The 72,089-nt window shown below is 36.2% G+C and overlaps 4 protein-coding genes and 1 long non-coding RNA gene across 6 annotated transcripts; 1 reads left to right on the top strand and 4 right to left on the bottom strand.

Annotated features, from left to right (window-relative positions):
• Positions 1-13,303: 13,303 nt before the first annotated feature.
• LOC141844606 (uncharacterized) lies at positions 13,304-16,585 on the bottom strand. The gene is made up of 6 exons (XR_012603149.1): positions 16,498-16,585; positions 16,302-16,394; positions 16,108-16,176; positions 15,978-16,015; positions 13,641-13,745; positions 13,304-13,561 (listed from the first exon to the last, which is right to left on the bottom strand). It is a non-coding gene; the product is annotated as an uncharacterized LOC141844606 (long non-coding RNA).
• Positions 16,586-16,617: 32 nt separating this feature from the next.
• On the bottom strand, positions 16,618-17,040 carry LOC141844497 (serine hydroxymethyltransferase 4-like; the record flags this gene model as incomplete). Its single annotated transcript, XM_074732530.1, has 1 exon — positions 16,618-17,040. A coding segment is annotated over one exon (423 nt), but the record flags the coding sequence as incomplete, so codon positions are not given.
• Positions 17,041-19,952: 2,912 nt separating this feature from the next.
• LOC141844203 (protein HOTHEAD-like) lies at positions 19,953-23,672 on the top strand. Its single transcript, XM_074732233.1, has 5 exons — positions 19,953-20,037; positions 20,167-20,808; positions 20,929-21,329; positions 22,924-23,444; positions 23,530-23,672. Exons 1-5 carry the CDS (start codon positions 19,965-19,967, stop codon positions 23,582-23,584), a joined length of 1,692 nt encoding a protein of 563 aa, XP_074588334.1. The 5' UTR covers positions 19,953-19,964; the 3' UTR covers positions 23,585-23,672.
• Positions 23,673-45,596: 21,924 nt separating this feature from the next.
• LOC141844280 (uncharacterized) lies at positions 45,597-49,122 on the bottom strand. The gene is made up of 4 exons (XM_074732320.1): positions 48,902-49,122; positions 48,334-48,463; positions 46,675-46,875; positions 45,597-45,864 (listed from the first exon to the last, which is right to left on the bottom strand). The coding sequence occupies exons 1-4, from the start codon at positions 49,033-49,035 to the stop codon at positions 45,610-45,612; spliced, it is 720 nt and encodes a 239-aa protein (XP_074588421.1). The 5' UTR covers positions 49,036-49,122; the 3' UTR covers positions 45,597-45,609.
• Positions 49,123-61,316: 12,194 nt separating this feature from the next.
• On the bottom strand, positions 61,317-62,747 carry LOC141844143 (AT-hook motif nuclear-localized protein 23-like). 2 transcript variants are annotated; one of them, XM_074732160.1, is made up of 2 exons: positions 62,514-62,747; positions 61,317-62,412 (listed from the first exon to the last, which is right to left on the bottom strand). In XM_074732160.1, the coding sequence occupies exon 2, from the start codon at positions 62,389-62,391 to the stop codon at positions 61,525-61,527; it is 867 nt and encodes a 288-aa protein (XP_074588261.1). In that variant the 5' UTR covers positions 62,392-62,412; positions 62,514-62,747; the 3' UTR covers positions 61,317-61,524. The 2 variants fall into 2 exon arrangements, with proteins under 2 accessions (XP_074588261.1, XP_074588260.1); XM_074732159.1 differs by having other exon boundaries at positions 61,317-62,394.
• Positions 62,748-72,089: the final 9,342 nt, after the last annotated feature.

Below are 72,089 nucleotides of genomic sequence, written 5' to 3'. Positions count from 1 at the left end.
CGAATATATGTTTTCGTATAAGACCCAAGAGGAAGTAGGCTCCTTAAAATGAGCATATGCAACACAAGATGATGAACCAGTTGAGGTTGTGCTCAAATGAAGTAAAAGAGCTCAAGTGAAAAAATCTTTCAGAACAGTTTTATCACTTTCATGTTGGAAAGTGAGCCCCAAAATTACTTAAAAGCAATAAGCTCTTCTGATGGACCTAATTAGAAAAAAATATCATCTGAAATTGACTTTATCTTGCAAAACCACACTTGGAAACTTATTGATCTTCCTCCAAGAAGTAAACTACTAGTTTATAAGTGGATTTTTAAGAAGAAAATGAAATGAGATGGCAAGATTGATAAATACAAAGCTAAATTGATAATTAAAGGTTACCGACAACGTGAAGACCTTGATTACTTTGATATGTATTCTTTGATATCGAAAATAACTTTCGTCAGAGTATTGTTGGCTATCACCGCTCTATGAAATTTGAAAATACATCAAATGAATATAAAGACCACTTTTCTAAATGAGAATTTAGAAGAAGAAATCTACATGGAGCAACCTGAAAGATTTTTTGCATTAGGATAAGAAAATACGATTTATAGATTGATAAAATCATTATACGGCTTGAAACAAACTCTAAAGCAATGACATAAAAAATTTAACATTATATAGAAAAGTGAATTTAAGATTAATGAATGTGACAAATGTATCTATATGAAAGTCACAAAGAATAATTATGTCATCTTGTGCCTATATGTAGATGACACACTTATCATTGGGAGTAATCATAAGATAATCAAATCCACTAAAGATATATTGAACTCAAGATTTGACATAAAAGACATGAGCCTAGCTGATGTGCTTCTAAGAATTAAAATTCTTAGGGCATCAAAAGGACTTATTCTAAATCAGTCTCATTATATAGATAAAATTCTTGAGAAATTCACTAACGGTGAAACTATGATGGCACAAACTCCATTAAATATGAGTCAACATCTATCAAAAAATCAAGGAGAGAGAATTGCTCAGATAGAGTACTCCAAGGTGATTAAAAGTTTAATGTACTTAATGAGTTGTACATGACTAAACTTAGCTTTCACAATGAGTAAACTAAGTAGATACACAAGTAATCCCGGTGTTAAATATTAGAAAGAGATAATAAGAGTACTGAGGTACTTAAGGTATATTCTTATTTATAGACTGCACTAAACAAGATATCCAGAGTACTGAGGTACTTTTTCAAAGGTAGAGAAACTCGTCTTATAGTCCAATAATATAATGAAACATAAGTGCAAATAGTAAGACTATAAAGAAACCTCCCATGTAGCCGATCCGAAAGTCCTTAAGTGCAGCGCACCCTTTCTGGAACTTCCCTGGTCACATGAGTTGGAAGACGTTCACATTCAGTAGCACCGCAGGATGAAAGATTTGGAAAATCAGAGAGGTACTCCTTGTGGTGCACGTTCAGTCTCTTATATAGACTCTTCTGGGCACCTGTATTCTTATCAAGCGAATGGATTTGATCCGATCCAATCTAATCTATTCAGTCTTTATCAGGACTGATTCTTCTTGATCCTGAGTGCCTGGACCATCCAGGGGAGCCTGGAGTAACATCTGAGCACCTGGATCTAGTCAACTCGAGTTTGACCTAAGCTGAGCCCGAGCTTACTTCAGTTACTTCTGTTTACTCCTCTTATGCTTTTTCAATTTTGCTTCTAGCTCTTGGTTCCTGCGAGATAACCATACACACAAATAAAGCAACCTAAGCCTACTTGTAATCCATCCGACCTATTAGGCTTACCTAAGCCTTACCCTGTATGTCTAACCTATTGGGCTCACCTATGCTTAACTTTCAAGTAGGACTAGTCACTTCCATAGGTAGACTTTCCACTTGCCAAACATCATGTTTGGACTTTCCCTTGTCTAACCTTCAGTTAGGGCTAGTCACTTCCATAGGTAGATTTCTCACCTGCTAAATATCTGATCACCCTTGACCTGCTTGAACTTTTCCTTGCCTAACCTCTAGTTAGAACTTCCTTGCCCAGCCTCCAACCAAGACTTCCTGCCCAGCTTTACTCACTAGGTCTTCCTTGCCCAACCTTCAACCAGGACTTCCTTGCCCAATCCTCCAGATCAGGACTTTCTTTGGCTAGTCGCAACTAGGACTTTCCCTACCTAGCTTCAACTAGGACTTCTCCTTATCCGATCTAATTGACTAGGACTTCTTGTCTGGTCCAACTGACTAAGACTTCTCGCTAGTCTTCTGATCAAACTGACCTGACTAGACTTCACTCACATCTAAATATTAGGTTTTGTTTGAATCAACCCTTGGTTAAACTGATCAGACGTAGGTGTATTATCAAACATCAAAATTCTGAGGACAGACTAGTGCTCCTTGCACGAACATCTACTGATTTTATCATGTTGGATATGGATGAGGACCCTCAAATCCTTATTATTTTAAAGATCGTCTTTCTTAGCCACTGTCGAGGCTATAATCGACATTAAAATCATAAACTCTCCTTCGCAGTTGGTGAAGACAAGATTAAATTTAATTTACTTAAGGCCACTAATCGACTATTTGAAGAGAATATGTGTTACAAGATTGATTGCCTGCAAAAGGTGTAGAAAAGAGAACCCCTTGTGCATCCCCCAAATGGTCCATTGGAATCGAAACCATCGAGGGGGACTGACAATGGGTGGCAAGTACATCATTTTGGCATGAGCAAGAACAAAGACCGATCCCAATGTTGTCAATAGTCAAAAACTCCAAGCTAAGGATGGCAGGGGGCAAGCTTACAACCTAAAATAAGTACTTTTTGGGAGGCAACCCAAGTCTCTTTTTTACTTAGTTTGTTTAAGTTTTTATTCAAAAAAAAGTGTGCACAACATTCACCACAGGCGAGTCATGGAAGCCACCACACCCATCATTGCCTCACTGGTTGTCTATGGTATGTCCCACAGTGGTGTCATGGTCGTGGGGAGGGTTTTTAAACCCCGGAATCCTCATTCCTTTCCCCACCGTCCTAAACTCCATTTTTCTTCCTCCAAACACCTTCCCTTTTCTCAAAGCCAAAACCTCTCAAACCCTAAGAGAAGAATTAAACTTTCTTCTTTTCTCTTCCTTCTGAAAGCATTCCCCTCTCTTACCCCTTCTAAGCCTCTCTAAGCAACCCTAACTTTCCCCTCTTCTATCTTCAAGCTTGATCGACAATGAGGTAAAATAGAGATTCACAACTACCTTATCAATGATCATTATAGTGAAATCAAAGTCCTAGAATTGTCTCAACGAGTTGATTTTCTTCCTGTCTTTCAATTCCATTTAATTTTCTTAGTAGTCTCCCATTGCTCATAAACTAGTACTCAACACTATGATCCCTAAGGATGATAATTTTACTACTTGACGATGACCGTACACTTATAGTTAGCACGCATCAACTATTAGTCGATTGCTTAAACTTATCAATCGACTGATAGACAACTAATCAAGTTTTAACCTTCTGATTTTTTAACCTTCTTATTACAATGTCAACAATCGATTGATAAAACTCATTAATCGGCTAGTAATGTAGAAAAAATACTATAGCAGAAACCTTAAACATAGACACTATAATAAACCTCGTTACTATAACAACCCTAAATACTATAGCAAACTCTAAAAAACTTGAACCCCTAAAGGAGTTTAGAGTCCATTGGTATATCGATACACCCTATCAATTGACTAATAGTCATATTTCAACCTTACCAAAGTTAAATTGCATCTTATTTAGTATCTGGTTAACCTAAACTATCAGGACTTTCTTTGCCCAACATTTAATCAACTTTAACCTATCTAAATTTCTCGTTACCTAACATCTAATCAATTTTGGCCTGTCAAGACTTCCTACTGCTTAGTATCTAATCAACCTTGATCTGCCAAGACTTCTCCGCTTGTGCCAAATATCTAGCCTTTCCTACCCCACTTGGACTTCGCATCTCATGTCAACTCCTCGTTAGATTTTTTATTGCAAAGTGTACGGTCAATATTGATCCACTTGGACTTTCTCTTTGTCAATCTCTGTTAGACTTCCGACTGCTAAGTGTTCGGTCAACCGTAACTCACTTAGACTTTTCACTTGCCAACTCCTCATTGAACTTCCGACCTTAAGTGTTCGATCAATCACATGACACACTTGGACTTTCCACTTGCCAACTCCCTATTAGACTTCCTGACCATAACGTAAGTCCACCATGACTCATTTGGACTTTCATCATCATTAAGTATCTGATCACTCTTAACCTACTTGACGTCTCGCTTAACTAATTAACAATTTGATCAAATATCAAATTAAAACTTAATTTGAGTCAACTTGAACTTGGTCAAGATTGATCAGAGGTCGATTGCACTAATAATGGGGGATGAAGGATGATTGGATTTTATATCACTCTACTGCCTAAGGAGAGAGCCCTCTTTTATAGGCTCAGAAGCTTAGTAGCATTAACTCTATCATTTAATGGCCATCACTTGGCCATTCACTACCTTTGCTAATGGGCTCGAAAGGCCCAGAGTTGGCGATTAATGATTGGGTCATTATAGATCGACCATCAATGTGTTCGTTTCATATTTGAGGTGGGCATACAAAATAGTCCGAGTGACAAAATATTAGTTGCGTTGTTAGGATAATTTTTATCCCAACTAGTCCGACATTCAACATGTGATAGTCGTTCGCGTTCGCATATGAATCAATTAGATTTAGTGCAATCTGAGTTTGGATTTACACCCTTTTGTGGGCGCACAAGTGAGAGAAAGTCTCTTGCCCATATAAATTCATAATATTTACAATTGTGATTCAATATAAATCAATTATATTATCTCAAAACTCTTAATATGAGATTAAACTCTCATTTATATTAGAGTCAATTTTATTCATTAATTTTTTTCTAATATAAAACTAATTTTTGAATCACATTAGAGATAATTTCAACTAATTTTTCATTCACTTTTTCAACATTATGTATTAATTTAAAATTATATGAAATGATATAACACTCAAGCACTACTAAATTTTAAAAGTCTTTACTTTTTGTTATCCCTGGCCCCTCTCATATCTGATTTTTTTTTTTAAATATTCAAGAAGAAAATAAAAGGGGATTCTTTTGATGATCTTATATGGAGTTCATGCAAGCCTATGGAAATGTCATAGTACCCCTAGTTCCAAGATGGTGGAGTTAGTCTTCGAGCTAGGGGCATGACATTTTCATTGTGAATTTGAGACAACACATTAACTCTTCTGCAACTCTGTCTATAATATTACCAATACATATTCAGATTATTTTTGTCATCTGATAAAGGAATTAATATACTTTGATCATTGTGGATTGTACTCTTAAAAGAATTGTAGTTTATGGCTCTTAATGAGTAATAGACATAGAGTTTATCGCTCTAAGTAAATGAGAGCATATATTACAGACTATCGATGACCACTGTAAAAAGTTTATGATTTCTAAAAATCAATCGAAAGTTTTAAATTGGTGTTCTTCTGAGTAGATCATGATTGTGTCGAACAAAGCTTGAATCTTCATGCAAGATTAAATAGATTGATAATTTAGGGACATTTTTATTATATCAAGATGGTTTGAATTCTTGTGATGATTAATTATTTTAATTAAATGATAAAAAAATTAATTAGAAAAAATTAAAGGTTAATTTAGTCAATTAGATTAGAGAATTTAATTGTAAAAGTAATTGCTAATTAAACATCGAAATGAATTAAGAGGTAGTTAAATTTTAATTTAGATTTTTGACATGCAAATTAATTTTAGTAAATATTAATTCAGAAAAATAACAATTTTTAAAACTGCCGTGTGAAAAAAAAATGACTTGTGAAGTTTAATTAGCTTGACTTTTACCTTTGTTTACTTCAAAAGAGGAAATGGGGAAGGAAAGAAATTTATGATGGAAAAAAATCCCTATGGAAAAATGACGGAAATGAAAATGAAAAGAAAAAATATCGAGGGAAAAGAGAAGGAAACCCTCTGTTTCTGTTAGGTGGAAGGGTTGAGGAAGATGAACAAGAACTTGAGTATTGTAGTTTCAAGGCACGAAATCAATCGCTATCCTTAGAGAGATATTCGCCCCCACACGTAGTTGCTATGGGTTGATGACGATACTCCCCCAGGATACAATGAAACCTCTATGAATTTCTTGTCTAGCAATAACAAGAAATTCTCACACTCTTGAACCCTTAAAGAACTCTTTAGAACTCACACAATACACTAAGTAGTAGATGAGTAGAAGATGAGTTCATTGTCTTGTAGTGGAGGATATTTATAGATGGTATGCACCCTTTCATGCAACACATGAAGAGTTGTATCTCTTCATTGTGCACCATTTCATTATGCACTCTTTCCATGAAATAAAGAGTTGCATCTTTTCATTATGCACCCTTTCCCTATTCAAATGAAATAAATAAATAATAATATTTATTTATTCACTTTAATATATATTGTAAAATATACTTCAATCCCCCACTATTTTACAAATTATACATATTTATGCATAAAGAATATATCACAAGGATTAAATATTCCTTTAGTGTAAACTTTAAAGGTTCTAACAGAGTAATAAGTGTCTAATTGATTAAACTTATACTCTTTGTGTTAGTACCGAAAAATCACACACATAAACTGTACCTCTTCAAGTTCAAGAATTTATTAAATTTAGCACTTTTATGGCCCTGTGCTCATCCTGGTTTCATGAATATTTATGAGAATAAAACCTCTAAAATTCTCAATCGAAGCGGCACCACTTCTATATTCACATAGGTGGAATCTTTTGATAAATAATATTATCAATCCATTAAGAGTATTAACTCACCCTCATAATTATATATGACACTAAATCCTATATCTTAGTGCTCCAATTGTTAAATAATTTGTTATTACCCATTAAACCTTGAAACTAATGTTCTACTAGAATAAGGTTGGGTTCCCATTATTTAACAATTACAGGTTTTAATCCCATTTTAGCAGTAGTCTCCTTGATTTTATCCCTTGATAAACCTTTAGTCAATGGGTCTGCTAAATTCCCTTGGGATTTTACATATGTGATGGTGATTATACCATCTCCTATTAATTGCCTCACATACTCATGTCTCAAGCTTATATGTCTAGACTTTCCATTATAAACCTTGTTATGTGCTCGAGACATGGTTGATTCACTATCACAGAAGATCGAAATGGCAGTCATTGGTTGTGGCCACAACTCTATATCATATAACAAATTCCTAAGCCATTCCGCTTCTTTGCCAGCGGCTGATAAAGCTATAAATTCAGCCTCCATAGTAGAATGTGAAATACATGTTTGTTTCTTTGAGGCCCAACTTATTGCTCCACCACCTATGGTGAAAATCCATCCTGAAGTGGACTTGTTATCACTTAGATTTGTAATCCAACTAGCATCGGAATAACCTTCTAATACAGCAGGATAACTACTGTAATGTAATCCCAAGTTTATAGTTTTCTTGAGATATCCAAGAATTCTAGTTATAGCTTTCCAATGTTTATTACTTGGTTTTCCAGTAAATCTTGATAGTTTGCACACAGCAAATGCTATATCTGGTCTGGTGCAATGCATGGCATACATTAAACTTCCTATAGCACTTGCATATTCTAATTGTGCTACAGGTCTCCCCATGTTTTCTTCTAATTTAAAATTAGGATCATAGGGTGTATTGGACTCCTTAATTTTAAGATGCTCAAACTTTTCCAATACCTTTTTGATGTAATGAGATTGACTTAAAACAAAGCCAATTTCATGTCTAAGCACCTTTATGCCTAGTATCGTATCAACTTCATTCAAATCCTTCATTTTAAATTTAGAAGTTAGATACTCCTTTGTTTGACGAATTCCTTCTAAATTCGTCCCAAAAATTAGCATATCATCTACATACAAACAGATTATTACTCCATAGTCTTTAGTAAATTTGGAGTATATACATCTATCTGCACTTTTGTGTGAGAAGCCATTCGATAACACTATAGAATCAAACTTCTCATGCCATTGTTTAGGCGCCTGTTTTAAGCCGTATAAAGACTTAACAAGTTTACAAACTTTCTTTTCATTTCCGGGTAGCACATAGCCTTCCGGTTGTTCCATATAAATTTCTTCATTAAGATCTCCATTAAGAAACGCCGTTTTAACATCCATTTGATGCACATGAAGCTTGTAAATGGATGCTAATGCTATAAGAGTCCTAATAGAAGTCATTCTTGCCACAGGTGCATAGGTATCAAAATAGTCTAGACCTTCCTTTTGTCTAAACCCTTTTGCTACCAACCTTGCTTTAAAGGTTTGTAGTGAACCATCCGTATCACATTTCCTTTTAAATACCCATTTGCATCCTATAGGCTTTGATCCTTGAGGTAAATCGACCAAGACCCAAGTATTATTAGATAATATTGAGTTCATTTCGTCATCTGCTGCTTCTTTCCAAAAAGCAGAATCTCTAGAGGCCATTGCTTCTTTAAACGTTTGAGGATCACCCTCTACGTTTAGAACAATTGGGATCTTGTTTATCACAGAATCCCTAGTTCCTTCAACCAAAAAAGTTATAGCTTGAGAAGAGATAAAGTTTGGACCCAAGTCTTTTTCTTTTCTCACTCTTTTACTCCTTCTTGGTTCAAGTGATTCATTGTCACTTAGACTTTTATTGCCTTGATTTACAACTACTTCTTGGGAAATTTCTGTATCCTTTTGGGGATATTCCAAATTGGGGTTTGAATCAACAATGAATTTATTTTCAATAAATTCCACCTCCCTTGATTCAATAACTATATTGGACACTAAGTCCAAAATTCTATATGCCTTAGAATTTTGAGCATATCCTATGAAAATGCCTTTTATGGCTCTTGGCCCTAATTTAGTTCTCTTTTGTTCAGGAACACGATAAAAGGCTAAACACCCCCACACTTTTAAATAATCTAAGTTTGGTTTTCTTCCTTTCCATATTTCATATGGAGAAACCTTTCTATTTCTTGACGGTATCCTGTTATGAATATGACAGGCTGTCAATAATGCCTCACCCCATAGATTGTGAGGTACCTTAGCATTTAGTAACATTGAATTAACCATATCCACCAAGGTACGGTTCTTCCTCTCCGCTAAACCATTTTGTTGCGGAGTATATGGAGCAGAACATTCATGCACAATACCATGTAACTCACAAAATAATCAAATTCACTAGAAAAATATTCTCCGCCTCTATCGCTACGAAGAATCTTTATTTTCCTATCATGCATGTTTTCTACCTCCATTTTATATTTCTTAAACATTTTGAATGCTTCATCTTTATTTCTTAACAAATACACATAAGTGAATCTAGAACTATCATCAATAAAGGTTATAAAGTACCTTTTTCCTCCTCTAGTAATATTTCCATTTAATTCACAGATGTCAGTATGTATTAGTTCTAGTAAATGTGTATTCCTTTCAACCTTAGGAAAAGGTTTCTTAGTCATTTTGGATTGTATACAAATTTCACATTTCTTATTAAAATCCTTATTACTAAGATCAATATAATCATGTTTTTGCATATATTCAATTGACTTGTAATTTAAATGCGCTAGTCTACTATGCCATAAATCACAAGAATCAACAATATAAAGTGAATCATCCACTTTATTATTAATGCTAAACTTGAACATGCCTTGAGTACAATATCCTTTTCCTACATACACATCATTCTTGAGCAAGATAATTTTATCGGATTCCATCACAATTTTGAATCCTCTCTTACATAAGAGACTAGCAGAGACTAAGTTCTTTCTTATATCTGGAACATGAAGTACATTCACCAAGTTTAACTTCTTTCCTGATGTAAAGTTCAATTCTACTGTTCCTTGACCACACACTTTTGCCGAGTTGTCATTTCCCATTAGTACCTCTCGGTTGTTCACTTCTTCATATATCTTGAATTGATTGCGGTCATTGCAAACATGAACAGTAGCACCAGAATCTAGCCACCACTCATGGGATCTTTCATGTGTTGACATGTTTAGTTCTGTGATCATACCAATATGTATGCATTGAACTCCCTCTGTTATCATAGCAACTAAGTCCTCTTCTTCCACTAAGTTGGCCTTGGAATTTGACGCTTCTTTTTGAGTTGTTACCTTTTTTCAGAAGTCGACAATCCTTGATATAATGCCCTTTCTTATGGCAATGGTAGCATACTCTTTGTCTCTTTTTATCTTGCTTGCTATCCACGAAGGATTTCTTTCTTTTGCCTTGATTGACTTTTGCTTCTCCAACATTGTTCACCTTAGAATTTTGAGAAAGATATATAACATCACGTTTTCGAGTTCCTCTTCTATACGTAAATGTCTTAGTAATCTTTCAACAGAGAAGTCTTCTCCAAGATGTAGGAGTTTCTTCCTATAATCATTCCAAGATGAAGGCAATTTTGCAAATACATATATTTGGCCACAATAGTTGGAAAATTTATCCTGCAACACCGAGTTAATCTATTGCAATTTTCTAACTATTAAATATAAAACTAAACCGAAATAATTTATTTCCGGAATCGGAGAACCTCGCTCTGATACCATTTGTTGGCGTTCTGGATCTCCGTCCTGCGATCCGGATTCTATCCGCTCCGAAGAGCATAGAACCCCACAGAACAAAAATTTATCCCGCCTTGGATCAATTGACAAAGTCTACAAAAAGACTAGATCAATTGATCCTTCAGGATCGCCGATTCCTAAATTATTATCTACGGTTTCTAATTAGTTCTAGTAAAAATAAAACTGCGAAAAAATAAAATATTTTACCAGAACCTCGAAGATGACCTCGCTGCCTTCCGCTGTATTCCTTTCTTCTTCCTGGACGTTGGGTGGACAACGAACCTCCAGAAATAAGAACTGCAACCTCCGGATGACTTTCTCTTGGATCGACTTTCTTCTTCTCGCTGCAACTTCGCCTCGTCTTGTTCCCTTGCTTAGATCCGGCCACCCCCTTGGAAAGAAGGTTCGGCCACCTCAAGAGAAGAAAGGGGAAGGTGGCGGTGGAAGAAGAAGAAAAGGAAAAGGAAGAAGATGAGGAAGATGGGCGGCGGCACAAAGGGAAGAAGAGGGTTTTGATTTCGGAAACCTAGCTCTCTTCTCCTCTTCTTGAATTGATCCCCTAGTGCCGCCCACCCCCCTTCTTTTATAGCCTCACGCCCAAGACCAAGCATCCTTTGCCAATTCTTAAGAATTATTCCAATTTGAATTAATTCCATGAATTATTTCCAAATTATAGAAACATCTTAAATCTAGGCCCTTAGATTTAACTTGCTTGGTTTCTAGCCGTTAGATCTTTTCAGAAATAATTAAAAGAATTATTTCCAACCTTATCTATAAGTGGCCGGCCATAATGAATTATTTCCATGAATTAATTCTATTACACGAGGATAAACAACAACCACAACTGTAAAGACATGACAAGATCATCCTGCAGTGGAACAGGAACTATCGGAGAAGGGTTCTCCGGTATCTCATCAGGATCTTCCTCATCTGGATCCTCTATCTCAATGTCCTCATCTGGATCCTCTATCTCAACGTCCTCATCTGGGACTTCTTCTTCTTCCTCAGGAGCATCATCAAAGACCTCCTCAGGCTCAGGGTCCTCCTCAGACACGTAATACTCCAGAATTTCTGGATCCTCTTCGTCGTCTTCAGACTCTGATCCTGACTCACCTAGGTCTTCTGGAAACTCATGCTGTAGCAATAGCCTGCACAACTCTGGGTAAGCTAAGCGACAATCATGCTGACCCCAAATCTCCTGGGCTACCGTCCTCGCGCGCCTGGGTAAAGCACGCATCAGTGCCCCGATCCGGTGGTCGTTCAACATAGGGAACCTCTCTTGTTCCAGCTTCCAGAAGATTCGATCCACTCTTCCCATAACTCCTTGAATTCCTAAGAATGGACTGTACTCAACTGAATCAAGCTCATCAAACAACTCCTCCAGTCGTTGATTATAATGAGCCATGCTGTGAGACAGTATATCAAGTCAAGTGAGTTATTATCAAACATACTCATATCATTACATTCCTTATCATATCCAATCATATCAATCATAAAACAGGTAAGTAAGGTATGCATAAATATCTTACTTGGAAGCGGCAGGACTCAGGCTTGATGTGTGTGTAGTAAGATGACAACTGGCTCTGATACCATTCTGTAACGCCCGCCCTTACGTGGGCCCTTGACGGACGCTACAGTTCTACTATTCATTCATTCATTCATTCTTCTATCATATATGAAAATTTAAAACTAAACTTTGCAGCGGAAACATAACTACTTTTTACAAACAGAGTTCATATATGATAACAGAATAATAAAACTAACCTAGGTTGCATGGCAAATTCTAGATTATAAAGTTTTAAACATAGTCATTAAATAAAACATGATATTAAAACATTTTTTTTTACATGCAATATAAAATATTTGCATGGCCAAGGCTTGGTCAAGTCACCACCACACACATCTTCTCAGCCCTGTCCTGCTGCCTCCCATTGCTTAGTACCTGTTAACTGGATCTGCAATATAAGGAAAGTATCTATAAGCATAAAGCTTAGTAAGTTCCTTTCCTACTCACAAAATCCAAACGTTACATAACATCATAACATTAAAGCATACAAGCATGTCAACATCTCCTAAACAGGCATAATCAATCATTTGACATTCACATCACATACATGCAACATAGTAATCATTCGCCTTTTTGAAAAATATTTAACTTAATAGATAAACATAATCATCATCATCTTTGGGGATCCCTGGCTTGTACCCATTCATTTCTTTTGCGCGCATTCATTCAAGTAGGCACGAGGTAGCTAGTCTCGACCTACCTGCATACTAGGTCTTCTCAAATGTCCTTCAACCTAGGGGCGTTTTTAGCATCTTTCTTTCATTCATGGTGCATCTTTCTTTCATTCATAAGGTGTCACAGTCACGTTATATAAAATCCTATTATCATCATACATTTAACACTACAACAAAAATGACATAAGGCGCACATCGCACGCTGCATGAAGCTGTTAAAAGTCTCATCCGCAGCGCAATGCAATGCGCGCTGCGCGCTGCGATGTGAGCTTCCGCAGCGCGCAATGTACGCTGCGGATGTGATCAATCACAGCGCGCAATGTGCGCTGTGGATAAAATAAAATAATTAAACCATTCAAATCACAATTGTAAACTCAAAACTCAAATAATTAATAACATAAATACCACACACAAATACCATATAAAATTACACATTTATAATCCAACAATTATATATAACATTCACATCTGTTTTGATAAGCTTACAAGACTTTGTTATCTTGAACATAAAGAAAAACAGAAAATACATGAGGTTATGTGTATATATGTGCTGATACTTAGCACATATACACTTGTTGACTGGAAGAGCTTTCTTGCTGATGAATCTATCCTTGTTGATAAATCTCTGCGAAAATACAGAGTCTCTGCGAAGGAACATCTTGCTGATGAATCTATCCTTGTTGACTGGAAGAGCTTTCTTCTTCCCCTTGCCCGTCTTGGGTATCTGTGATCAGGGTAAAAACCATAAGGAGCCATGCATGAAAAGAGATGATGAATTGTATGCATTTGTAAAGTTGCAATACCTCGGTCCACATCTCCCTAACATTTTCGAGAACCATGTTGCAGTGGCGATCAAATGCTCTAACTTGACCAAGTAGTTTCTTGTTGTTCCTGCAATTAATAAGCACCTGTTGCAGAAAAGCATGGATGATCTTCTAACACTAAAAGTTTGTAACAGCAGAAGTAGAAAGCAAAGACAAATCACATAATTCATAAAAACACAACAGATGCCACAAAGCACACTTAGGCACTATATATGTTTCTATAAGTGATGGAAGATGATTTGCAGATAAGTATGAGGCAAAAGAACTCTTAAAACAAAGCCATTGATTCATTTGCAGATAAGTAAAGATGTTTTATAATCTATAAGAATATAAAGAATCCATTTACTCAAACATAATTGATTCAACATGAGACATAAACCGATAATATGGGTGGATCAGAATGGATGACACAATAAATTTACTCATTTTATTCACACAAAGTAACCACTACAAATTTATTATCATGTGAACCAACCAAATACCTACAAGTTTAAACCAGAGTCTAATAGTGAACAATTTTCTGGAAAAGGTTTATGGTTGAAGGGCCTCCCCCATTGTTTTCTTATTGTCCTCACAGCAACCACATCATAATTTTATGTAGAGTGAAGTGTCTTTCATCAGAACTACAAACAAACTCTTAGGAACCTTCAATGCATTTAAATGTGAAGTCAAGTTCAATGTGAATGATGTATCCAATATTGACAAATGTGAAGTCAAGGAGTTCTAAACAATAATACTTGATCATATCCTTTTAAAATGTTAGGTTTTTTTCAGTATTTTTCAGTATGTTTAAATGCACTTGAAGTTAGACAATAGGCCACAAAAAAGAATACTTACATGATGCCAATTGAACATTTTCTTCCCCAAACCCATCACCATCAGGTCCATCAAAGAGATCAATCCTTTTATTTTCACTTGCATGCCTGTATCAACCAAAAGCAATTTATAAAGGAACTATTGCAAGGTTTAGTTAAGAAATCATAGCCAAATTGACAACTTGATGTGTGTGCAAGTGAAACAGAAGGATAAACAAGGAATTCTTGGGTAAAACCAAGTGTTTTTTGTCAAGTAAGAAAAGGTTTGACTAATCAAACAAACGCTTCAACTTTTTTTTTTTAAGCTCATCTGGCTTTTATTTGGATTTCCATGTCATTCTTCTTCACTAATTTAACCATTGGAGTAGCAGAAGGTATAATCATCAATGACATAAAATTTCTAACAGGCATAACTCACATCCACTTCGCCTTAGTGGAAGGCCACATATTTTGTTCTTGCAGAATTTTCAACTGTGTAATTTAATAATTATGCTAATATGATATTGTTTCCAATTATGATATTAATACTCAAACATTTTATGATTAGCTCATAAACCATAAACTCAACAAAAGATGACCCACTAGCTATTCTGAAACTCATAAAACAAATTGATTAATAGAACTACCATTAGAGTGACAATAGAATCACAAAAAAGATAAAAGGGCAGCAAGCATTGTCAATGGCAAGTAAAATGGATCGTCTATAACAAGAAAGTCCAAAAATTTTATAGTGCTGTCTCTAACAGAAAATTCTTTGAAAAAACATTTAAAAGAATAACTCAAGTTATATAGAACATTATATTCTCTCAAAAACTGCAAAATCAATGATGTTGCTATGAGAGTAAGCAAAAAAGCATGAACTGGTAACTAGACTACATGCTAGAAAACTTAGACCAAATCAGCCCAAACTAGTAAGCATTGATGGAACCGTTTTTTGTGATTACTCTAAATAAGACAGACAAACAATTCATAAAGAATAACTCAAATTGCCTTAATAAATGAAAAATTAGTGATAAAACTATTAGAGTAAGAAAATAAAGATTGAATTGTTAACTAGACTAAATGCCACTAAATTTCAACCAGACCAAACCCTAGCTAGTATATCTATTTGCAAAAGCATTGATGGAAATGTTTTCGGTAATTACTCTAAATAAGAAAGAAAGATAAACTAAGAATTGCATTTATGATAAAAGGAAACATAAAGACTTTGCTTCACACGGATTCATCAGCTTGTGTTTGTGGTTCTCCAATTTCCAAATTGTAAACCTCACTAACATGGACTACCAAGTCTCAGAAAAGCAAGATGTTGATATTCCACTCCACATCAATGGTACATTTTATCAACAAGAAGGTCACCATGTTTTAACCAATCGATAATTAAGGAAAAATCATTACAACATTCTGCTGTAAACAGGATGAACTTGAAAAAAGAGGATAAACGCAAAAAATTTCATCAACTTCAGTCAAGGAAAAAATAAATAGCAGGGACAGAACTACTCACTGCTTTTTCAGAGCAACATATGAGTTCAGTTCTTTAATCTGTTCAAGCAAAGCGAATGAATTAATAAGTTGATGTTTGCAATAAAAGGATTATGTAATCAGATATTATAGGAGTTTGAAGAAAATGGCACCATTGATTGTTTTCATGTGAATTCCTAGTCTCCTCTTCCTTCATGACCCTTTCAAACTCCTTGATAAGTCTGATATACACAATTATGATTATAGGGTAGAGGCAACAAAAACAGTGAAAAAAAATATCACAGAGGAAACTAAATAATCATAGATAGTGACTATTCTTTAACAAAGAGTATATCTATGAGTGTACCTCTTGCATTCCCTCATCTTGTCAGTCAGTTCCTCTAACTGTCTACTTCGTCTGTTGGCATCCTTGATCTTATCCAGTTTCTGAAATCCATTTCTGCAAAACCATTGACCAACGTACTAAATCATTACAATATATATCCATAAGAAATCAGGACAATGAATCATTGTTATATGTCACTTAAATTATCTAAACATACTAAAATTTCCTCGAGCTTGGGGCGGAAGTCGAGGGCCTTCTCCTCGAGCTTATCATAGTCGATGTAGCCGGTCACGGGGCTGACCTTGTAGGGGAGACTCTCAAAATAGATGGAGGTTGCGGAGATCTTCTTACCTTCGGATGTGTAGTATCCGTGGGTGAGGTGGCCGCCGGATGGGAGGTCGAGGCCCATGAGGCGATCGTGAGGGTTGAGCAACGCGGTGTAGGCAGCGAAGTTCGCGGGGCTGCCGGAGTAGGGCTGGGCGTTGACGCCCCACTTGGAAGGATCGAGTCCATAGGCGGCGAGGGCGCGGGAGCGGCAGAGGTTCTCAATTGCATCGATGTGCTCGTTCCCGCAGTAGTAGCGGTTGCCGGACATGCCCTCGGAGTACTTGTTGGTGAGGGCGCTGCCGAGGGCTTCAATAACGGCGAAGGAGGTGAAGTTCTTGGAGGCGATTAGCTCGATGCCATGAGACTGCCGCCGCTTCTCGTGCTCGATCAGGTCATGGATCTCTTCGTCGGACCTTTTGAGCCGAGCGGTGCCTCATGCTTCTTACGCGGTGCTACGGTGCGGAATAAGGAGGATATGGTGCTGCGGTGCGGACGGTGTGGAAGACCCCGTGTTAGGGTTAATTAAATGTTATTTATTAATTAATTTATAAAAATATAATTATGTAAAAATTATAATAAATTATTTATTTATTTATAAAATATATAATTAACGTAAATATTTATAAAATATTTAATTAAAATAATTTTATAAAACATAAATGAAAATAAAATTTTTATAAACATAACTAAAATTTTTATTAATTCATAAATATAAATTTTTAACAGCGCACATTGTACGCTGTCAATATAAATTTTTAACAGCGCATATTGTACGCTGTTAAAAATACTTTTAACGGCGCACAATATGCGCTGTCAAAAATAATTTTAACAGCATACAATGTGCGCTGTTAAAAGTATTTTTAACAGCATATTATTGTTGCGCGCTGCGGTTGATAAACATATGATATTATCCGCAGCGCATTTTATTGGGCGCGCTGTCAAAGCAACTATTAACATACTTGGCGCGCCTATGATGTGCAACACATCAATATCAAAGGGTAATAGATTTAGCTGCGGAGATTAAGGAAATACAATAATTTCCTTATGCATCAGCTGCTTAGGTAAAGTGTACATTTTTGTTGTAGTGGATACTTGTAAAGAGGATTATGCAGTATTTGTAAAAAACTAAGGATTACATGCTCACATATCAGAGATCATGTCATCTAAAGAGCATTGGATATTCAGACTTTGATTTTGCTAGATGCCTAGACAGTAGGGAGTTCACCTTAGGTTATGTCTTCACATTGACGATAGGGATTACATCATGGAAAAACGTCTAACATATGCTAATAACCACTTCCACTATAGAGACAAAATTTATAGGCTACTACGAAGCTTCTAACCATAGGATATGGATGCAAAACCATATCATAGAGTTACAAATCATTGGAGGTATTGACAAGTCATTGATAATTAACTGTGATCATAAATTTACAAAATTGTAGTATAAGAGTAATCGTAGTTTATCGAAGTCTAAATACATTGACATAAATTCTCTGATGATTAAAAAATGAATTCAGAGTGGTCAAATAATAAGGACATATTCCATATTAGCGGATCCGCTTACTAAGGGATTATCACCCAAGGTATTTCATCAATATGTGCTGAGTATGAGGGTTCTTCCTTTTGATGAAGTACTCATTTGGTAAGAATTTGTATTCGGTATAATGCTCTATATTAATGAATACATATATTTTTGATTTATTGTACGTACTGAAAATTTTACATATGTATAAGGTTTTGACTCTGTAACATAAGGACATCATGATTTACTAATGTAGTTTTGTATACGGTATTTGTAAATATGATGTGAGACTATTTTTTGAGTCATAAGGTTAAATTATGATTTACTACTACAATTTTACATAAGGTTTAAGTAAATATGATTTGGACTCAATTTGGGTCATAAAAAGGAATCTTGAAAATGAGTTTGTACAAATCACAAATCGTATCATTTTCATACTACATATCTGTATTTGATTTATGTTATTAATTAAATTAGAACTATGATTATTGTTGGATCTTTTTACAGTTATAGTAACTCTAACTTTTTTTGTCCTATACTAATTAAATTAATAGACCAGATTATTTAAGGGGATATTTAACTCATAAAGGTTTTTCATGTTGAGCTCAACTAAGATATTGTGTGGTGTATAATGTGAAATTAAGGATTAAATCTCTATTTGGTGGGCTAATATGACATTAACAACAACATACAACGAGTCATTATTAAGGAAGTAAACTTCAATTAATTGATCTAATACTTGAAACATGAAGGAAGGGTTTAGATTATTAGATGTAGATTCAATGTGTAAATCCGTCAACTCATGTTCGTTAACATTGATAAATTGTTAACGAGTATGAGTTTTATGTGGATGGTCTCTGTAGGATGAGCTAGTATATAAGGAAGAAGTTTTAATTCATTTGGGTATGATCTTGAGATCTTGATCAAGAGTTTCTTCTTCCTCTTCTCTTCCTCATTGAAAAGGACTCCGATTATTACTCAATCCTTGTAAAATGACTTTTGCTACATTGTAGGAATCTCTTCGACGACAAGTAAAAGGCAATGACTTTAGTGTTGGATTCAGGTCATCATTCCAATTTATTATGTCATTGCTTTCGGTTTCTATCTAATGTAGCCTTATAATAGACGATGATAATTAGATCCTATAGATACATCCTTTAGTTTAATTTAGACGATCAGATTCCTCTCAACATCTACCTGATTAATTTCCTTAGAGGGAGATTGTGGACATTGTATTCACTCCATCTAGCTACCCCGCGAAGGTGGTTGAAACCCCTCGTAGGGTCTCTCTCCTTTAAGATCTCCTTATTCGGGCGAGACAATTTTTTTCTGACATGACATTTGTCCTTAGCATGTTTTAGCTTAAATATTAAATATGATTAGAAATATGAGTATAAATTCATCACAATGGATAAGTACAACAATTGGTTTTGGATAAATATTACGATCGTAGAAGGCCCTTTTCACAGGGACAAGGAGTTATTGACTTCACTATACGTTCTCAATCATACTCTCCAGGCAATATGTGATTCACAATTTGTGATCTTGGAAAAACAGAAAAAATTTGTACAGATGGCCCGAGAGATGTAGATCGATGGCGTTGTACGCATTGAATTGGATTAGAGTTCTGTCACCGCACTAATAACTGGAAGATGGGAGTTGGACATCATACATCACTCACTCGGATCTTCGCCTGCGATACGCAAATGGAAATTTTAAAATTGAAAGACGAAATCTGCAACCAACTAATTAAGGTGGGAACTCATACCTTGATATAAATAATCCTCCCTCCCTCCTTACTGCATTGCATACGAGTCCATCACCAGGTGGAGATGGGGTTTGCATGGCTGGGCTTGCTCACGCAGCTGTCTCTTCTCTTCTTCTTCGGCTGTTGCGATCGGGAAGGTCTCTGCTCTTTATCTTTCTGTGTCGAAGCAGAATCGATATGAGATTGGTTTTTTTTTTTTTTTTTGTTAATTAAGCGGTTTTGTTAAATATTAATTATAACAAATATGGCTTCGTGATCTTTAACAGATCCTAATTATACGTTCGTGAAACATTCGAGTGGGGCCCCACCGGTATCGTACCACGATTACATCGTTGTCGGCGGCGGCACTGCCGGTTGTCCCATGGCCGCCACGCTGTCGCAGGGCTCCGACGTGCTGGTCCTCGAGCGAGGCGGCTCCCCCTACGGAAACCGCAACATATCGGACCTGGCGTCCATGGTGGACAACCTCGCGGACCTCTCCCCGGACGGGCCCGTGCAGCGCTTCGTCTCCGAGGACGGCGTCATCAACGCCCGAGCCCGCGTCCTGGGCGGCGCCTCCTGCATCAACGCGGGGTTCTACTCGCGCGCGAGCGCGCAGGAGGTCGAGAGCATGGGCTGGGACGCGACGCTGGTGCGGGAGTCCTACGAGTGGGTCGAGAAGGTGGTCGCCTTCGAGGCGCGGCCGGTGAATTGGACGGCGGCGCTGAAGGACGCGCTGGTGGAGGCCGGCGTGACGCCGGACCATGGCTTCACCTACGAACACCTCAATGGGACCAAGATCGGAGCCTCCATCTTTGACCCGACCGGCCACCGGCACACCGCCGCCGACCTTCTCCGGTACGCCAACCCGAGAAGGCTCACCGTGCTCTTGCGCGCCACCGTCCACAGGATCTTGTTCCAGAAAAAAAGTAATTAATCAGCACTTAATTACTTTGTTTTCAGCGCTAAAACTCTTAAAATCCATTTTTTCTTAAAAAAAAAAAGAACGTTAGAACTCGTAAAGCAAAAGCCCAAATCATGGCATGCAGGAGGAGGAAGCAGAGTACGAGCACATGGAGTGATTTACAAGGACGCGTTGGGGAAGAAGCACAGGGCGTACCTGAAGGGTGGCACCGGCGAGGTTATAGTGGCGGCCGGAGCATTAGGGAGCCCGCAGTTGCTGATGTTGAGCGGAATCGGCCCGGCCGACCACCTGAAATCTTTGGGAATCAAGGTGGTGGTGGACCAACCGTTGGTGGGGCAGGGAATGTCGGACAATCCCACGAACGCCGTCGTATCGCCATCGCAGCTTCCCGTCGATCTCGCCTCCGTACAAGTCGTCGGGATCTCTCCTTTGGGATTCTACGTCGAACACTTGACTGGCTTCAACTTGCTTCCTGCTCTTTCCGTCGACCCTACCAACTCTCCGGTCGATGAACGTGCATCTCAGGTCTCATTCAAAGTTTTAATTTAGTTAGTAAATAACATTTTAATATAACAACACTCTATCTATAATAACAAAATACACTACATGAAAAATATATTATGAAATTCAACATGACACACTTCCATATAGTGGGATTCACATTCATACAGAGCTCACATCCATGCAACAACTGTGTGTCATATTGAGTTTCATACTACATTTTTGATGTAGTGTATCATTTTTCATAATTTAAATTAAATTATAATAATTATAACAATTACATTTATAACAATGTTTAAATAAAGATATTTTAAAAATAAAAAAAATATAACAAAGCATTATGTTCTTTTATTTTAATTTTTTGAAAAAGTGTTTACCCCTATAAATATTTAATTCGTGATATTTGATCATATCAGCAAAATTAACATTTAAATGCTACAAAAATTCTTAGGACCCTAAAGAAACCAATACATATCACTTTGAAGTTGATACCCTTGACAAATCCTCACTCGATTTAGAATGAAAGGAGCATTTAGGTGCGAGTTTTGCTCATATAATTAATGAAACATTAAGTGGATGTCATGTCACTTAATTAGAATGCCAGTTGGATGGATTTATAACAAAGCATAATTTTTAATTATATATTAACTATAATTATAATTATTACTTACTGTAACTCACAAGTAATTAAATTGAGTCAGACAAATCAAAGTAACAAAGTACGTCCCAAGCAACTCTAACTTATCATGGAAGTGCTCTATATTTATGTATAATATTAGGGGCTACAAATAATTAATTAATTAGTCAGAGGAATCAAATTATTGGGGAGTCTCCATCAATGCTAACTTTCATATGATTGTTGTTTCCAACCTTAATTAGTTCATTTCCCGGGAGAAATTAATTTTTTTGTTACAAATTATTTTTCTAGCTAATGAACTAGCAAATTATTTGCTAGTTCATTTGGCAACTGAAAACTCTCACACAATAAAATTAGTCACTTTGATGGTGTTAATTAGTGGGTGTAGTTGATTATTCTAATTGAGTTGGCTTAATTAATTGGGCTAAATAAGTTGGTAAGTTGATCAATCTAGACGAGTTGATTATAAGTCGACAAAGAAACTATTATGCATTGAATGATTTGACTAATTACTTATTTGATCCTGTGCATGCTAAGTATAAGATAATATTTTCTAGCAGATTTAATTAATATCACACACAAACAATAGATAATATTTATTATTATGAACATAAACAGTGCTTTAAAATTTATACGCAAGCAACAAAAATAAATAAATCATTGTCATATGATCATACGTAATTAGGGACCAGAGATCATAACTTTCATGGCAAATTAGCTTCGGCACTACAATTAGTGTGGTGGGCCATTTGAAAAGTCAATTCTCGTGTGCACATTTTGCATAATTAAGTTGTTTTTTATTTTTATATTGTAAGTTTATTAATTATATTATATATTATATATTATATATTTTAATGATATAAGTTGGTGAAAATAGAAAAGATAAATTAAAATTTTCACTATTGATTTTAGATTAATTGATGAATTAAAAATCCTTTTCAGGTTGTTGAATATTTAAATTAAATTGTTGATCACTGGCAGGTAGTTTTCGGCGCTAGCGGCGAAGACGACACCGTCGGCGTCACCTTCCAAGGCGGCCTAATCGTGGAGAAGGTCGCTCGGCCTCTGTCGCGCGGATACCTCAAGCTCAAGAACCTCAACCCCAACGAGAATCCCTCCGTCACCTTCAACTACTTCGCCGAGCCGGAGGATGTGGCGGTCTGCGTGGAGAGCCTGAAGACCATCCAGAGAGCCATCCAATCCGAAGCACTCGCCAAGTACCGGTCTCCTGATCTCACCATCGATGACCTCGTTGACATTTCTGCGAACCTCATCGTGAACGAGCGACCGAGACAGGTCACCTACAACTCCACCAACCTCGATCAGTACTGCAAGGACGTGGTGCTGACCATTTGGCATTACCACGGCGGATGCCAGGTGGGGCAAGTGGTCGACGGGGAGCACAAAGTTCACGGCGTCGACGCGCTCAGAGTGATCGATGGCTCTACGTTTAGCTTCTCGCCGGGAACGAATCCTCAAGCTACTGTTATGATGATGGGAAGGTAACTGTATCTTCGCGTAGACATTTCTCATCGGTTCCATCAATTCGAGCACTAATGGCGGAGGAGTATTTAATTTGTGGTGCAGGTACATGGGTCTGAAGCTGCTGAACAAGAGATTGGGGCGAAAGAACATGCATTAATTACTTTAATAGTAAAGGACAATTGTTCGATTGATTTAAAATGCCTATTATATTTGAAGTATGAAATTTGTCTTTATGAATAATCGAATTATGGGTTTGCTCAAATCTTCCTTCTAGCTAGTTAGATGTTGAAATTCATTTTAATGACCTGTGTAGATTGACGCATGGCAATGGACACCGAAAATATCTAGTAAAATCCCTTCGATCTTTAAGTTAAATTTTGATTATGAAAAAGATACATTAGGTAGGATCTATGATTGTAAAAGATCACGCCCAAGCATGATTTGAGACGACGATCGGATATACCTGAGTGTTTATAATAAATAGAGACAAGTCGAAGATACATTAGGTAGGATCTATGATTGTAAAAGATGACGCCCAAGCATGATTTGAGACGACGATCGATAGGCCACGTGGGCCGGACTGGTCGACAAGCCCACCGGCGTTCATGGGAAGACTTTCTTTAGAGATTGAAGTTTTCCTTCATCCAGCGACGGTCATGGGAGCGTGGCTCGGTACCGATATGGTTTGTCGTATGAAGTGGAATTCTCCTCGATGGCAAATTTCCCACCGCTTACAGCTTGCTGCCGAGAACTTGGTTCGACATCTAACTTCTGCCGCCGGCGTAATCAGAGAGGTCGGTTTTGCTGAGACAGAGAGCCCTCTCTCTATTGCTTAGTTGACGGAGGTTTTTCTAAAATTTCAATTGTGGACAGTGTGTTTCCGAATGCTGCTTCATAAGGGGAGCTAGATGAAGGGGGAAGCTTAGCCCATTGAGGTTCTCTCTCCCGTGGGAAGCGAAGCTTAGCCCATTGACGAATTGCATTTTGCCAAGGTCTGAATGGAAGTGGAGGTTAGTTTACTCTGCATTTGCAGACTTGCAGTATGATTGGAAACCAGTGCAGTGCTCCAGATGCCAGGTTTTTTGTTCACTGAGATGAGGCATGTAAAGAGGGCATTGCTCCAAAGCATGTACAGGGGTTTGGTTCTTAAACAAGCCACTATGCCGATAAATTCTACTGAGGTTGCTTATGTTCAGCAGGAGGAATTGGGGCGAGCATTGCTGAGGTCTTGGTACAGTAGGAGGATGTTCATATGATCTAATAGTTCTTGGAGTTTATGGAATGGATTAGCGATGTTAATTAATCCAATAGTTTTGTCCAATTAATCAACTCGAAGATGAGTATCAGCTCGAACTGGTAGAGCTCGGTACGATAACTTGGACCTTGTCCCACTTACACTCTTGGCACTCTTTCAATTATCGATGCATCCCTTCATATTATAAATGTATCTTTTTGGTGTCGTCGTTACCAACTTAATCTCGTCGGTTGTCGAATTATCTCTATGGATATCGACACATCCTTTCATGTATTGACATACCCCCTTCGAGTAAACTTATCCCTACATATAAGAGTATTATGGTCTAGGTGAAGATTAGTTTTGTTTTCTTAAGATGATATTGTCATGTTTAGGTTTATTGACAATCACCTCCAAAAATACAATGATTTATATCTCAAAATAAAAGCACTTCAAATTTTAGATGTTATCAAACTTTCAAAGGTTTAGAACTCTTAAGAGAGGAAAGAGCTCAATAGGAAATTTTTTTAATTTAAGAATTGAGTTAATTGAGCAAAGGAATTAAGTTTTTTTTTATAGGGAAGAAGAGTTACTGTCAAAGGGTAAAGAATTTCTTTCAAAAAATGAAAAAACATGAGCTGTGTCTTTTCATTATCGATTATTATTAATTGATTCAATTAATTAATAATTGAAATATACATTAATTAAATTAATGTTATAGTAATGATTAATCTATTATAAATATCAACTAATTGATATTACAACTACCGACCAATCTTTTGATCAATTAATTAATCTTTATCAATTGATCAATCTATTGATAATCAATTGATTAATTTTACAGCTAAATTTTAGAATTCAATTTCAATTTCATATTCCATACGGATTGATATTTATGCATACTCGAATTAGCATTCATATAATTTCATCTATGAACTCAACTCATGTGCGAGTTTAAACTTTTGTCCAATCATATATACCAGATCAATCCTTCATTAGATATTAACTTTTTATTCACTCGAAAAATTAATTTATGATGGTGTACTCATGAAATAGTCATCTTGTCTCTATTTAATTTATTAATTATCAAAATCAATTTTCCAACCATAATTACAAAAAAGATTTGAGGAGTTGATTATTGTCTCTAGTGATGAAGCTAGAGATATGGACATTAATGAGTTAGGAAAGAGCTATGCATGATTTGAAAGGAGCCAAAAAGTTAACATATATCATTCTTTTAAATCATTAAAATGCAATATCATTCGACACCAAAGTTCAAAATTTCAAATCGTATTTTAATTTTGATTTTTAATATTTTTAGTATCATGGTGATGCTCTGATATATGGTGTTAATGACAGATTAGAGTTTGAAGGAGGAAGAAAATGAAATAAAGAAAAGCGACATTGTCTGTTTTAATAATATCAAATTTTAATAATTTATTGAAATGATATATTTCAACCGTTTCTTGTGACATAGTATAAGATTTAAAATAATATTTGGCAATATCTCTTTTATCTCTTTTTTTATTCAACTCCAATCTATTACTAATACCATGTATCAAAATATCAATATAATATTAAAACAGTATTATTCAAGTCAATGATTGAAAGTTCAAGGTTCAACATTTTAATCTTCGAGCTTTGTACTTGGGTTTGTATGATATTCAGAAGATATTTCTAGTGTGGGAAGGATGAAAAGGAGTAAGAGGCTTATGGAGGGTCAAAAACTTCCAAATGGTTAGGATAGGATGTTGGAACATTAGAGGGTTCAATACAGTAACCAAACAAGCTGCTATGAAGGCCTTATTTGTTAGTCGGTGGATGACGGAGAGGATGCAAACTGATATCAGATCGTTGAGGCTAGTGTTCAATACTATCTTCGTAAAACCATATTGCTTCGCTACAGATGCTTACAGATAGCAGTAATTTGTTTCTCAAGATACAACGACAACGTCTCGAAATAGTAGCACTTCAAATTTCAAGACCAATGAACTTTTTCGTAGGCTTTTTGGACTCTAAAGCTACAAGATGAGATGTATGCTTCAACGAATGAGTTGAATCAACAAATCCATGATTCAATGAATTTTTCAACATCTGCAAGGATCTATTTATACAAAGTGAAGAGGTAGAATGCTCTTTGGTGAGTGGCTGTGACTTTTGGACAAGATTTATCTAGACCGTTCGATCTGGAGAGTTATAACCCTTCAGATCGTCTTTTAATCTCATTCGTCAGATTTGGAGGGTTGTAACCCTTCAGATCCCCCTTTATCATCAACCGTCAGATTTAGATCCAACGATCTATTTGATCTAACGCTTCAGATTAAGTCTCATCACCAACGGTCAGATTGTGACTCTTTGTGATCCAACGCTCTAGATCGCATCACATGCGATCCATCACACCCCTTTGATCCAATGGTTGCCATCCGTTCGTCCAATCAGCAGTTTAGTCATTTCTCCCTGCCACATAGGCACTACCACGTCACCCGAGTGCCACGTAGGCAGCTCCTCGCGATGACGCGTACATGTGAAGTGCAAAGTACGCCAACAAAATGCCCATTACATGCACACACGCGCGCGTGACGAGTGGCGGGCTCGCAAGTGCGAGCACCTGGTCGCCCGTAAGAAGAGAGCACATGGACTTTTGTGTTAACTCGATTAACACAACAATATTAAAAAGGAATAGAAGCTCATCAAATTTTACCGATGTGGGACTATTCCCATGCACTTCCTTCTATTGCATTAATTAATAATTAATGTTATTCTGGGCTAACCTTGAATAATTAATTTCTTATTCACCTTTAATCGATTTTGAGCAAATTAATAGTCTAGATGTATCTACGCAAAACGTAGATTTTAATTTTGAAGTCAATTTTGACTTTCATTGATTGATGGCATCCTAATTTTTTACAAAATCATATTGGTCCTTTAAGGCCTAATATCCCATAATCCCCCACATGAATGGAAATTAATGCGTGTATGCATGCTGATACTTTATAAGAGTCCAATCGATAAGTCAATGCATCAGGAGAGGTAGCTTATGGCTTTGAACCTTCCGTAGTGGAATGCTATCGAGCATACTAGGCTGCGCAATGAACGTAATATCTTGAACTGCTCAGCTGTTTGTGTATACTAAGAAAATAACACCTACACAGAGACTTATCTCACCTACTTTTGGTTCTCATGGTTGATTTCGTTTTGACCATGGACACCATCTTGGATTCATGAGTATTTCATTGAAGCGAGACCTGTCTTCACACTCACATAAGTGACATTTCTATCAAGAGTATCCTACCATACTCTACCTTATAAAGGTATAGAAGTCATTAAAAGAATAAGTTTTTTTTCTGCAAGTCTGCTCAAAAGGTGGAATCTGCCACCCTAGCGACCCACACGGTCGGCCCCACGACCATCTATGAGGAAAAAAAAGCTTAACCTCACTACATGTGGTAGGACAACACATGCTCATCCTAGGATTGGGATAGAGATAATATATCTCGTGTGCTGTAACACAACTTCTGTAACTTCGTTGTCCCATTGAACCAAGATCTTGGGATCTTTAGTCAACAAGATTGGGTTACCGCTACAGTCATTTTTAGTTGTAGATTTTAATCTCATTCCCCTCGATGAATAATATACTTGATCTTGACTTAGCCCCTTCGTAAGAGGATCTGCCAAATTATCTTTAGACTTGACATAGTCGATTGCAATCACTCCATTCGAGATCAACTGCCTAATGGTATTATGTCTATGATGTATATGTCATGATTTACCATTATACATATTACTCTGTGTCCTTCTAATCGCCGATTAACTATCACAATGCATAAGTACGGCGAGCATAGATTTTGTCCAGCTCAGAATATCTTCTAAGAAATTTTGTAATCATTCAGCTTCTTCAACTGCTTTGTCTAGTGCTATAAACTCGAATTCCATAGTTGATCGAGCAATGCACGTCTGCTTAGTAGATTTTCAAGATACCACTCCCACATCGATCGTGAATACATATCTACTAGTGGATTTGAAATTTTTTTATCTGATATCCAATTAGCATCATAATATCCCTCTAAGACAGCGGGATATCTTTCGTAGTGTAATCCGTAGTTCATAGTATATTTTAAATATCTAAGAACTCGAATCAATGCTTTCCAATGGATGTCGTTTGGATTACTCGTAAAATGACTTAGCTTGTTGACCGCATAGACAATATTCGGATGTGTGCAGTTTGTGAGATACATTAAGCTGCCTATTATCCGAGAATATTCCAATTGTGATATGAGCTCACCATGATTTTTTGCTAAGTGTTGACTTAGATCCATAGGTATTTTTACTGTAGAGAGATTGTCCGCATTGAACTTTTTCAATACTGACTCTACATAATGAGATTGTGTCAGAACTATCCCATCAGATGTCTTGAGAATTTTAATTTCTAATATAACATCTTCTCAATCTATATCTTTCATATCAAAATTTATGGTCAATATTTCTTTCGTACTCGTGATTATTTCATGATTACTGCACATTATAAGCATGTCGTCTACGTATAGACAGATGATTATATAACCTTCAAGTGTATTTTTAACATAAATATATTTGTCACATTCATTTATTTTGAATTTGTTTGACAGTATTATTTTATCAAAATTTTCATGCCATTGTTTGGGCGCTTGCTTAAGTCCGTACAACGACTTAACAAGTCAACACACTTTTTCCTCTTTTCCTGGAGTTACGAACCCCTCGGGTTGCTCCATATAAATTTCTTCTTCCAACTCAAGATTTAAGAACGCAGTCTTAACATCCATTTGATGTATTTCAAGGTCATACAATGCTATGATGGCTATCAGCATTCGTATGGACGTAATCCTTGTCACTGATGAGTAGGTATCAAAGTAGTCAAGACTTTCCTTTTGCTTGAACCGTTTGGCTACAAGTCTAGCCTTATACTTGTCAATCGATCCATCAGCTTTATACTTGCATTTTAGTATCCACCTATAATCTAATGGTTTATTACAAGAAGGAAGGTCCACTAATTCCCAAGTATGGTTATTCATGATTTACTGTTAAGTTCTTGTAAAATGTTACCATGTTGCCTTCTATCCTTACGTCTCCGTGCATGGCCCGAATAAAGTTGCAGCCTATTATCATCTGGATGTTGTCACCTAGCACCATAGGAAAGCTATAGGTGTAGGGGATTTTGAAGATGTTATCCCCTATAAACATCCTCCCTTGCTTCAGCTTTAATCTGGCGGCCTGTTGGGAGTTAATTCCATTGAATTGTACAACAAAGGCATTTTCCTTTAAGGCTTCTTTAGGTACCGATTTTTGGTCCATGCAGCATGTTGTTGCCCCAGTGTCTAGAATGACTTTCAACTTAAATCTAGGGAGCTCGGGAATTTCCATCTCAACCACCATGTTATACAGCATGTTCTTAACTAGCTTTGGTCCTCTAATTCCTATGCTGTTGTTATTTTGCTTGTTACTTCTTCATAGAGGACGTTAGCAGCTTCTTCTTCCTCCTCTGGCTCTTCAAGCTCTTTCCCTTTTTCATCAAGTGAATTGAAATCTTTTTCCAATTCTTTTTCCAGTAAGAGCTTTTCATACTGGGCCTTGTAGTACGCCACTTCTTTTTGCAGTCTATCAATTTCTCCCTTGCACCAGGTTATGTAATATTGCTGTTCTTCAATTAATTTTTACGAAAAGAAAGGAGCTGGTGTAGCCGGGGCTACGGGTACCTCTTTCTTGAAGTAGTAAGGCCCGTATAAATTGCAGGCGGTGATGAGACAGTTCTGTTGGGATCTGCATGCGTCTAAAAATAATTTTAGCCGCATAAACGTAGTGGAAAAAGGATCCCTCCAGAAGATCCATGCGAAACCATATTCATTTTATCGATTCTATCTACTGGAATCGAGGTTACCTTTGATACGAGCCCTTTGCAATCCCGACAGCAACTCTTGCCTTCAAAGGTTGATGGATCTCAACACGATCAGTGTGTTCGCGCCTCCACGGTATCCACACGAATACTGAGATGGAGAGGAACCAGATCGTGGTGCTAGCCACAATACTAGGTTCGACCAAGGTAGAAGAGAAGAGGAAGAAGACCAATAGTCCTTCTCTCAAGAGCCTCTCATCCCTTTTTATATCCAACCATGGAATATGAAAGGTTTTTGACTCTTGGGATTCCATGGAATTAATACATTATAATAATCACATGCATGATGATCATGCAACCCTCTTAATGATGCTCATGCAACCCTCTTAATGATGAGGGAATTAATACCCTATTAATCTTATGCATGATGATCATGCAACCCTCTTAATGGATTTAATTTGACTTGAGTCCAACTCGAGTCTCACTCAATTTGAATTGACACTAAGGGCTGATACTAACAAGTTCGAGCAATGAATCCTAGCCCATTGAACAGTGCTTCGTTTGTAGCAGGTACAAGTGCTTGGTTGAGGAGGTTGTATAGCTTCGTTATGATGTCATTCGTGTAGAACTTGACTTCACTATTGACAGCTTCTTTTCACAATGGAGCATCGAGATTAGAGAGAGCTTCACTTAATGTTCTTGGATCCATTTCTAACATAAAAGTCATGAAATCTGACCCGAACGATTTCTCAACTCTAGCCCGTTTGCTACGACGTAGCTCTTCGATTTGATCATCAATAGTCCTTTTGTGACAACTAAGTTCAAAAACGTCATTTACGTTAGAACTTCCAGTGCTATCACTTTGAACCTTTCCCTTCTTATTTGGGAATACGTTTTCAAAGAATATCGCATTCCGAGATTCTATGGTTGTTCCTACATGAATATCAGGAATGTCTGACTTGTGAACTATGAAACGATATGCACTACTATTATGAGCATATTCAACAAATATCGTATTGAACGTTTTAGGTTCGATCTTTACTTGCTTTGTCTTGGGTACCTCAACGTTTGCCAAGTACCCCCACACTTTCAAGTATTTGTACGATGACTCCTGGTCTTTCCATAGTTCTTATGACGTTTTATCATTTTTCTTGTGAGGGATTTTATTGAGAATGTGATTTGCTAATAATATAGCTTCCCCCCACAAGTTTTGGGATACTTCTGAATTTATCAACAAAGCATTCATCATATCCTTTAGTGTTTGATTTTTATGTTCGGCAACACCATTCGATTAAGGTGAGTAAGGCGTCGTTGTCTGATGGATAATGTCAGATTCTGAACAAACATCATCAAATGGTGCACCATATTCTCCACCTCTATCGCTATGAATTATTTTAATTCGTTTATCAAGTTGATTCTCAACTTCTATTTTATAGTTCTGAAAGTCTCTAAGGCTTCGTCTTTACTTCTTAAAAGGAAGACATAACAGAACCTCGTGCAGTCATTGATAAAAATAATAAAATACTTTTTACCTCCTTTAGTTTGTATAAATTTTAAGTCATATAGATCACTGTGTATTAACTGTTGGGATCAGCCCAGTGCGTTGTGTGTGTTTATTCGTTTCAAAAACGTACCAGCGGAAGAAAAAACAAATAATAATCTATATTATTACAATACTCGCAACCACGCATGCAAGATACAACAGACTTTGTGCAATAGTTGGAAATTAAAATTTAGAATAACAAATTATTCTAAGTATACCTGCCGTATGACGCTCAACGGAAATGGCATGAACTGTGCAGCTTTCTCGAAGTCTGCCTCTATCGGTGATCCACGCTAAGTTTTGTCTGGATGGCTTCTCAAGCACGAGTGGTGTTGCTGGTCGCGGTACTAGCCGTGAATCAACAACGGTCGATACAGGAGAATACCCTAATATCGAAAACGTGCAACAACACACGTTGCTTTCATTTTCGGGGTATTCTAACGATCACTAGTAATATGATTTTCGGTAATCTTCAAAGGCAACAAAGCACAATCTTCCGGCAGTAAGCTATAGCAGAGGGCCGGTGGTAGCAAGCTCCAAAAGATAGCCGACGACAGCAAGCTCAGCAAAAGGAGCTGGCAGCAAGCTTAGCAAAAGGGGCCGGCAGCAAGCTCAGCAAAGGGGTCGGCAGCAAGCTCAGCAAAGGGGGTGGCAGCAAGCTCAGCAAAGGGGTCGACGACAGCAAGCTCAACCAAACACTACCCAAGACTTCGACAGCAAGGAGGTTTTCGACGACCGAAAGCAGGAAGAAAGATCGGTATAGGGTCTTCTTCTTCCTTGAAATCGAACACCAACAAAGGCAGGGAGGTGACGGCAAGGGAAGGGGCGTGATCGGACAGAGGAGCAGCCGAATCAGAGGAAGAGGAAGAAGGTAGAAAGCTAGGGTTTGCTTTCTTCCCACCACCGTCGGCATCCTCACCTTTTAAAGGAGATGAAGCCAAAACCTAGCCTCAAATCTTTCCTTCTTTGCCACCTGATCAATTAAGGAAGAAGATCTCATCTCCTTCTATTTATACAAAGTGAAGAGGTAGAATGCCCTTTGGTGAGTGGCTGTGACTTTTGGGTAGGATTTATCTAGGTCGTTTGATCTGGAGAGTTGTAACCCTTCAGATCGCTCTTTAATCTCATCCATCAGATCTGGAGAGTTATAACCCTTCAGATCTCGTTTTATCATCAACCATCAGATCTGGATCTAATGATCCAGTCGATCTGACGCTTTTAATCAAGTCTCATCACATAGTTAGATTGCGACTCTTCGCGATCCAATGCTCTAGATCGTGATAGGTGATTCATCACATCTCTTTGATCTAACGGTTGTCATCCGTTCACCTAGTTAGCAGTGCAGTCATCTCTCCCTGCCACATAGGCGCTGTTACATCATATGTGAACCTGACACGTCACCCAAATGCCACGTAGGCACTATCACGTAATCTGGAGCATAAATTTAAGCTCTTCAATGCTCCTCGCGACGACGCGTACGTGGTGTGGATCTTCTAATTGAGGAAGAAGCAAAATAAACTAAAGATGATGATATGGATGAGCGTCAAGATTTTGATATGGATGATATCGATGAAAAATTCAAGTTCGATCTTATAGCTCTCCCTTCTGGAAAGCTATCTCTGGAGAGGGATGACTTTAATGTCTTTGACCCCTATCACAATCTATATGACCCAAACACTACAATAAATTTGACTTTCCACAACGTGCAATTAAGCTATCACCAGTGCACATTGCATGCTGCATAACTCCAAGCTGTTGAAAGTTATAATTCATCCGCAGCGCGCAGGGCGTGTGCTGCGAAAAGTTGCATCCACAGCACGCGGGCGCGCGCTGCGGAAAGTTCCATCCGCAGCACGCGGGCGCATGCTGTAGAAAGTTGCATCCGCAGCACGCGAGCGCGCGCTGCGGATGTAATTTTCCACAGCGCACGCCCCACGCGCTGCGGATAATTATATTTTTAAGATATAATATACCTATATACACAAATACAAATAATATAACCTGCTCAAAGTTATAATATTTTTAAGATATAATATACCTATATAATATACACAAATACAAATAATATAACCTGCTCAAAGCTATAATATTTATAATCCAATACATAAATACCACATACAAATTAGAGCTCAAACAATGTGCATATATATCAGAGATAATCATCTACATTTAGTTAGATAAAACAATCCAAACAAAAATTCATCTTTACTACAAACAGTATATGATCAAATCTATATCAGTCAGACAAAACTATAAACATTGATGCCCAAGCGACTGTGCTTCCTATTGCATCCTCAAGAAAAAATATCTCTTCGTTTGGTCGAATTAGCTCCACCTTCTCCACAAAGACTCTATCAATCTAAACTTTCTAATAAGATCCACCAAGAGGAACGTGATGTACTTTTGCTTTTGGATCCATGGATGCAATTCGACCTTCTGCAACAACTCCATCAACAGACCAATGAAGCAACTTACATTTAGTATTAACACTGATATCTCCAACACTCACCTTCTTTAGTTTTGACTATATAACAATAAAAAGTAATTAATGATTAAATAAATTTTATAATAGAGCATGCTATAAATAATAAACGAAAGTATAATATTGTATTAAAATAGTTATCTGAGCTGCAACATTGCTATCGCCACTAATATAATTTTCAATACCGCTACCAATGCCACTACTAGCAACCTAATTTTACAAAAAAATTAGTTATTATTAGTCTAATACAAAAGAAATAAGGTAGAACAATTTCTTACATATTGAAAGGAACAACTAGAGGAGAAAAATAAAAGTCTAATACAAAAGAAATAAGGTAGAACCATATACAAGTCTATGTGCATTCAGCTGCACAGGATTAACTCAAAACCAAAAGCAAGCCGGCAAACAATCAAAGTGTGGAAAGAAGAAAATCTAAAACAGATAAGAAATGCATAACCAGCAATAAGTTAATTTTCTGTATATGCCAATGACATGACAGCTGAAAGAAACAAAGCAATAACCATTAAGATGAAGAAAAACAAACATCAACTTATTGACTTTTCCATGCTGTAACAAGCTAATTTTCCATTTTACACCATCTGACATACAAACATTTCCACCATCAATTTCTTATAGATCTATGGGTCAGAAATTAACTAGTATGTCTTCTTATACATCAAGCATCCTTCATGTGGTTTAAGACATCATAAAGGGAGAAGGTTTCAATTGCTCGTAATTGGTTCTTATACATCAAGCATCCTTCATGTATGGACTTCTGTTTTCAACCAGACACATGAACAGAAGAATGTGCATGCATGAAGAAAAACTTGAGTTGATCATCCTCCATTGTTTTGAAACCATTGTTTAGGGTAAGGAACTTTCTGTAATTAACTAATGAGGCATCATAAAAAAATCAATACAGGACCATGTAAAATTATATAGTTTTTTCTGTAAAATTATACAGGACCATGAGAGCTGCAACATTATAAATACTATGAGAAACAGAAGGTCTAAGCAGGACCTTAGCCGTCTTGCAAAGAGAGGGGAAACGACTCAAATTTGATGATGGAAAAAAAACAAGTTATTGCAAGTAATGGCGAGAGGAGATTAATGAAGATCTTGCATCAAATTCAAAAACAGAAAAAGATCCTTGTACAACTTGGTTTAAGAGGAATATCTGATGGAGGTAAACTTGATCATCCGTTTCAAAGGTCCTGGATGAACTACAGGTGCAGCTAGTCTTTAGAGATGCAAATTTACGGAATGTTACTCTTTGTTTCTTCTCTCAGCTGCTTATTCATAGAGTACCATTTTCCTCCTAAAATTCAGCAACAAACTATCAACAAATAATTCAGTGGCACACTTATCAATTGGGAGAGTGATAAATGGTTCATCGTTGGTGTTAATGAGATGGCCAAGCCTAAGATGGGCACTCATATAACTTGTGTACGCATGAAATGTGATTCTATATAACAATAATGTAAGAAAAAAACTTTATAGTTGGTGTCATGAATAGTCCTTTAACTAATTGCAACCAAAATAAACAAACAAAAATGACATGATAATAGGACTCAAATTCTCGAGCAGAGTAGTGGATACTAGTTGCTGACCCTGCAAAGGAACAAGAAGAGAGAACAAAGGGAACCTTCAACAAATCTAGAGGGCGATATAGGCAACAAGAAGCAAGTCTCGAATATTACAAGAAGAGCAGAACGAAGACCAGTCCACCAGTAAAATTAACATAAGAGAAATTTAAAAAATAAGCATTCTAAAGCATCCAATTCCGCATCAGAAAAAAACAAAAAAGAAAAAAGAAAATAACAACAACAACATTTGATATTCTTCAGGAAAAAGAAGAAAAAGAAAGGCTTGACTTGTACCCGCGATATGGAGACGGCGGCGCAGTACATATCCAACTTCTGCTTCAGCAGCGTGGCGTACTCCACGGGATCAACCCCAGTCAGCTGCGAAATTAGACATGTTGGCTAATTCCTCAGAGCATATCCAACCTCGAGCATGATCGGAGGGAGGTGCCGCTCCAGGAGCATCGATCAAATGAAATTAAAAGATTCGATCTGATGAGAAAAATAAAGAATAGATCAAAGATAGTTACCAGCTATGATATTGATCTGCCGAAAGAGACAAACCCTAGATAGACTCAAAACGAACGAGGTGGCGTCGGCGATGGCTGGATGCTCTACTTCGTAGTCGGATGCAAGGACTCGTCTGTCGAGTCTTGTGCTAGGCCGGAGGTCGAGGCGGGTTGCCGGAGACGGAGGGGCAGAAGGCAACGACATTGGCTGTGAGCGACGACGACGCTGACTCTAGGCGTGAGACGGCGCAGTGCGTTATAGGAGTAGGCAAAGCCGTGTGGGTGACCCAAGAGAGAAGAGCGAGGGAGGAGGAGAAGAGGAGAGAAATGGGAGAGAAAGGGAGAAAAGAAAAGGGAGAAGAGGTGGGCGGCGGTATAGCGAGGAGGCGGCATGGGTGTTGTGCGCACGAAGGGGGAAAACGAGACCTAGCCGAGCGCGAGGAAACAGTGCAGAAAAATAATAGCTTTTTAACAATTTTTTTTACCCTTTTAACATCGTACATCTATACGCGCTGTTAATAATATTTTTTTAACTGCTTTTTACAGCGTATAATTTTTGCACGCTGTAAAAAATAATATTCACAGCGCACTGTTATTTGTGCGCTGTTAATTATAAAATATGAAATATTATCCGCAGCGCATTTGATTAGGTGCGCCATAAAAATTATTATTAACAGCACACTATAATTGTGCGCTGTTGATGACGTGCTGTGGAAAGTCAAATTTGTTGTAGTGAAACATTGAATTGGTGCCAAAGGTGAACAAAGATAAGGCAGAGGAAAAACATGTGGAGATTGCGGTAATGAAAGATGAGCATCAAGCAAGCAGTTATCAAGCAAACCTTCGATCATCAACTTAAAAAGGATAAGGAACAACTATAAACTTCACAGGAACATCATTTCAGCAAATGTGAAGCTTCTCCAGAATGATCATTTTCTTATGATAGCACCAAGGTTATCACCATGGGGGAGTTTCTTTGTGATCCACTGGAGCCTCCTTGGACAATCATGTTTGGAGACATTGCGGATTCCATTAAAATTAAAAAGAACAAGTTTGTGTCATCACAGTTAGATGCAATTTGTAAGGAAAAGAAGTGCTTGGAGAATGCGAAGATGGACAAGAGCAGCATCCACGATGTCATGCTTGTTAGCGGATTGACGAAGATTCCTAAAGTTTAGCAACTATTAGAAGATTTTGCTAAATTGATATCAAATGATCTTCTTCCTGGGTGACCACCTGACACTACTCTAAACTCGAGGACGAGTTCTTTCAACCTGGGGTGACTAATGCAGGAAGATCTAAAGATTGGACCGTGTGAGATACTACAGAAGATCAATGACAATATATACAAGTTGTGCCTTCCAAGTCACTTGAAGACTTTCAACGTTTTTAATGTGAAGCATTTGAGTCCGTGTTTGGGGGATACTGATGATACTTTTATGAACTCGAGGACGAGTTCTTTTTAACTTGGGGTGACTGATGCAGGGTGATTTGAAGATTTTATTATTATTTTTTAATAATTTTTAGAGTTAGAGTTTTTTTATATATTTAGAGTAGTTTTGAAAATTTCTATTAGTTTTGAAATTTTCTATTTTAGGATTTTTAATCTATTTAGGATTTTTAAGATTGAGTCTGTTATGAATTTTTTTTTAGGATTTTATATTTGAAGTCCGTTTAGGATTTTTAGAATTTTAAGTCTGTTAAGAATTTTTCCTTTTTATTAGGAATCTTTCTTTTCGAGTTTGTTAAGAAAATTTTTTTTTATTAAGAATCTTTCTTTTCAAGTTTGTTAAGAAAATTTTTTTTATTAGGAATCTTTCTTAGGGTTTGAGTCTATATAAACATCTTATGAGTTGATGTTTAGGGAGAAAAAGTTTTGATTTAATAATATTTTCGGCAGTACCATTATTTTTCTATCTCTTGTTATTCTTTTGAATAAACAGATTTTAGAAGATTATTTTCAGCGTTCACAGTCGAACCAACAGATTCAATATTACTTACAGGATAATCACTATCCCATTCGGCGTCAATTGAAAAAGTACTTTCCAAGGAAACTAGGCCCCTTGGGCACCTAATCATTATGTCATAATAGATCCAAACACTTGCCTTGGATTGACTTCAATATCATAATTGCTCTAGTGAATAACTAAATAGATGGATGGGAGATAGGAAAAAAAGGATTAATCATAAAAAAAATAACGATCTTTTGGAGGTTCACTAAAAACTTGATAATTTTGTAAACTAATTTTTCAACAAAATTTTCAAAAAGAAGTTTTCAAAAGAGTTTTTCAAACAAGTTTTGCAATGATTTTCAAAAGAGTTTTGCAAAGAAAAGTTTTTTAAAAAATATTTTTTCAAAAGATTTTCAAAATAGATGTTTTTGAAATATTAATTATTATTCTTTTAATTATAATCTCCCTTTTAATCTGACATGTATTTAGGGCTCTTTATTAACCATAAAGTAACCTATCTATGTGACTTAGGGTTTGATTTAAATTAAAATAATAATTAAAATTAATTTTGAAATAGATTTGTAAAGATTTTCAAAAAGTTTTCAAGGATTTATAAAAGATAGTTTTAAAATATGTTAAGACATGATCTATGTGTCAGTCCCCACTAGGCTGACTACGTCACACCTAGCCCAAGCTTGCATTCTTGTGCTGTGGATTCAAGTTACTTGTTCATGTGTCTAAGAGTACCATACTCTTAACATGTGATACTTTAGCCAAAAACTTTTAGTAACAATCCTAACAAGAGGCCGTAGGATATACGTCTCCTTTTCAAGAAGCAGTGAATCCTCTGTGAGTTATTCAAACACCTTCAAGCACTTTGACTATACCTAATTATCCTGGATCCACATCTCCTCGGAGATGTTTGTTTAAGATGTTAAAGTATAAGCCTCTATAAGCAAGGTGACTTAAATACCGCAAGTCAAAGAAAACTCACACTTAAGCTGCACTAAGATCTTCATTGACATATGTATAAAATCATATGAAGTCTCAAGGCAGGTCACTCTAATGAACTAGTTACCTTTAACTAGCATCCACATTTAACTCTCAATATCCAATGTCTCCATCCAGTGAGAACAGCTGCTTGGCAAACCAAGGAGTTTAAACATGGTAGTCTCAACAAAATCGATGACGTCCACATTTATCAATTCATCGACTAGAGATAATTTCAATACATTCATTATTGGACATATAGAGATACCCACAAGTTGTGATCAATCACAAATTCTCTAATGTTATGAATCATATTGCAAACATTCAGTAAATAAGTTTAAGATCCAATCAAACACATAGAGAATGTGCACTCATATAATGAATTACTTTTTATCCAATAAATAGTATAATCGTAAGGCGATTGCCTTATAATACCTCTCAAATATAACATTTTTCATTGAGCTAGACCACTGAAATAAGAGAATTTTCTCTGCTCAGGGTCTCTTGGCTCCCAATAATATCCTTTATAAGGTCAATGCCGGATGTATCCTATCTATTTTTACTCATGCTTTAGCTTCAGTGAGGTTAAGTCATCTATTCCTCTTATACGTATTTCATCATAGATTAGATGTTGATGTTAATCTTAACATATTTCATTGCATTGTGCATTATACAATTAAAACTCATTCAGAGAAAGATCCACATGTCTTTCTCTCATATCATTAATATATAGCTTGCATCATTGGGCATTGATGTAATTAGGGATAGAGCCAACATTAAACCTCTGATTGACTATGATTAGATTAGACTACGCAACTTATCCCTAGATGGGATGAAGGAGGGTCTTCACACCATGGAGTGGGATGAGCACCATGATGATCATGCCGACAAACTTGGCGGTGAGGAGGCTAAGGGAGCACCGTCATTGCTGGCACCAGAGGTCTCTGACGATGATGAGTTCTAGATGAATCGAGATGATTATCTGGAGGTCGCCATTGAGTCACTTGATACTCAAGTCAAGGAGCTATACCTTGAGCTCATTGGTCGTCTTAACTCCATTAATGGATTCATGGTCTTTCTAACCCAGATGTTTCAGTCATGGATGCCAGATCATCCTCCTCCATTGCTTTCTACCCTCATTGGAGCGACTGACATTTGTTTGTGTTGTCTTGTATACTTGTGTATCATATATGGATGAGAGTTTCATCTTTGTTATCTTGTTTGACATATGTGTTCTATGTGAGCATTTCTTCCTCTTGTCTATTATGTATGCCATGATTTAGGGAGAGGCGACCCTCGATGTGCTTTATCTTCCCATTATCATACTATCCTAATATTTTGATATTTGTCAAATGGGAAGATTAATGTGCTCTAAACTTTAGTATTGTCAAACATCAAAAAGGGAAAAATTATTGATGCAATCGTGTCCATGAGTTATAGTTTTGATGGTTAACATCAATAAAGCTTAGAGCAAAGTATGAAAAATCTCACTTGTGCATCAAGTGTGCAGGAAAGTCCTTACAAGTAAGAAAGTCAGATGTGAGGCAAAGGGAAGTTCAAGAAAGTTGAGAAGTGAACTCTTAGTGAAAGAAAGTCCTTACAGGTTAGAAGTTTGGATGTGAGGCAAATGAAATCCAAAAAGGTCGATAACTAGATTCTTGAAAAGAGAAAAAAATCGACTGTATCACGGATTAGATGCGCAGGAGGTAATTTAGACAAATTCAATAAAAACTTTCATCAATCGATTGATAATGATATCCAATTGACTGATATTGGTATCAATCGACTGGAAGGTAATAAGCAATAGACTAATACTACGTTTCAGCTTGGACACTGCATATCAATTGATTGATAACCATGTCAGTCGGATTTATTGGATCGAGGTGGACCAGCAAGAAGGGGGTGAATTGAACTTGAAAATAAAATATGAATCTCTTGCGTTTCCTTACAAGGATAGAAGTTAGCAGCAATCAATTAAATAAACAAACATTATTTAAACTAAATAAATGATAAAAGACAAATACACACAGATGTACTTGGTTACAACCTAGGTGGTTGTAAGCCAAGGCGGTTGAAGCTCGGCTATGAAAATCTCCTTCTGGCGGAGAAGTCTTTTACAGAATTTTGAAGCATAGAGACTTAGAGAGAAAATTACAAAGAAATTGATGATTTTACTTCTACAACTCTAAGTCTTATTTATAACTTAAAAGAATGGATCTGGATCGCTGATCGTAGATGAACTTTCTCTTGGCCGTTGATCCGTTGATGCGATCCTAATCGTTGATCGGAGATAACCTTAAATCTCAAACGTTGATTTGATAAAAGACTTTCAAACTTCCAACTTGATAAGCCTCCAACGTTAATCTCCAAAGTTAATCTCCAACTAATTAGCCTCTAACGTTAAAGAGTCTTCAACGTTAATCTCCAACTAGCCTCCAACGTTTAAAAAATCTCTAACGTTAAAGCTTGGTCAAAGTCTCCAACGTTAATAAGCTATGCACCATTAAAAGTCTCCAACGTTAATAAGCCATGCACCATTAAAAGTCTCCAACGTAGTCAAGCTTGGCCCAAGTCAAATGTTGACTTGGTCAAAGTCAACTTGGTTGACTTTTTGTAGATAGATCTTCTGGGTGATTTCTGGCCAACCGGAGTTTGGATCACCCGAACCCAACTCTCGCCTTTCGCCTTTCGCCTCTCGAGCGTGCTTCCTCTCGGCTTCTCGTCCCTTGGACGTCGCACACGTCCTTCTCGCTCCACCGGCGTATTCTTCCATAGCTTCTGCATCCCTCGGATTGCACCGAGCCCATCGGCTTACTTCCCCATGCAACCCTTCTCGCCAGCTACGTCTTACGTTCGACTTCCTCCGCATCTAAGTTCCTGCACACTTAACAGAGGAATCAGAAACACACAGGACCTAACCTAACTTGGTTGATCACATCAAAACTAACCGGGGCACCAACAGATTTTGATTGAAATGATAAAGAACATCAATTGACTAATTCTATTTCAGAAAAAATAAAAGAGAATCGATTCGATTGATTCACCACATCAGTTGACTGATTATGTTTCAAAAACAAACAGAAGAGAATTGATTCGACTGATTTACCACATCAGTTGACTGATTCTATTTTAGAAGTAAATAGAAGAGAATTGATTCAACTGATTTATGACATCAGTCGACTGACTCTATTTCAGAAGCAAACAGAAAAGAATCGATTCAACTGATTCACCACATCAGTCGACTGATTTTGTTTCAGAAGCAAATAGAAAAAAATCGATTCAATTGGTGACTTAACTATCCATTATATGTTTTAGTAGCAATAAATGACAAGCATGAAGATATTGCCTTTCATATTTTTTCAAAAGCATGATTTTAAAATATGTATCATTTTGTGAGTATGATGGTACTTGCTAAGCTTTATGCTTATAGTTTTATTTTCCTTGTACTGCAGATAAGGGCAAAGGAAAATTCGAGTAGCGGAGGCGGCAGAGACGATGCGAAGTGTGTGATGTGGTGGAACTTAGAATAAAGAGCCTTGGGAACTTGCATCATTAAGAATTCTAAAGACTAGTCTTTATGAGTTGTTTATTTTCCGCACTTTCGAATGTTAATAACTATAGTAGTTCTATGCATTATTTGATAGTTGGTAAATTACAATAGCATGCTAAGTAGTAGTGAAAGAAAAAGTTGGAAGTTACGGAACCATTTTGATGCCAACAGGTTATTTAAGATAAATTCAGATACTAGCATTATTTAGTTTTAATGTCAAGTTGATACCCTGGCTAGATTTCTAAATCCATGTTTAGAAATTGCTAAAGTATGTTTAATTGTCATGCAGATATCTATTTAATAGTCTATAATCATTTAATACAAGTGGTAGAACTTAACTATAGGTTTATTGGGGTCATTATTATTAGGATGGTTAAACTTTATATTACCCATTTGGGAGCATGTGTTTACTCAACTATCACATAGCAAGAAAGTTAAAATTAATCGTAGAGTTTAGCACAGAATTTCTACTCCCTTCTCCATGCTCTTTGATTGTAATGATTGCTTGGACCATTGTTTGCTATTATGTTTAGACTTTAAGTTGCTTATTGAGAACATGTGTTTACTCAACTATCACATAGCAAGAAAATTTAAATTAATAGTAGTTTTAGCAAGTATAAGTAACGGATCGCCTTGCGGTAAAAAGGGCGGTCGTTACACTAGTACCCTTGTCTTAGCACTCCCTAATTTTGAGGAAGTCTTCAAAGTGGGCTATGATGCATCCCATGTGGGAATCGGAGGAGTACTTAGCCAAGAAGGACATCTAATAGCCGTCTTTAGTGAGAAACTAAATGAGACAAGGAAGAAATATTCTACTTATGATATGGAACTCTATGCAATTGTTCAAGCACTTCGACATTGGCGGCCTAACTCATTCAAAGGGAATTCATTCTTAATTTAGATCATGAAGCTTTCAAACATATAAATTCACAAGTCCACTTGAATAGAAGACATGTTGGTTGGGTCGTGTTCCTACAAGAATATACTTTCATGTTGAAACACAAGAGTCAGCGGCTTAACAAAGTTGCTAATGCACTTAGCTGAAGAGTTGTATTAATTAGTTCGATGACTGTGCTAGTTGAGGGAGTTGGTGTCATCCAAGATATATATAAAGATGATATTGATTTCTAGATCATTTACCAAAAGCGCAAAGAGGGGGTACACAATGATTTCTTGCTGCATGATAGCTTTCTTTTTAAGAGAGCGTGGTGATGAATTCTCAAATGTCCTCTCAGAGATTATATCATTAGAGAACTTCATGGTGGAGGACTTGGCGGACATTTTGGATGAGATAAGACTTAGCTGCTAGTTAAGGAAAAATATTTTTGACCTACAGTTAATTGAGATATTGCGAAATTTGTGAAAAGGTGCCAAATATGCCAAACTTGCAAGGTACAAAGCCAAAACTCGAGTGCATATACTCCCTTACCTCTTCCTGATGCTCCTTAAGAGGTTGTTAGCATGGACTTTATTGTTGGGTTGTCAAAAACACAACGAGGTATTGATTCTATCTTTGTGGTGGTGGATTGCTTTTCAAAAATGGTGCATTTTATTCCTTACAAGAAGACCATGGATGCTTCATATATTGTTGAGACGTCATCAAATTTCATGACCTCCCCAAGACTATTACGTCAGATCATGACTCAAAATTCCTTAGTAATGTTGAATATTGAGGCCTTAACGGACCAATACAATTTTGTAGAAAAATCGGAATGTCATCAATTGATCAAAGTCGTAATTGACTTCAAAATTGAAATCTACGTTTCGCGTAGATAGATTTAGACTATTAATTTGCTCAAATCCGATTAAGGGTGAATGAGAAATTAATTGTTTAAAGACAAGCCCAGAATAACATTAATTGTTAATTAATGTTATATAAGGAAGAGGATAGGGAATAGTCTCACATCAAAAATTTTCGATGAATTTTCTTTCCTTATTAATGATGCTGTGTTAATGGAGTTAACACAAAAAGATCATGTGCTCTCTTCTCAGGGGCGAGCAGGTGCTCACACCTGTGAGCCCGCCACCCACCACCCGCCACGTGCGCACGCGCGCAATGGGCGCTTTGTCGGTGCACTTTGCACTTAGCATTGAGGAGCTTAAATTTATGCTCCAGATGACATTGCAGTACCTACGTGGCACTCGAGTGATGTGTCAAGCTTGTATCTGACGTGGCAATGCCTATGTAGCATCATTGCCACGTGGGCAAGACAAGATGACTGGATTGTTGATTGGGTGAATGGATGGCAACTGTTAAATAAGTTGTGCGAGAGCATAAAACCTCACTATTAAGAACAGTGTTAGCCCTTAGTATTCGATCCTAAAGTTCGAAATACAAAGATAGAAATGAACCTAATAGCATTTAAGTAATTGGCTATTTTACCCTAACACCTAGGTGCACTCACATTTCAATTTGACATGGATTAAGGTCCAAAATGATAATGGAACAGTAACCAAGAATGTCCAGTGAATTTCAAATAAAGGAGTTAAAAGTAAGTGACTCAGTAAAACATGTATAACAAAGGCTAATACGGATGTAGTTTCTAACCATATTACTTACAATAGATGGCTCATTTCCAGACTCATCCTTTGAAGTAATATTAGCATTCCAATCACCGAGTTTCTCCATGAGAGTAGAAAAGCTTTTCTCTGGCACAACAAGACGCAATCTCATAGGGGATCTTTTGATAGGGAAATGGTTCTGAAGCTCCCTAATAACTTCCAATGCCTACCAAAGGAAACAAAAAAATGTATTGATGTCATTGTTATTCTTCAAATTGATATCGAAGACATGACACTTTTTGGACCAAATAACACTATGATCCAGAATCATAAAGGGGTGCACTCAATATTGCTTAAGGAAATGAGGAGTTTGATTGTCGTAGCCATTTACAACTAGAATTATTTATGATAAGCCTGCCCTATAAGCAAAACTATAAATTCATGCTCCGAGTAAAATAAATAATAAAACCTCAGCTCAAAATACAAATGAATCTAGAGAAAGAAGAAAAAGGAGAAAAAGCCAAAGAAAAAAAATCTGGAGACAAATAGAGATGATCAGACATAAAGTACAAGGAGATTATTTTAATATAAACTCTATCTGAAAAAGCAACTTGGAGACCAATTTTTCACCCTTTCTATAGATAATGGATTTTCCTCGAACCGTATCAACCCAATCAAAAATTAAATATGAGAAGGTAAGAATTTAAGTGAGAAGCTATGATAGTCCAATGATTGACTTGGACTGGACAAGGAGAGAGTTGAACATAGAGAGGTGGCAACAAAGGCTTCGACAGATAACTAAACTGGAAAAATGAATCGTGAAATGATCTGTCAGGTTCATCTACCAATTCAGTTTTAAAGCGTCAACACGTAGATATAAATAGATCTTACAAAAGTCTGATTGGCAACAATTTGATAGGATAAAATTCTTTTGCAAAGTAAATTATGTTTGTGTTGGCAGAAAAAAAAAAGGATGCAGCAATAATACTAGATAAACATGAACTATGACATTTGAAGTTTTAAATAAACAAGCTACCTGCTTTTTTGAGTTTTGATTTGGATCCACTGCAAAATGAATCTCATGCATAAGTCGCTCAATCATGTTAATTGTATAGGGACGATGAGTTTCAGAGTTGATCGTTTTCTGCATCACAATAGTTGCAATATCCCGGAACTGACTAGATAATTGAGATTCTCTCTCCTTCCCAGCAACTTGAAGCTCACCTTTTTCCAAGATCTATCAGTCATCCACATTTTAAGATCTTCCAAATTTACAGAAACTCAAAACTTTTTTCCTTTATTAAACATGAAGAACATATAAGGAACCAACATTTAAAAAATAAAATTTGCATCAATCGTTGAGAATAAGAGAATGTTAGTGATGTATTTATCATGTTAAATCAGAATTACAGATGGGTCAAAGCACAAAGAAAAATTCTTCCCAAATGACCAACATTAAGAAATAAAATTTACAGAAGTGATCAAACATTGGAGTGGTAAAATCATAGTAATATGATATTTCATGTTAAATCAGAATTGTGGATTGGTACTGTCAGAGCACATAAAAAATTTCTAATTTAAATTATATTGATCAGAAGATTCTGTAACGAGAGGAGACTAGGCCCCTTTTACAAGAACTATGATTCAATCTTAAAATTAAACCTATCTCTACAAATTTTATGCACATATAATTAATCCTTAAAACAACTTAAACAAACTAGGACCAATCCGTGTGTAGGTGTTGTTCAAAAGCTACAGACTAATCCACCAAATCAACAAAAAACACTCTATCCCCCCTACCATATCAACAAAAGATACTCTATCCTCCCTCACCATTTGCATGAGTTGTCCTAAAGGGGGTAAGAAGGCTTTCCATTTGCGAACTCCATGATGCCTCAACTCAAAGAAGGAAGAATGATCAGATTTCAGGCTTTGTGGACCATGGACCCCAATTTTCACTCAGTGACCAACTATTTTGGTAAAAGCTTGTGATGTGGCAAAAGAATGCACAAGGAGTGAAACCATAAAGGATATTGTAACCACTGATTGACCCTGTAGCCTGATAGAGTGATAGGCTTGGGCTCACAGGTGCATGCAGTTTCAAACCATGAACTTCATATGCTGAGGTAGTCTCTCAAGCAAGTCTGCTCAGCGCCTGCTTCCAGTCATTCATTTAATCCTTACAGGCCATAAGGAAGTTACCCCCCGCCCCCACCCCTTTTCACATTCCCTGTAATACCCAAAGCTGATCTTTAGGAGTACGCATTGGTCTGCTTTCTACAGAGTTTAGTTTCTCACCCTTTGTATTATCCTCAATGTATAGATGGTGATGCTTATATTAATGTATTCCATTGAATCACATTTGTTCCAGCCCCTTGCCATCTGAGATATCACTATGCTTACCCTGGTTTCATATACTTTATTTTTCGTATTCCATGGGACATCTTTTGTTCAGATTGTTATCATCTGAGAAATTATTTGCTTGCTCTAGTTTCAATTCACTACTAACAAATGATAAAAATGTTGGCTTTTTTGTTTGCAAACTGATGATATATTGCTTGAGAAATATATTTTTCTCATAAAAAAATAGCTCCCAAATCATACTAGGCACACTAATCTGTAGTGTTTTTTTTTTTGCAGTTTTATTATTTAAAATATAGCATCTCAAGCAAGACAGAAAGACTCCACATATTACCTCCAAACATATTTTTGACTGATCATCGGTACCAAATGCTGCAATCAGTTCTTTTGATTTCGCAAGAATTCCTTTTGAGACATTTGAATAAACTGTTTGTGACTGCAACACTTCATCCAAATCCTTCTCTCTGCATAATCATTGAAGAGAAAGTATGACACAAGTGATAATGCACCAACAAATAAAATAGCTTTTAGAAAGACCAAAAGAAACACAAGGGAAACAATAACAAACACAAGAGTCAGAATTGTCTGAGTAAATAAATATAGCAATTTTATATTAAACTAATAATCTAGCTCAAAAGTGAGGTCAGTTTCCTAAAGCTTCAAAATTTCCATTAATATATCTGTGATATACACAAAAGCAATCTCTTTGTCCTACTTACCAATGAAAACCTCCTCTCTTCCTTTCCAAGAACAATTGGACAAACCCCGTACCAAATCGGAAAACACGATAACCACATATGAGAAGTTATAGTTACATTTTCCAGTGTAGAAGCCGAAGGAGAAGGACGAGCAGAAGTTAGTTTTATCCGACATAGGGAAAAAGGAGACATGGGGATTCTTACACTCCTGATCGCCACGAAAGGACCTTGTTCTTGTAGCAGGCGATCTCGAACCTTATTCCGTGCTTCTTGAGGCGGACGACCGCCACGTTCGTGAGGCGCTTCTGCCCGACGGGCTGCACCAAGGTCTTCGACATCTTCTCCCCGCTGCTTCCGCCGCTCGCCGCCCCTCGAACAAAATTCTCACCTTCCCAATTCGGCCAATTCCTGGTCCTGCGGCTGTGGAGAAACGAGAAATGCGCTCCAAGATTCGTGCAATTGGTTTTGGGCTGGGCTTCGAATTATTAACCAATCAAACGTAAACTTAGTGTTGGGCTTATTAAGAGCTTTTTTAAAAAATATAAATAAAATTAATAGATTTAATATTTTTAAGATTAAAATATTTATAATATTTAAATATGACCTCCATAACACTTGGTGATAGAAAGTTCAACATGGAATTGACACAAGACAAAAAGTTTAAATTAGTCACAATTAATCGGACACTTGATGATCGGAAGTCTAATATGAAATTGATAAGTGGTAAGTCCAAGTGAATCATGAATGATCGGACACTTGATGATTGAAAGTCCAATATGAAATTGATAAAAAAAAAATCTAAGTGAATCATGATTGATCGAATACTTGAGAGTCGAAAGTCCAATAAAGAGTTAGCATAAAATATAAAGTCTTAGTAAGTCAAGAATGATCGGATGTCAAGTAATAGAAAATCACGATAGGTCAAGATTAATCTGACGTAAAGTGAAGGAAATCCGATTAGATCGAAGTCAATTAAGAAATATACATTTTTCACATTAATTCTCATTTTCTTGCTAAACGTGCAAATATGATTTTATTTTTTAATATGATTGAAATTTCATAATGGATTGTCAAAATTATTAGATGAATAGACTGATATATTTTAAGATTAAAATATTTATAAGATTTAAATTTCTCGTGAAATCTGAATGAATTAAAATATTCTAAAATTAAGATAATGACTAATTTGCTTATAGATATAAGACTTCATGAATTGCAGTCATAAGGTTTTCTTTCTTTTATTTTTTTTATTGCTTAAAAATAAAATAAATATTTGAAATTATTTTATTCAAACGCATTTAAATTTATTATAGGTAAATAATATGATAAAAATGATTATAATTTTATTTTTTAATTTTTAAACAACAAAATAAATCAGCCTAACATATTATATGGGAAAAATTGTAAGATGGCCGGCTTTCAAAAATTTGTCCAATGGTACAATTATATCAATCCTTCAAGGACGGATCTTCTCGATAGCTGTCATGGGCCTTGGGCCCAACCTAATTTTTTTTATTACTTATTATAAAAAAAAGTGTTTATAAAATAGTTTTCTATATTAGATTTATTATGCATGAGTCCTTTTTTGTAATTGTTCTTTATTTAATCCATTCCTTCCCTAGACTCGATCACAATTCAAAATCGTCAGTTTGACAATTCAAAATCTTCGATTCGATAATTTCTGAAACATCCACCTTTAATATCTTAATTGTCTAAAATAATTATGATTTAAGATTCAAAACTATTGAATTCGCGAACGGTTCAAAATTACTCTATGTTCCATTATAAATCTGGATATATATATATATATATATATTACACAAATTATATTTCTTTTTCACGCCGGTTATTATCTAAGTTAAATATTTTTTTCATATAAGTTTTTGATAATTTTTATAAATTTAATATTAAATGAATAAAATAAGAGTTAAATCAAAATAAATAAATAAATAGCTTATAATCGACCCGTTAACTTGGATCAATAGATAATCAACAGGTTAACTTGGGTCTGAGTTAGGTCCGATTCAAATTTGACCTTGGATCAGGCCTATCCACACCCAAAGCTCCGCTCAGTTCCACACCCAAATCCGCCCTCCAATTATGCAACTGTCTTAATAGTGACCACATTGAATGCTAGTCTTCCAATTAATCATGCAACTGTCTTGAGAGTGACGACCACATGGATGTCAGGTTGATGGCTTACTTGTCAAGGATATTCAGGTTGTCACTCAATAAATAGCTTTTCCTAAATGGGGATCGCATCGACATCTGGGTAGGCCGTTAACCCTGATGGCTAGTGAAAAATTTATGTGGGAATAGATAATGCAACTGAAATTATCATTTTTTTTAGGTTGATGGCTTACTTCCTTCTTTTGTCATTGATAGTGAACACAATTTAATTCTTAAAATTCTAGTTTATGCCATTAATATTAAGCTTTTAAATTAAATTAATCAATAAAGGCTATTAATGTTTAAATAAATTATTTTATATTAATATATTTATGCATCAAAGTTAAAATGTCTAATATCAATTTAATTTATATTTCCATTAATTATATTTTAAATACAATTTTTAAAAAATATGTTTTTATATTATAATTGATTAGGGAGAACTGTAATGGGCTGTCTAAAATAGAAAGAATGGATCGTAAGATATTTATTTATTTATTATAAAAATAATTTATGGATAAATTTTAAATTAGTTTGTGGACTATAAATTTTTTCTTTTTCCTATAGCATTATCCCCGTAATATTTTTCCACTTTTGAATGAATGAGCTAAGGTTCATGGATAATGTTTCGATCCAATAGTATTGAAAAGTAAATATTTTATGGTATATAATTGATAATTATCATATAATAAATATTAATATATATATGTTGTATGACGTATAATCTCAATCTCTTCCCCCACCGACGTCGTGCTGCCGAAGAGGAAAAGGTAGGATAATTAGAGTTGATTAACCGTTGATCAATTAATTAGTTGATTAATTACTAGATTAATCAAGTTATTAATTGGGAAATTAATGAGTTAAGTTAAGATTGTTAAATAATTAGTAATTATATAATGACAAGTTTAATGATGAGGATTAATCCGTTGACTAATAGATTTATTAATAAATATGTTGATTAATTAATTCATAAGTTGATTAAAGTGATAGATTGAATAATTAGTGATTATTTAAGGTTAATTGAATTAAATTAGAAATTTATCTTATGTGGATTTAAATGAGTAATTAAAAGATTTAATTGAGCACGGATATGACACCTTGTCGGACCATCATAATATCTCATGACGTACGGGTAAGGAATCACACAAAGTGTTGGGATATAATCGAAGTTTCACATTGGAAATACATATAAAAAATCATAAATTTATAAGATAGAAGATATTTCCATTGGTATGAGACCTTTTGAATTGAGTCAAAAATAAAATTATGTGGGAGGGTTTAGGTCTAAAATGAATAATATCATACTATTATAGGGATCAGATACTATCAATACTAGCTAATAGAAAGGTTATTGGAGATATCCTTCAATTATCATATAGGATCAAAAAGATTAGATTATGACCTAAATGATAGGTGACCACACGAGATATAGAAGAAGACTACGCACCAAAGCTAGATATAGATCTTGGACCATCAACAGTTAGCCATATGGGACAATTACTTTGTCATCCATTATATCCATTATATAAATATTTGTATGTTTATGATGTTTGATGATGATTTTTGATGAGCAAGAATCTTTTATCGATCATTATATATTTTGATGATATATTTATCTATCATTATTATAAAAAAAGAGTAACATATGGAAAATAATTTTATTTTTTAAATAGAGGGATGATATATACTTTTAATGATCAGTTGATAGTAGTTATAATAATATTAAATTAAAAAATGTATATTTTAATAGTAATTAAGAAGACGTTCTAGTTCGTTCTAATAATTAAGAAGACGTTATCGTTCAATGACATAACGTCTCGTTCAATGACATCGTCCCTTTGGTATCACTGTTTGCCTTTGCATACTCCACTGAACAAGGACAACAACAAATTTAAAAAGGTTATGGGCATCAGACTAGCTACGTGCCATTTTCTTCTAACTCTGATAATGTATGTATGGACACTCTTTTTTGTAATCTGTGGAATTAAGATTTTTTCTCTCAAAGTTCTTTTTTTTCTCTCTCAAACTGTCTTATTTTATATTAATTTTATAGAATTTAATCATTATATATATATATATATATATCATTTACGTGAATTTATTGAATATTTTCTATTTACAGATGAAATATAAAATATCTTGATATGTGGTTCCACATAAGTCTTTATCAATAGCAATAGCACAATCAACATGCAATATACAAATTATTTGAGAATGGATAAGACTTAAAGATCAGTGAAAGATCTTCGATTCATCGTAAAAGGTACGTCAAAGTTTCATTCATCGTAAAAGAATTTATCTAATTTCAATTTTATCTTTTTTTTTATGCATGCAACTTTTTCTTCTTCTTTTTCATGCAATATGTATTTTCTTTTTTTTTCTTCTTAAATTAAATTAATTTAATTTAAATACCATTTAAATTTTAATAAATAATGCTCTAAATTTATTTAATTTTATTTTTAATTTTAAAATTGTAAAAATAAAAATAGATTAATAAAAAACTAAAAATATTTTTATTTATTTTTAAATATATACTATTTTTAATATCTAATTATAAAATAATTTTAAAAAATAAAATAAAATTGATAACAAGAATTGATTTTATTAATAAAAATAATTAAAAATAAATGAAAATAGCTTTCGCATTCATTTCTTAAGTCCAGCACCACAGTGTTTTTGATCTTTAGAAACTAACACCGCAATGTTGACGCGTCTCATACACTATGGTATTGATTTTCGAAGATCAACACCACAGTATTCTTTGAAAACGGACACCACAATATTTTAAAAGTTTCAAATTATTTTGATGACGGCTGGAAGGGCCTTAAAACAATAAACTAGGGCTCATTTAGGCTCAGGTTCATCTAATATACCCATAGGTGTTAAAATGAGTCCGATCAAAGTTCTTTAGGTCTATCAATAGATTTTGATCGAAATCCATTGATGGATCTAGACGACTTAGATTTTTAAAATTTTACAATAACATGAAAGAGGTGAGTGTGTATAAGGGAGATATGGTGAGAAATCCTAGTCTTAAATCTCCTACACGAAGTTATATGCTCGTGTTAATTGACACAAAATCTAAAACTCTCTAAACCTTTTGAGCAATGTTAGGAATTCTTTACGATGATAATGAAAGACATATTTAGACTCCCGGGCACTACAAAAACCTACATGAATTGGTTTGAGCTCGATCAAAACTCTCTAAGTCTATTAATAGATTTTAATTGAAACTCATTGATGGACCTAGGGGATTTGAATTTCTAAAACCTTGTAATGAGATGAGTGATGTTAGTGTGTAGGAGATATATATGGTATTCAATCATGGTCCTAAGACACGTAGGCGAAGTTATGATCGTGTGTCAACTAGTACAGACTGTGGTGTTGATTTTGCTCACATACTATGGTGCTAGTTTTCGAAATCATGCAACACCATAGTGGTGTTGTTGTTTGGTAAACCAGCACCATAGTATTTTGAAAGTTTCAAATCATTTTAAAGATTATTGGGAGAGCCTTAAAATAGTAAACTAAAATTTATTTGGACTCAAGTTAACCTAATAAACTCACAGGATATTTGATCAAATCTCTCTAGGTACATCAATAGATTTTGATCGAAATCTATTGATAGACCTAAATAACTTGGATTTTTGAAATTTTACAATGAAATGGAAGAGGTTAGTGTGTAAAAAGGAGATATGGTCCTAGTCCTAAGTCTCTTACATAAAGTTATAGACCCGTACCAATTAATATAAAATCTGAAATTTTCTAAACCTTTTGAGCAATGCTGAGAATCCGTTACGGTGATAACGGAGGGTACATTTGGACGCCTAGGCACTGCAAAAATCTACATGAGTTGAAATGAGCCCAATCAAAACTTTCTAAATCCATCAATGAATTTTAATTGAAATTCATTGATGAACCTACGGATTTGGATTTCTGAAAACATACAATGAGATCGGAGAGGTTAGTGTATAGGAGGTAAATATGGTGTCCATGCTAGGTTACAATAAATTATGTGTATGTGTTAAATGTTTACTTCTAGAAGCTATAACTTTTGACTCGAATATTAGAATGGGAGGATCTACGCACCGAATCGAAGCTTGTTCATAGATCTACATTTGTTATTAGGTGAAACTTGTAATGCCCTATGTTTTGAGTCAAAAAAATATCGTTTAAGGCATTTTAAATTTTATCTTTTTTTATTAATTTTTACCTATAAATTATCATAAAGATGTCAAAAATAAGTCAACACCATAAATACCTTCATTGTACTATCTTCTTCCATTTCATAGCAAATTTTTAGAAATCCAAAATCCTTAGATCAATCAAAATTAGTTTCGTTGAAAACTCATTGATAGACCTAGAGAGCCTTGATTGGATCCATTCCAACTTCTATGGGTGTCTACAATGTTCCATAGTCCAAATACATTATTATTATTATTATTTAAAAATCAACACTACAACAGTACTAGTGTTTAAGTTGTGATGCTAATATTTAAACACTAGTACGACTATGATGCTGATTTTTAAAAATCAACATCATAGTGGTGTTGGTATTTAAGTAGTGGTGTTGGTGTTTAAAAATTAGTGCCATTAAATATTAGTATCACAACGATATTGATATTTAAGTTAGTTAATTTTTAAAAATTCAACACTAGCATCAACCCTCTCTAGGTCTTCAAAAATCAATACCATAATTATTTTTTATTTTATTTTTTATTAATAAAATCAGTTCTCATTATCAATTTTAGTTTTATATTTTATTCTTTTATAATTAAATATTAAAAATAGAAGATATTATAAAATAATATAATATATGTTTAATTTTTTATTAACTTATTTTTATATTTAAAAAAATTATTAAAGTTTTAAAATTAAAATTAAAATAAAGACATTTAGAAGATTATTTATTAAATTTTAAACGTTATTTAAATTAATTTAATTTAATTTTAAAAAAAAAGATAAAAGAGGTTGCATCTATAAAAGGAAATGAGAAAAGAAAGAGAGCTGGTACAAGTAAAATTGAAATTAGATGTGCTAGGTAAGAATAATGAAATTTTGATGAATTCTAAAATTTAACGTGTATCCTTCTGGAATTTGTTGAAAGATCTTATAACGCTTTGCTTGAGAGGAGGTGAGGGAAAGGAAGGGAAAGGTAAGAAAGGAAAAAGAGAATCTTGACATTTGTTTGGGATGAAGTGAGTTAAGGAGGAGAAGGAGAGATAAAGATATGTTTTACTTTTGCATGCTCACAAATCGACATAATTTCTTACACTCCGATTTGGGGTGTAAGGAAGGGGAAGAAAAATTAAAAAAATATATATTTCAATTTTATCCCTATGTTAAAATTTTAACGCTCTGTTTGGATGGGATGAGAGAAAGTTCATTAACAAAAGGAGAAGGAAGGGAAAGGGAAGTATTTATATTCTCTTTGTTTGGAGGAAGGGAAGTTCATTAACGTAACATGTAGGGAGGAAAGAAAAAGAAATGAAGGTTAAATATATAAAATTATAAAAATATCTCTACTTCTTAAAATAAATCTATATATGAAAAAAAAATATGTATAGCTCATTAAATCTATAGATGTAAGATTTTTCTTGTCAAAATCATTTTATGAGACCAACTAAAATTAATATTTATGATTTAAATAAATAAAAAAATTTAAAAAAATAATGAGTAGATATACAATAAGCATGCGAAATACAAAATATATACACTTTGGTACGACAAAGGATAAATAGATATTTTTACATATATTTCTATAAAAATTTACTGATGTAAAAATCTAAAACTAACATTATAGAATAGATAGAACATGCCAGTACTCTAGTACATAGATAACACAACAAACAAATCATCATAAAGCACAAACATATACTATCCTATTTTTATGAAAATCATAAAAATGTATGATAATAAAAGAATTGATACAATTAGGATATGAGACCATCATTCTCACATATTTTATATATCTATGTGTACAACACAGTTTTAGAAAAAAAACTACTCCAAGTAAGAATATGCAATATTCAATCTACCATGATAAAAATAAAGTATATCTAATCATCAAGTAGCAAGTCTTACATTAAATAATAATAGTTTAACAAATATCCAAAATCAGTAACAAACTAATCATGCGGTAGATTCTCTCCATCCATCATTTGAAATAATAATTTTACGATATTCAAATGGGCATCCAAGTAAAGCCCTCAACATCTTCGGGCGTTGAACAAGATACAAATAGCATGTAAAAATTCTATAATGCTCAACACCTAATTGAGTTAATAAACTCCACACTTCATTCTCAGGAATAGGAAGTTCATTTGACTTAACTATTTCATGTGTTGAACTCATAATGACTTGAGCTACATGATCAATTGCATTACTTATACTGTCATCATCAACTTTACCTTTCTTTGCACTTTTGTTCTTTGATGATGCTCCAACAAAAGAGTTAACTTGAGATTTAGTTGGTTCAGAGCTAGGAATTGGAATTTGAATATCCTCATTAACTGCATTTGAATTATCCAAATAGATTTCTTGTTGAGATATTATAAATTCAACTTCATCAATAGTTTCAAAATGATTTTTATTAATATTATTCTCCACTTCCATGCTAGTTCTTCTCTTTCGCATTTCTGACGCAGTGTTGGCATGTTGTCCCGTAGCCCTATCTTTCTTATATAATTGAACTAATTTTTCATAATTATGAATGGACTTGCTCTTCCATTTGACAAGTGTAAGTTTGATCTACAAATTACAATATAATTGTATCAAACATTCATTCATAGATAGTATCAAAAAAAAATCAAATATATTTTTTAAATGCATACCACACCTTAATTAGTTGTTGCCAAACTTCATGTTCCACTGAAGAATTCTGTAATGGGATTTCATGCAAAACCACTCATACCATTCTTGAATTATTAAAATAACTCATCTATTAGGTATTTCATTTTTGCACCGCCGCTCCACATCACATAACGTGAGCCATCATAGGGTCTAATCGCTCGTACTCCGCGACATCGACATCGACCTTCGTCGTAAACTTCTCTGAAGATAAAACTCAAGAGGACAGAGACATGTAATCATTATCTCTTCCTCCTCCTCCTTTTGCCCTTAGCAACAGTCATATCTAAATGGATAAGAGTGCATACCGTACGTAATTGTTATCTTTACCATTCACCATTGGAAAGCGCTAATAATACAAATATTGTTGGATATTGGGGCCTTAATGGACCAATACGATTTTGTGAAAAAATCAGAATGCCATCAATTGATGAAAGTCATAATTGACTTCAAAATCGAAATCTATATTTCACGTTAATAGATTTAGACTATTAATTTGCTCAAAATTGATTAAGGATGAATGAGAAATTAATTGTTTAAAGACAAGCCCAGAACAACATTAATTGTTAATTAATGTTATATAAGGAAAAGAATAGAGAATAGTTCCACATCGAAAAATTTTGATGGATTTTATTTCCTTATTAATGATGCTGTGTTAATGGAGTTAACACAAAAAGACCATGTGCTCTCTTCTCAGAGGCGAGCAGGTGTTCGCGCCTATGAGCCCGCCACCCACCACGTGCGCAATGGGCGCTTTATCGACGCGCTTAAATTTATGCTCCAGATGACATTGCAGTACCTACGTGGCACTCGGGTGACGTGTCAAGTTTGTATTTGACGTGACAATGCCTATGTGGCATCCATGTGGGCAAGACGAGATGACTAGATTGTTGATTGAGTCAACGGATGGCAACTATTGATCAAAGAGGTGTGATGGATCGCATGTGATGCGATCTAGAGCGTTGGATCGCGAAAAGTCACGATCTAACCGCTTGGGATGAGACTTGATCTGAAGCGTCAGATCGAATGGATCATTAGATCTAGATCCGACGGCTAATGACAAGAGGAGAGATCTGAGGGTCACAACCCTTCAGATCTGATGGATGAGATTAAAGTAAGCTATGTGAAGGGTTACAACCCTCCAGATTGGACGATCCAGATCGATCCAGGCCAAAGAACACATCCTCTCACCCAAAGGACATTCAACCTCTTCATTTGGTATAAATAGATCCCTCCAGATGCTGGAAAGATCATCAAATTCATCGATTCTCCTCGTTCCTTGTGCATTCATCTCATCTAGTGCATTCGGAGTCTAAAAAGCCTACGAGAAGGTTCGTCGATCTTGAAATTTGGAGTGCTACTATTCCGAGACGTTCGTCGTTGTATCTTGGGAATAAATTGCTACTATCCGTTAGCACCGTAGCGGAGCAATATTATATCGTTTACGGAGATAGTGTTGAACACTAGCCTCGACGATCCATATCAGTTTGCATCCTCCCGGAGCTACCGGAAATAACAAGTAACTCTTGGAGAAGTTTGTAGCAAAGATTGGGTACCAAACTACTTTATAGTAGTGCATACCATCCTGAAATGGACGAACAACTAAGGTTGTGAATCACACCTTGGGAAACTTACTTAGAAGTTGTGCTTCAAAAAGGCCAAAGCAATGGGATACCTTCCTTTCAGGAGTTGAGTTTGCTTATAATTATGTTGTGAATCATTCTACAGAAAAAACTCCTTTTGAAATAGTGTATGGAAGCAATCCTCGTCACCCGTTGGACTTTGTTGATGTTTCTACCCTTAGTAAGGCAGTTGAAGATTTTGCGACAACTATAGCAAGGGTCCAAGACAAGGTTAAAAAGAAGTTGCAAGAAAGAATAAATCCTATACAGAAGTTGCGAATACCCATAGGCGAATTCAGATTTTCAATGAAAATGATCTTATTTGGATTTATTTAAAGAAAGAGAGATTTACTGCCAGAACCTACAACAAGCTCAAAGAAAAGAAAATCAGACCATGTCGGATTTTGAAGAAAATAAATAATAATGCTTACAAGGTTGAGCTTCCATCATACATACATACTCATTCAACATTCAATGTTTGGGAGTTAACTCCTTATCATGGAGAAAATGAATTGAACTTTGAGTCTAGTTCTTTCTTGCCTGGGGAGGATGATCCAGGGCAGATCGCTACTGACTAGGGAAGGAATTCAAAGGTTGGAGAGTTGAAGAGGTTGTTAGGAAATTACAAAGGCTTGGGAAGTGAAATCAAAAAGCTGGAAAATTATGCCAACGCTTAGAAAAACTAAAGCTTAGAGAAGCTTGGGAGTGAAATCACAAATTGGGGGAATTACGCAATCGCTTAGAAAAACTAAAACACTTGATTATTGTCTGTAATTTAAGTCTTTAAATAGTTGTTATGCAAAGGAGTAGTTTCTTTCTATTTTCCTGGTTGTCCATTTTTCCCACCATATACTTTCTCCATCAATAGTTACCAGATTACCAACCATAACTTGATGAACAAGATAGTATGCGACAACAAATTCTAATTTTTCACAGTAGTCCAATCACATTGCCAACAGTGTCACTCAATTGGAGAAACAATAACAAATAAATTTATTAAAGAGCAACTTGAATAAAAGTATTGCCCCCAACAAAGCTCAGGCCACTACACAAAATATGCTCAGAGCATCATTAATTAAGGAAAGAGTATCGAGTTTAATATAAACTAAATGGAGCACTTTTATTTTAAAATGGAAAAGTATGGAGATTATTTTGAAACAACGAATTGAGGGAATTAACAACTCGACAAAAAATGAACTACCTCCCTAAACTAAGGGATTGGTGTGCATCGAGATCAAGAAATCAACTAGAGAACTTGAACTTTTCTGATCACTTGTAAATTCTCTTACAAACTGCCTCCCTAAACTAACTTGTAAACGACCTAAACAATCAAAAACTCTTGTATGTAAAAATATATATATATATCATTTAGAACCAACAGTGCGTGATGATTCTTAAAACCAGTTCCAAGTATGTGATCAACTTGAATAACTATATATATATAATTTCATGGCCTATAGTATATGGATATATGAGGATGATCAAATAGAAAATCAATCAGAACAACTTAACTATATAAGTAATGAAGTAAAGGTAACCATTTAAATAATTTCCTAAAGGAAGAAGGTGTGTAAATTCACCTTCATCATTGCTTATTATTAATTGTTTATAGTATATGTGTAGATATCATAAAGACTGAAGTGGTATTTAATCACCTAGAAATTACTTGAAATAGGGAAACAGGAGAGGATATGTATTAATTCTTGTCCCACGTACTGTCTTTAGTGCAACTCAATGGAATCTTTGAACGGTAAAATCCCAAACACTTGTTGTTGGATGCATGTATAGATCGACAAAGAGGGTTAAATTAAAGATTCCCTGGGAATTGCTTCGAGAAAGTAAAAGTTACCGGTCTTTCTGTTCAAGGACATGCACACGTGGGATCACAATGCCTCATTACTCTTCCCAAGCCCTATTCCAATTATTTATGATTAAATTCATCATCACTTCATTTCTTGTTTTTTCATCGATTATCTCCATGATCGATCCAAGCTGAATGAATTACTGATAAGATTAACAAACAAGGTCTGATAGATTAAGATCTCAGCACATATAGTCTCGCGGAGAGATCGAAGGGTAGACACAATTAATTAAAGATGGAGTAGTACGTAGCGCATGTTAAAGGCATGATTCTTTCTAACCTTTGCCGGCGAAGTGATGAGCTAATTAAGCAGTGTGATATGGATATCAGAACGGCGCCGGCTGGCCGGTGGAGGAGCCAGCCCAACCGTGTCCGTCCACTCCCGGCAGCTGGTTCATGTTGTTGAGCGGGAAATTGAACAATGGCAGCATCGAGGACGGGTCAGGGAAGGGATTGTTCCCGCCGCCTCCGCCTCCGCCGCCGCTGCTGGAGCCATCTCCTGCTTGTTGTTGGAGGGCTTCCTCCTCCTCCAGTGGCAGCCGCTCGTAGGCCACGTTGGTAAACGACGCGGCGATGACGATGACCGGCCCGGCCGCGTAGAGCGCTCCCACGACGTTGCCTCCCACCACCTGGCCCTGCCCGCCGGCGAGGAAGATGGAGAGGCTGGTGGCCCCGGGGGGCGCGGGCGGCGGAAGGAACGACCCCGCCAGCGAGAGGATCTCGAAGCGCCCCTGAAGCGTCACCACCCCACCCGCGGCGCCCGACCCCGAGGGCTGCCGGAGCGTGACGTTGGTGACGACGCCGCTGCCGCTGAGGACGCAGACGCCGCGCTGCCGGCGGTGGGCGTAGGTGGCGATGCAGTCGAAGACGTCGCAGCCGGCGCCGACCTCCAGCATGTGGGCTCGCAGCACGTTGGCGCTCTCCCGCGTGATGATCACCGGAGGCTTCGGCTTGTTCTTCGACCCAGCCGGCCGCCCTCGCGGCCGCCGCGACACCACGTCTCCTCCCTGCGGCGCCGATGGCGACGACCCGTCTCGCTCCGCTGCGCCGCTGAATTGGTCGTGGTTCTCGCCGTTGGCGCTGCCGTTGTTGTCGTCGTCGGAGTTGGGCTGCTGGTGCGCGAGGTGGAGGTCGGGCCGGTGATGGAGGTGGTGAACGTACCTCGCGGCGGTGCTCAGATCCAAGCCGGCCATAACCTCATCCAACAAAAATCACTGTGAGATAACGAAGATAAATAATAATAACAATCACAAAAGAGCTGATCTTCTAATTTAAACAAAAAAATAGTGATCGAATTAAAGAGAAGCTCATTAACCATATTTAAATGGGGGTTCTAACGATCGAGGACGAAAAACAAGTGGGGGGAAGAAGCAATCGCAGCAAGGAGGAAGAGCTAGCTAGCCGGGATTGGAAGAAGCATGTGCAAACGAGGATCAAGCGGAAAGAAAGAAATAAAGAAGAAGATGGTTTTCTAATGGAGGAGACATGAAAGGAGAGGAGGGGGTGGAAGGGGGTTGCCTAGGAGTTGAAGAAACTTATAAAATAATACGAATTGGTACAGTGATTGAGAAAGAGAGAGAAGGCCGTGATGCATGGCATATAATATATTTGTTGTGGGGTTTTGATGGCGATGCATTTCCATCCATTAATGTGCCTGGCTTAAACCATGGTTAAGGAGTTGTTAGTCTAGGGTTTAGTGAGTTGACCTAGGGTTTGGATTAAAGGCGAGGAAGGGAGCAAGTGGATAGGTTCATGAACGAGGGAGTGGCTGTGGGGCCCACACTTTGTCTCTCTGCCCCTCTCTCTCTCCGCTTGTGTTTTCTCCCATGCGGCCGGTCTGAGTCATACCGAGACGAACCCGGTTCGAATGGATAACGACGAACCGATTCAAGCGAGTCGGCCTACAGCATCGCCCGCGTCTCTGTCGGCGGTGGACCCCGCCATTCTTCACAATTCTGGGAGGCCCCACCTCAGAGGAACCAATAGTCAGCAGTCGCCCTCCGCCCTCCTCTTCCCGTTCTGCCAGGCGTAACGCCGAGGCGGCGGCGTGGACGGAGCCCGGGGTTTCCGGGCTCGCCCTCAGCACCCGCTCGGGGTGGGGCCCAACCAGCCTGACCAAACAGCAACCTCCATGTCAGCGTATTTAGATTACGTATTGGCAGACATAAATATAACGTGATTAGGTAGCATATACTTGAGGGGGACCGGCTACCTAAGGCCATGGTCGAAGCAAGAAAGTGAAGGCGAATCTTCCGGGTGCAGTTAATTACCGGGAGGAAGACGAGGAGGAGATGGTGGTGGTGCTGGTGGTGGCGCTGGTGGCTGGCTCGAGCTATCTAAAGCTAGTACGTATATACATATGCGCTGCTGCTTTTGACCGGCTTGGGAGACGCCGCAGTACATGTTGTCTTCTTGCGGTGGGGGATGCCATGGAGATTGGAGAGTGACTCGCACTGTCCGTCGCCTTTAGCTTTAAGAAAGTGATTAAAGATGGGATTAAAATAATGGGATGTCATAATCACCAAGGTCGATCGTTGTGCGTTTGTACATGATCGCCAAATTAAATAAACTAATCAACCTCTAGCTCCATTATATTAATTGACGTTCCAAGTAAACTCTTCTATGCATACTGTTTGGTTGCCTACTGTTTGAGGACAAACAAGGGAGTTGTTTGGAGATGCCTTGGTTTATTTTGATCTATTAATTACCTGTATATTTCAGATATATAAATGCATGAATGAATAATAATACACTTAATATATATGAGTGCTTATGTTTATTAATTAATATAATCCATTCTTTTTATTGTCAAAACCCGCAAATCATGAATAATGGTTGAGCTACTGTGCCATCAAACTAAATAGAAGGTCAACCAAAAGATATTGATTGAAATGGTAGTTGAGAATATAGTTAATATGCATAGCTTTTTTTCCAAGATGATGTGCAATATAATTAATCTTCCTTCAGTTGGCCAACAAACTGTTGCGTTTTTTATCCCTTATGACTTCGTATTTTTATATTTCAATCATTAGAACTTTCTCGCTCTTTTTTAGTTAAAATATCAGGATAAGATTTCTTTAAAGAACTTAAAAAACTAGGTAGCATGTATAGGGATTATCAATAGATCACATTCATTTGTTCTCAAACCTTTAAAAATATCATTAACTAATCATATATATATGTATATATATATTTAGGTGCTATGAGAAGAAATTAGCTTTGACATTTTTAATACTAAAGTATACAAATAACTATCACAAGCACTAGCTTAATTATTATAAGAACTGATTAGAAGTTTAGAACTCCAAGTTTGGACTTTTCTATTGGGTTAATCACATGAAGTTTATGTTGGAGATTATGTGCCAACCAAATTGTTCTAGAAAAAGATGAATTAAGAAATTAAGGAACTAGAATTCTAGGAGATCGATGTTGAGCAATTAATTAGGAATAAAAATCAATCAACTAGTTTAGACAAATTAATAGCGAGGTTTAATAAGTACACTGTATCTGTTATGTATAGATAAGTATTTGTTTGTGGTGTTTTTTAGATGAATTATTCAGTGACAAATCAATTTGGTCAAGCGGGCTCTTAATTGCTTTTCTCGAGCATAGAATTCAAAGAGGAATAGTTCAGGGATTAATTGAGCTTGGAATTCAAGCTTCATATTGTTCAAACTTTTTTGACAAGAGAATGAAGCCAAGATAAATTGAGCCTATAAAAGTCAAGTCGTTCATAAATAATATTTATTAAGCTTACTTCTATGGGTTTGAGTTTAGTTTATTTAGATTATTTAAAACTTTTATATTTTTAAATTTATTTTGGTTAGGTGAATTTGATATTACAAATTTATTTGTTTGTTTTGAGATTTTTTTATTTATTTATAAATTTGATAATAATTTTTATTGATGAGCATGGTTCATAAATTTTATTCATGAGCCTTTATGAATATTATTCATGAACAAATCACAATCATAATTCATGAATACTATCAAGTTGAGCTAATTTGTGTTTAAACTTGTTTATTCAGTGTAATAATTTATTCATTTAATTGACCTTGTTATATTAAACCGACATAAACATGTTATTACCAAGTCAAATATTAAACTTACTGATGCAGGAACATCCAAAGATTTTTATTATTAATTTTGATAACTTTTATTTTTAGTAATTTTTAGAGTTTTGGTATTTAAGGTAATTTTGAAAAGTTCTATTTTTTTATTTTAGGATTTTTTAAATCCATTTAGGATTTTTAGAATTGAGTCTTTTAAGAAAATTTTCTTTTTATTAGGAATTTTTTTTAGAGTTTGTTAAGAAATTTTCCTTTTTTATGAGGAATCTTTCTTTTAAAGTTTGTTAAGAAATTTTCATGAGGAATCTTTCTTAAAGTTTGAGTCTATATAAATATCTTATGAGTTGATGTTTTAGAAGAAGAAGTTTGGTTGATTAATAAAATTATCAGCATTGCCATTTATTTTCCTATCTCTTGTTATTTTTTAAAATTAACAGGTTTTAGAAGATTATTTTCAGCATTCGCAGTCGAATCAACGGATTCAATATTGCCCTCGGGATAATCGCTATCTCGTCCGTCGTCAGTAGGGGGTGTAATCGAACCGAGCTGAGCCGAACAGTAAGAGGCTCGAGCTCGAGCTCGGTTCATTTTTCCTAAGCTCGAGTTCGGCTCGAGTTCGATTCAAACTTTAATTCTTAAGCTCGAAGTCGGCTCATGAAATTAAATAGTTTATGAACGAGCTCGATAATATTTTCAAGCTCGAAATTAGGCTCGAGCTCGGCTCGTTAACTTAATCGAACGAACTCAAATGAACTTTTTTTCGAACCGAGACTCGAATAGTTCGTGAGCAGCTTGACTCGTTTACGCCCCTAGGCGTCAGTTGGTATCAGAGCTCTCAAGATCCAATGGATGGTCGTCATGGTTGTTATCGTGGTCGTGACAGACAAGTTCTGGTAGAGGAAGTCTCACACCGTGATCATAATACCCAAGACAAGATTCTTGATCCACAGAGACAACTTACGGAGTTATTCCAGCATCTAGCGGTGCAAGATCTTGAAGATCGTGAGGTACGTGGTCAAGATCGTGATAGGCAAGTTCTAAATGAGAAAGTCTCACACTGTGATCATAGTGCTCGAAACCTTAAGGCTGCGTTTGGTTTACAGTAGACAGAAATACAGAGACAGAAATACAGAAATACAGTAGAGACAGGGACGCATTTACAATGGTCTCTGTATCGTGTTTGGTAATACAGAGACAGGGACACTGTTGGCCGATTTCGGCAGGAATTCGACCGGATTCCGACCGAATCGGGGTCGGAGTCCGGCCGCGGTCGATGCGCCGGGCACGTCGACCGTGGTCGGACTCCGACCCCGATTCGGTCGAAATCCGATCGGAATCCGGTCGAATTCGAGCCAACAGTGGCTGGGGCGCGCAGGGCTCTATTTTTGGTCGGATTCCGGCCGGATTTCCGCCACAATCCGACCGGAATCCGACGTCGGCCGGAGCGCCGACGAGTTCGCGTCCAACGCGCCCGGCCTGGCGGCCGGCAGTGACCGGACGGCGGCGCGACGGTGCCGGAAGCGGAGATGGGTAGTTTTTGTCTCCGTCTCTGTTTCAGTGTCCCCATTTTTATAGTGGACAGAAATGGAGACAAAGACGGAGACAGAAATCCTATTTCTGTATCTGTCTCTCAAAACCAAACGGGGACAGAGACAAAAATTTCTACTCTGTCTCTGTATTTGTGTCCCTGTCTCTGAAACCAAACGCTACCTAAAGGTCGTAAGTTCTTTTCTTTTTTTCTTGGATACAATTTTTCTTGAGAAAGATATGGACGATAAGATTGAAATAGTCGGTGATCCAATTTATGATGAAGACGAGATCGAGTTCCAATGTCTAATGACACAAGATCTTGAAGATCATGAGGTATGTGGTCAAGATCGTGATAAGCAGGTTCCAGATGAGGAAGCCTCACACTGTGATCGTAGTGGCCGAAATCTTAAAGGCCGTAAGTTCTTTTATTTTGACTTGGATACAAATTTTCTTGAGAAAGATATCGACGACAAGACTGAAATAGTCGGTGATTTAATTTATGATGAAGATAATACTGAGTCAATTAGCGAGCTAGTGTATGACGAGGTATTTTATGGTGATGATTGTAAGATTCTAGATGATAGGTTATTTAAGAATGCAGTTTATGTTCGATCAGAAGTACAACAACTGCCTAGAGATTTGACTGAGTTAATATCACAGGATCTTCCTCCTATTCCACCATTTACGCGACGACTTTTGATTCATTAACACTTAAAGCTTTTATATTTTGAAGTACAATAACCGCCTAAAGATTTGACTGAGTTAATATCACAGGATCTTTCTCTTATTCCACCACTTACGCGATGACTTTTGATTAATCAACATTTAAAGATTTTTTTATTTTAAAGACACTATCCTGAACTCAAGGATGAGTTCTTTTCAACCTGAGCTGTCTGATGTAGGAGCATCTAGCAACATGATTAATTTATGTCTTCTGATACAATTATATTCTTCTTTGAGCCCATGATACAATTATACCGATGGAATCAAAATATCTCCACAATGGTATGATATTGTCCACTTTGGGCCTAAGCCCTCATGGCTTTGTTCTTGGGCTCTCCCCAAAAGGCCTCATACCAATGGAGATACTTTCCATCCTTTTAACTCCATGATCTTTTCCATGTGTTTTAGATGTGGGACTATGTTTGCACCCTTGCAACCCAACAATCCCCCCCTCAAACAAAGGACCACAGGCCCCCCTCAAACGTCATTTTTGATGTCTGAATCCTTGATCCACCAGGACTTTTCTGCCCTTCGGTCCACCCGACCTACTAGGACTTCTTGCCTAGTCGCAACTAGAACTTTTTTGCTCCTCGGTCCATCCGACCTACTAGGACTTCCTACCCATCGGTCCATCCGACCTACTAGGACTTCCTGCCCCTCGGTCCACCCGACCTACTAGGACTTCCTGCTTGGTGTCTGATCCTCTTGATTCAAACATGGGAGCACCCACTTCCTTTGTTTAAGGTTCAACCCACATGGTTAGATCCGGATCATGGCTCATCCTGCGGTTAGTCCGGTGAAGAGCGGCCTCGCTCTGATACCACTTGTTAGTACCGATGGAATCAAAATATCTCCACAATGGTATGATATTATCCACATTGGGCCTAAGCCCTCATGGCTTTGTTCTTGGGCTCTCCCCAAATAAAGGTCTCATATCAACGGAGATACTTTCCATCCTTTTAATCCCATGATCTTTTCCATTTGTTTTAGATGTGGGACTATGTTTGCACCCTTGCAACCCAACAATATTCGTCAGCAGATCACGAGAATTTCTAAAGCCCAACAACTACTAATGAATTTTATTGATTTGGTGCAAGATGATCTTTTTTTTGGGCGATCACCTGACACTACTCTAAATTTGAGGACGAGTTTCTTTCAACCTGGGGCGACTGATGCAGGAGCATCCAAAGATTTTTATTATTAATTTTGATCATTTTTATTTTTTATAATTTTTGAAGTTTTTGGTATTTAGAGTAGTTTTGAAAAGTTCTATTTTTTTATTTTAAGATTTTTTAAATCCGTTTAGGATTTTTAGAATTGAGTCTTTTAAGAAATTTTCCTTTTTATTTGGATTTTTTATAGATTTTGTTAAGAAATTTTTCTTTTTTATGTGAAAATTTTCTTTTAGAGTTTGTTAAGAAATTTTCATAAGGAAGTTTTCTTAGAGTTTGAGTCTATATAAACATCTTATAAGTTGATATTTTAGAAGAAGAAGTTTGGTTGATTAATAAAATTATCGGCATTGCCGTTTATTTCCCTATCTCTTATTACTCTTCAAAATTAACAGGTTTTAAAAGATTATTTTCGGCGTTCGTAGTCGAACCAACAGATTCAATATTGTCCCCGGGATAATCGCATCCCGTCCGACGTCACTTACTCATAAATATTTGACTTATTTTAACCCTACAAATAGTCAAATCAAGTTCACTAATTTTAAAATTACCTGCTCATATACCTAACTTCAAATACCCTTTACTTTCATCGTTTGCCTCCTTTCGCCTTTTGTCTTACAGCTGACAACCGCTCTAACAATCCTGGTTGTGGTATATCAAAACTATAGATCAATTTCATGGCTCAATTTGATTGAGATTTCACCACCACTAGCCATGATTTTGTGACCAAGTCTAGTTGGGATTTTGCGGCCAAACCTAGCCACTTGGCCATGATTTCGTGGTTGTCTCTGTGGCAACAAGGGGCAAAGGAAGGTACACGTTAAAAAAGAAGAATAATTTAGAAAATAGGTATATAAATTGGTAATTTAAAAAGTAAGGTAAGTAATTTGAACATTCAATAATTTTAAATGTGTATTTAGTAAATTATGATGTGCAATTAATAGAATTAATGAGCTTGCTTAAAGAAAAACACTACATTTCTTGTTGTTCCGCAAATGATTGATGTGGTTGTGATAGATGGACCAAACTCTTCTTACACACATGAAAGCGAATATTCTTTATTTATGCGATTATGATCTCATAATTCTGGCTGAATTCGAGAAGACCGGAGGAGGTGCTGTGGAGACGGACGGTCGTGATGGGAGGACGGTGAGAGATGTACGCCCACGTGACGATGGAGGTGCGTTCACGTGGAAGAAGGCAAGGCGGCAGTCGCACGGCCAGCGAGATATTCTGCGTGCTGGCGCACGCGCGACAGCTCATCAAGAAGAGCGCACGGAAGTCCGTGAGGATGGGCGGGAATGCGTACCTACCCGTTGCTATTATTTCGGTGGGGCCCATCCCACCCTCCCACGTGGAGAACGCGGTCAGCGTGTAGATCGGCCCGTACCAGACTACGGTACACGTGTCAACAGGGCGTGACATTTGGCAAGGGCTACTGGGCCAGTTGATCTGCACCTAGAAAAAATTTAAAAATTAAAAAAAAAAAGAAAATCAGAAAACAATAAAAAATTTATAAAATTAAAATAATGGAAAATAAAAGTGTATACAACTTCATGGGTAAGGGGACTAATTTTACTAGAAAATTACTTTTTAAAGATGGTGTTAAAATGGTTATCTAAAAAAGCTCTCTTCTTCATGTCCTTTATGTGAATTCCTTTAGGTTTGTCTCTAATTTTAACATTTGTCATTACCTCTTCGACACACTAATAAGGGAAAGGTTGATGTTGGCCTTATTGTAGTAATTGCCTTCCAGATCCCCTCTCTCTCTTGAGTGAGGGACCCCAAACTATGAACCAGATGGAAATTATTGGATCTTCCAAGGGCACATATATGAAATAAATTGAAGGGGAAAATCCCTCCCACCTTCTAGTCACTTGACGATCAGTTATAAATTAACCCCATGATTTATCTTCTTTTACATAATATAGGGATGAACTATGAGAGACGCCTGAGGTAAGCGTAATAATCTTTGCTATGATGAAATAAATTGGGATAAATACTCAGATCCTAAAAGATCCAAGGTGTCTAGAGCACCAGTTAGTTATATGATGAAAAAACTATTTTTTATTAAATTAATGCATTGGTAAAAAGAAAAAAAAAAAAAAAATTTTGATGCGAAAAGTTATTTTGTAGAGGTAGTAATATGCTTAAAATATCGACTACCCTATTATAAAAGAAAAAAATAGTTTGAAGCCATGAAGTAGGCCAACCCCATTGAATGCAAGTGAGCCTTCATGAAGAAGTTCGACACAGATAAGAACATCAAAATTATAAACAAGGGCAAATCTTCTTAAGGGTTGTTTTGGGTTTAGTCCATCCCAAAGTTTTTTTTTACTATTTATTATAAAAAAGTTTTTACTATTAAATTTATTACACATTGAGTCTTTTTGTAATTTTTTTTTACTTAGTCCACTCCTTCCACACGCAAAGTCCAATCCACCTCCTTTTCCTAAATCCATCTAGGAGTATAAAGCTAAGGTAATGATTAAATATCTTGATGATTTTGTAGATCCACGACATATGTAAATATGATCTATGAGAAAGAACTATGTATTATATATAAGGATCTATAGAAAATGATCCTAAGAGGTTACTAGAACTCTCCATAGTTTGTACATTGACAAGATACTTAAAAGGTTTGATATGGAAGAATTCAAAAGTTGATTGTTTTCCATCTAGCAAGACATTGAATTATCCTCGGGCATGTACCAAAAGCATGAGTTGAGAGGTAAAGAATAAGACATATAATCCTATATTCTTTAGCGATAAAATCAATATTGTCTGTATGTTATGATCAATCGTCTATGTTATGATATGCATGATACTTGATGCGTCATATATTTAAGCATTTGTAATTGGTATCAAACCAATTTTAGTGAAGGTCACTAGAAGATAAAAATATTTTTAAGTATTTGAGAAGGGTTAAAATTTAATCTTAATGTATAGAGACATAACTCATCAAGAAGGAAATCATGGATGTGAGTTTTCAAATTAACCAGGACAAGTTAAGGTCATAATTGAGTTTTCAAATAATATATGGTAACATGAGTTAGAAATGTTTAAAGCAAGATTCTGTAGTTAACAATAAAATTAAACAAAGTATATTGCAATCGTGGAGTGAACAAAGGAATATTCTCGGGTTTGCAAGTTCATTGATGAACTTAGAGTAATTATGAGCATTATTGACTCAATCAAAATATACACTGATAATAATAGAGCTATTGCACAAGTTAAGAAACCATGATCTCAATAGAGATATAAGTATGTATTTAAGTGATTCTATCTAATTATAAGGAGTTTATCCAAAATGGAAATATCCTAATAGAGAGATTACTAACTAATGATAATATAGCTAATCCACTCACTAAAGCTTTATCCTAATAGAAACCTAAA

This window comes from Curcuma longa, chromosome 13 (genome assembly GCF_044706935.1).
Source record: "Curcuma longa cultivar G26 ecotype Majalengka, Jawa Barat chromosome 13, ITB_CL_G26_1.1, whole genome shotgun sequence".
Taxonomy (NCBI): domain Eukaryota; kingdom Viridiplantae; phylum Streptophyta; class Magnoliopsida; order Zingiberales; family Zingiberaceae; genus Curcuma; species Curcuma longa.
The sequence above is the reverse complement of the archived record's forward strand: the minus strand, read 5'-3'. Positions and strand labels throughout refer to the sequence as shown.

Coding starts and splice junctions, on each gene's coding strand:
- LOC141844280 (XM_074732320.1), bottom strand. CDS start 49,035: ATGTCGAAGACCTTGGTGCAGCCCGTCGGGCAGAAGCGCCTCACGAAC. Junction 46,876..48,333: donor AGTCAAAAATATGTTTGGAG/GTAATATGTGGA, acceptor GATGACTGATAG/ATCTTGGAAAAAGGTGAGCT. Junction 45,865..46,674: donor ATCAAAACTCAAAAAAGCAG/GTAGCTTGTTTA, acceptor TTCCTTTGGTAG/GCATTGGAAGTTATTAGGGA.
- LOC141844203 (XM_074732233.1), top strand. CDS start 19,965: ATGGGGTTTGCATGGCTGGGCTTGCTCACGCAGCTGTCTCTTCTCTTC. Junction 20,809..20,928: donor GATCTTGTTCCAGAAAAAAA/GTAATTAATCAG, acceptor CATGGCATGCAG/GAGGAGGAAGCAGAGTACGA. Junction 21,330..22,923: donor TCGATGAACGTGCATCTCAG/GTCTCATTCAAA, acceptor GATCACTGGCAG/GTAGTTTTCGGCGCTAGCGG.